Below are 61,719 nucleotides of genomic sequence, written 5' to 3' on the forward strand. Positions count from 1 at the left end.
TGCTGTGTTCTCAATAGAGAGCAAATAGTAGTTTAACTGAACTTTCAAACTTCCTTTTTTTAGAAATAGAAAAAAAAATGTTTGAAGGAAGACAATTGCTTAGTTATTTGTGAGGGTTTTTTAAACAAATATCTGCACTCATTTCACCTCTGGATACTGCTACATAGCATTAACACTATGTTTCTGTCCCTATTTGTAATACTGTATGCCAGACTTAGACTCATTTTGAGGGAATCACAGGTCATACAGCACTGTCGCTCAGAAATGCTACTTCTAAGAAATACAGTTTAAAAATAATTAAAGAGAGAAAACTAACTAATCCAAGGTTAAAAATGTCAACCAAATGGGAAAGAAGGTAAAGGAAGAAACAGCTTAGATGATTATTTAAAAATTAAAAGTTGAGTGTCCCCAGAGATGGTGACAGTAGAAAAGAGAGCATCATTTCATTTCCTCTGTACATTTTAAAATAAAACATCATCATGTAGGCATATTTTGAGAACACTCCAACACTTCATTGGCTAATAAAGCTACTGGGCTGCTAATGGGTAAGATGCTTAGGAAGTCTAAAACAGTTCTGAAAATGGTCACAGGCAGAGCTTAAGTCACTTGGACATTTTTTATATGCTTTAGCCAACACTAAACTTAATTTTCTCCAAACCTGTAAGATGACTAGCAGGGGAAGGTTGAGGCTTGTATATTAACCACCTAAATAGTTTTGTTATTTCAGGATTAACTCATTGTTCCTCAGCCAGTTGGCTGATTTTGACTTTTTTTAAATAAGGCCTCAGCATTAAAACAAATACATTAAAAGCAGTAGAGAAAGAGAGAAAATTCTTCTCAAACTATTCAGGTCATGGTCCTTTTATGAAGCTTTCTGATTATGTAACTCCATATTTTTTGGTATTCTAGAACAACAGTGATTCAAAGTCCACTGAAACCAATGACAGTCTTCCTAAAGCTGTAACATTTGTCCTGTTCTTCAGCTACTCATCCAATATAAAGAAATAGAAGAACGAAAGACAAATTTGCAACCTTTACTTAGGAAGATGCTGCCTGTACACTTATGCTACTTTCAAGCCACCTACCACCATGTTCACCATTTAATTTGAAGGATCATATATATAGCTGATTCTTTCAGTTTTGAGCAAGCTGACTGTTCCGAAAAGTCTTGCAGAGGTGCGTGGAGACTGACAACTCTTCAGACAGCACTGAGACAAGATTAAACTTTGACATTTCAAATACAATTGTTAAAGATGCATACTAAATTCAGTGACCAATTGGACTACATGTTTACTGACTACATTTAAACTACAATCCTGACTATGCAGTTACCCTAGATATCAAAAGGTTACCTAATGTAAATCCACCAACTACAGCGCTCCTGTTATCCTAATAATATGGTTAGTGGTCTCTGCACAGCACTTAGTAATAAAGAACTTTCTCTTATGGAAAACAGATGCTGAACAATGACATCTGCTGATACTGCAGTCTGTTATACATCTTATTAGAAACGCCCTATTCTCTCCCACATTCATATCCCCATAGTATCCTGCAGAGTAACTTCAGTGCATCTAAGAAAGGGTAAAAGCTTTGGGTTAATAATTCATTCTGAATAGTCTACGTTTTCATGCAGTGTGTATCCAGGTGATACTATGCTTAATATAAATTCAAAACGTCAGCTTTTTTTTTTTTTAAAAAAAAAGGAAGCATTTCCTCCTTTGTTTTAAGTATGAACCACGGAATAATTTATTCATAGTACCACAATAAACTGGCAGGTATCTTGACAACTAAAATGAAGTGTACCGCACTCCTTGGATATTCCGAGAAATATTTTTTTGTGTTACAAAAGAATAGAGAGAAAAGACAATACATTGAAATCCACAGCCAGACTTCATATGCACAGAAACTTCATTCAGATGCCACGGCATTAGGATCTGTAGAGCCCTTAAGTCATAACAACCTATCAGAAAAAATCACCTGAAGTGATCTCAGCATATCTAAAAATGTTCAACTGTCCTTTTGAAGCAGTAATTCAAGTACTTAAACGCAGAAAAAAATCTTGACGGAAAATACAAGGAAAAAAGCATGTTAGTGGAAGAGAAACTGCCTTAATTGGATAGTTAAGAGCATTTGATAGAATTATAAAAAGGCAAAACTGTCAGAATGCAATTCTTCTCCTGGCCGCTGGCCAAAGCAGTGCAGATTTTAGAGGAGAGAAGAAAGGACCACAGTTAGTACAGTGTCTCCCACACAAGATAATTTCAAAACAGTTCTCAGCATTTCACTTTTATTTGCATGAGAGGTAATTTTCACTGATTTCGTAGTTTCCCACTGAATTTCTTCATCATTTAACTCTTTGCCTATAAAAGGGAATATGTCTCAATGAAAAGCTACTGATAGTCAGCAGCACCAACACATGTATCTAGTGTGGACAAGCAAATATTCTAATTGCACCAGAAAAATTTATTCTTGTTTGAATCATTTCGCTCATGCAAATATCTGTACCTGAAGCTGGTAGTTTAGGTACACCAATGACTCAGATGCAGTTGGAGCAAATGTCCACCACAGAAAAGCTTTGGAATGATTAGAGGTACAGGTCAGCAGCAGCTCCCTGCTGTGAGACTTTTATTCATCTTCAGCTACCAAAGTGCTTCTCTTCTCCACATGAGCCATAACTTTCTTTTTCCCCAAACTTTAACCAGTGATTTTTAAAGGCTAACCATTCTTCTGACCTAAAAAATCCTGCTGTAAGTAAGGAGAAACTCACCAGGAAGGGAAGATAGAATGAAGATCCCAATACCTGTTCAGTACTGCTGAGACCAGTTTTCTTTTCAAAAAGAAAAAAACTTGAATTACTTGATAGAAACCCTGTAAAGCTGTCAGAATTACTATTCACTCAGTAGAAAGAGGACATTTCCACTTAGCAAAATGAAGAATCTCATTAAATACGTTCATGTCTGCTGCCTCTGACAAGTAAGTAAGCTTCCCCTTCCCCTGCCCCCGGTAAGTAGCAAACATCTATAAGCATTCTGTGATTACAACTTCTACATCAAAAGGGCACAAAGGAATACATGAGAAAAATTAAGTTGTATATTCACATTTCACTTGACCTTAGCCTTTAAATGGCTATCGACAGTTTATTAATTTGTTGGTTTATATTTATATGTTTAAATTTTATTTATATTATGTATGTATGTATTGTACATATAGATGTCTTATCCACGGTAGACATCACGTCATGCAGACAGTTTGCTCACTGTTCTCTCAACTTTTTTCATTCGATTGAAGAAAAAAATATTTGAATTAAGAGGCTTCAAGAGTCATGTTTTTGATAATATCTGCCATTTGTTACAACCCAACGCATTCTGAGAAAGGATATGAGGGATGAAAGTCCAGGAAACCAGCAACGCACACGTAGGACTAACATCTTCAGATCAGTATTCTCTTTCCATTCTCTTCCCTCCTACTACCAATATGACTTTCTCAACCAACATGGGAAAGATACATTGACAGCAAAAGAAGCAGCAACTATTTTAACGGCATTTCTGTTCAGTCCACAAGGACAACTTCTTACAAGCAGATGAAATACATGGCATTCTCTTATTTCTCTTGATCCTTGTAGTCAAGGCAGGACTTCTTTAGTAGAAGGAGGCATCCAAGACAGACATTTCAGAAGAAATATTATCTGTCTTGTGAAGAGTCTCAGGATTTTGTCCTAGATTATTTTATCATAATTGCACATTAAATATTAATACATGCAATTACGCCTCTTGACTTATCCTGAGGATGGTTGCAAAGTAGGAACCATGGCATTTTGCAGTATATACCTCTCATCTCTACCACTTCCAGTGGTAGACTAATGCTTTCAAGCAACCTGGAGCATCCATGCATTTTCTGTTCCTTGTTGGACATTTTCAATTTCTGGGTCGGGATTTCCAAACACAACAGTTCTGATAACATCAGACACCCAGAATTCTCAGGAAAACAGCTGCTGCACAAAACCAGATCATCTCCTTCTTGTATGCTCATGAGTCAAATACACATGCTCTTGGCATGCAGAAACGTTTTCCTCTTTTCAAATTTCAAGTATTCATAGGTATTCTAACAAATGATCAATATGCAAAGTAACAGCTTATTATCATTAGCTGAAGAATTTTCCTTTGGTTCAAATGGAGGTTACCATACTTTGACGTTCCAACACTGTAAGGAAGTTTACCATTCTTAGGATTTATTATCTATTAGAAATATTTAATTTGATATGGCATAGTACAGTATGAATAATAGCTTAGTACAAAACATTTTCTTCGTTCACTAACAACCAGCACACTCTTTATTTTTCACACAGTTCTTCTGCTCTCAAAAACAGCAGCCCAGCCCATTAAAAAACAAATTAATCTTTTTTAATGTCACATGTGTGACATTTAAAAAAAAAAAAAAAGGGTACAGTACTTCCTTTCTTCTTTCCTTTTTCCATAGGTATCACCAGAATCATTTCATCGTTAAACGCTCACATTTGAGCACATTCTACTCAACATAGCTGTAGTGTATGAAACTAGCATAAATAATGGTATCTTCAATTCTTACTATTACATCTTCATTATCCAAAATAATTCAAACTTAAGGGAAATTACAAAGCATATCTATGCAGCAAAGGTTGCATAGGAAGATTTTCAAAATTAACCTTCTAAGATGGTAAGGAAGCTAATTACTCTGACAATCCATCATTGTCTATTGTGTTTCATGAGAGACAGCTGGTACTGTTGGACTCATAATATTCTACCCATCTCTTGCCTGTAACTGGCCAGCAAGGGCTAAGCTAATCCACTAACTGCTTTTTTTGTTGTGAGCAAGCTCAGCCAAAAGACAGTTTCTAGTAAATGAACTAGTGAAGATTCAAATACTAGCACAACTTGCAGACACAGGTAGCCTTTTTAGTTGTTAAACAAATACCCTAAAATTAGGAGCAGGACTGAAACTACCATTAGGAAACCCTTAGTTTGACGAAGACCAAATGTAGTGATCATGGGTAGTCCTGCCATGCAAATTATGTAATTACACATATATTTTCTATATAAGCTTTCATGTGAAGGCTCTATAAATGGTATGAGTTCCTACAGCTGTGTGATTTAATTCTTTTTTCTTCCCAAAACATTAAATCCAGGCTGAAAAATGTATTTTAGAATCTTACCAAACATCAGTACTCTTCCAAAATAGCATTACGTAATTTTTATTTCTATTCAAGATTTTCTGCCTTTTAACTTCCACATACCTCATAAATCATAGAATCATAGAATGGCTTGGGTTGGAAAGGATGACCTAGTTCCAACCCCCCTGCCATGGGCAGGGACACCCTCCACTACACCAGGTTGCTCAAAGCCTCATCTAACCTGGCGTTGAACACTTCCAGGGATGAGGCATCCACAACTTCTCTGGGCAACCTGTTCTTCCTTATATCTAATCTAAATCTCCCCTCTTTCAGTTTAAAGCCATTGCCCCTTGTCTTATCACTATATACCCTTGTAAAAAGTCCCTCTCCAGCTTTCTTGACAAGTATTTTTATGTGATTATTGCTATGATAAACAGGTCCCAGTATCAAAATATAATAAGGCCTGAAATGGGGGAAAGAGATTCAGTGTTCTGGTCTTACTGAGGGTCAGAAGCCTGAATCGTTCTACATAAACAATTCTACTCTGAAAACAAAATGTACTTTATGAAATCAGCATATACCTCACAGCCCACACCCAGCCAAACATATTTGATGAATCAGCACTTCCTCATCGTGGAGAAAAATAATAAGTACTCATAATGTACACAATTACAAAGTGTACTCTTTTTCTTGCTTTAAGAGCATAGAAAATTATAAACTTGCTATAAATTCATCAATTACAAACCAAAAAGCAACATAAACATTTAATGCAAATTAAAAACCAGTGTTTTAAAATAAAAAAGGTAAAATTGTTCAACCTACAATTAAAAAATAATTGAGTTTTATAAATAACAGATAGGTATATATTATAAGTGAATGGCAATGGCTACAAAAACAATTTATTTACACGCTGCTAGTTGTTTAACCATCTTTAAATTGTCTTTTAAAATTTAATTTTAAAATGCTTTCCTGATCAGTTACTTAGCAAGCAAATATTACGAATACTAATATCTTGCTTGCTTTGTTTCCACATTTCATAAAGTTTCTATGCATTTAGTTATTCCAGGATTTACATTTACTGGTTGAAACCTACATGAAGGATCATTCTATGAATTACAAAAATTTACTAACATAGCAAACAAATAAAAAATGTTTGTACTGTTTAAAAGACATAATCAGAGGATAAAGAACTGAGCTCAGACAATAAGTAAATTAGATTTACGTTTTGCATGTAAAGATCACTGATATCAAGTGCTCACTTGTGTCAATTTATCTTCAGCAGAAGCAAGGGTAATGGCACTTATAAAAGAGTCTAGAAATGATAAATTACATCTTATTGTATGAAGTCAAAGGTTAAACTTATTATTGCTCACCATAGGCCAACCTTAACCCCAGGATTAATGCCATAAACAAAACAGAAAATTCAGCTGGCACACATAATGCACTGGGATAATGTCTCTGAAGAATTACAAAAGCGAAATGATGCCCCCTACTGCTTCCAGAGAACGTTTCTGGATAAACAGGGTCTTTCGGTTCAAAGGGAAATTATCATGTAAAACCAATGAACATGTATTTTCAAACTAAGCCGTGCTCATTAGCATGACATGTGTCAAGGACAATTTGTTTCTTCTCTGGCTTTTAATTAAAATATATGAAGGGCCTTGCCTTGTAGAGGAAACTCTCAGGAACATAAACATCGAGAGTGAATACATAATCTAAGTTTTTCAGAAGTTATGTATTTGGGTAGAGAAAGTATGAAGATTTATTTCAATTTTTCTTTTGATGTATTTATGAATATATCAAATTTCAAATAATAACTTTTATATAGGAATGATATTTTTCAAGTAATAGAGTTGAAAGGATTGATTTTGCGGTCAGCCAGCAAGTTGACACAATTCATTAACAGCTAACGGAGATCATATGGTGCCTTTGAGTTGTGGAAGACCACAGTTCAATTCCCAACTCAGTTGTTTAGTTCTGGTATCACAGCTACTGTTGTAACGAATTTCTTGATGGGCAGCTAAAGCAACAAGGTTATTGTTCGAAATACTTTTCAGGGAAAGGGAGAGCTCAAATACTGAAGTGCCATTACCAAAGTCTCTTTTATTTGTTCTGGTTCTAAGCTACGCTAGACCAAACGATATCAATGCTATTAACTCCTCATTTCTACCAGTGTAAGTGAAAAATAATCTCCAAACTCTTGCAGGCATTTGGACAGATTGAGCTTTTCTACTTCAAAGTAAACTAGTCACACAAATATATGTTGGGTACATTATTGCCTTTGATGATCTGATTTTCAGCACCCTTGAGACAATTGTTAAAAATATCAAATCTTAACAATGCTGTCACCTATCTTTGTTCAAGGCTTGCAGAGTGAACCAGATACAGTTCACAAGTGTTTATGGAAAAAACCAACAACAAACAAACAAACAAAAAACATCAGAATTAAATCAGCGAGTAGAACTAATGAGCTGACATGAGTAGGCATACTTTTTTATTATAAAGTCCTATTTTATCACAAATTCTACCATGTGTTCTGATGTTACTTAGACAATACTACTATGACCTTACAATGGTCATTTTCAACTCAAAGCACAATAAAATGCTGATACAAGAGGACCAGATTTCATCTGGTTCTTACACAGACTCTCCTGCAGTAGAATGCGAGAAACCAAAACACTTTCCCCTTCACTGTCAGAGCACAGGAAGTTGAAATTGCAGCACCTGCATTTTGGAAAAGATTTGGACAGAATAATTTCTGCTCATTTATGAGAACTTTACAACCCATCAGCAAGAGGAAAAAAAACCTTTGTGATAGTTTACTCTTTAAACATTAACCAGATTGAAGGCTGGCTCAGTGATGAGGTTTAGTAGAATACAAATTCTATTCAAACTGGAAAGATTGTATGTCATAAACATACATATCATGTTTCTTCAAGAGCATACTTTCTAAATAAGCTCAGAAATCAGATTTTGTCCCAGCTTAATTTTTTCTTTTTCTGCTGACAGTTTCTAGCCAAAAGTTTGGACCCCACTGTGCTAACTGAGTAACACCAGTTACAGAGATTGCAGTGTAATGATCCACTTCCAATCCTTGCCCAATACAAATCGCTATGGGTTAACTTGACTTAGAAGTACGTACAGATTTAAATAAATATACAACATTTTAAGTCATAGGACATTATTTCAAACCACTCAAGAACAGACATTGACCAGGCAGGGAATTCTAATGATTATATTTTATTCCCAAGGCAAAATTGCTTTCAACTGTGCTCAAATAAAGCTGAAATGCAATTGAAGATAGCCCTGACTTACACGTTTTTCTAAATGTATGACAAAAGTGTGTTGGTTTAGGATTTAATAGTCTGGAGATGACACTGACAGGACATCAGTATGAAAAAGTAGATATCGTGACTGACATAAGTTTCAAAAATTTCATCTGTCATATAAAGCAAATTACCTCTAAGTTATTTTTCACAGATTTTGATGTAGGAGTCTTCTATCATAAAAAAAAAAAATCTTAGAGTTGATTTTTATTACTTCTAGTGGAATAGGTTGAAATGGGATGGTATCTTCCTGAAAATGTTTTAGTATTTTTCTACCACTGTGAAAGCAAGCACATAAAAGGAGACATCTCATTTCTCTAAATATGCTTTCTAAATGTTAAAGGGTTAAAGCAATTTCCAGAGGTCTCTGTCTAGAAAAAGCCCTTCACTGATATTTAATTGAACTCCCTGTGCTCTGAGGCACGCAGTAAAATACACTGGAATTAAACGTAAATGCATCATCGTCCTTTATGTAAAAAAAGTCAGCTTAATTTGCTTTTTTAACCACTACTGCAAAAGTCTAGGATGCCTAGTTGGTGTAAGTAAAATTTAATCGAAATTGATGGAAATTCTGATTCACAACAGCTGATGATTAATCCCACTGATTTTAGTATGATTGTATTAAACCCTATTCTCACAGAAAGTCTGTGAGCCTGATTTTTGACTGCAGTTTTTTCATATAGATCTCTCAAGGGAGGATTAGTTACAATTTAAATATATCAAAAACATTTGCACACACTTCAACCAAGTAGTAGTCATTGTATGGAGTGAAATACACTGAAAGTCTCTGGCCCAGTCTACTGTCCACACAGAAAAGTTTAAAAAATGTGGTATATTCAGAGGGAAAAAATACTCTTCTCTAACTGAAGAAAAAAATACTGTTCTGTACAAGAAAATGTAAGCCAAACATTACCATTCTGTTTTAGACATTAAAATAAAATTGAAATTTAGGGCCAGATTCAGGAAAACCTTACTAAAGTAAACCAGCATCCATACACAAGTCCATCAGGAATAACTATATTCATTTCAAGACTATATTGCATATCCAGGCAGGTATTTCTTTTTTCACCTGTACTGTCAACTTACGACCAAATAGTCTTCAACGATAATTCATTCAATTAATTTTCCTCTCTTGCTCGTTGTTACTACTTGGCTTTTGGTATTCAGTTTAACCTGGTCTATTACAATTTTATCTGTCCCTGTACATCTGATTGTCCATATTGATTACAAATGTCCCCAAAATATTATCTCATTTCACTGCTCTTCACTCATTCAGGTGAAAAACATTTAATCAGTTCAGCAGTCTCATTGAAGTTAATGGGACCATACATAAAATGAATAATATTCATTTCTATTGGTCTTAACCTTGTAATAGATTTTGTATAAGCTATCTGCAAACTGATATCATTTAGACATGGAAGTTTTTACACCTAGTCTCATCCTGCTTTGCACAAATATAAATAGCAAAACAAGAAGCAAATTGCCTACAGTAACATTTACGACATGCTGCATCTTTTAAAAGCATTAAAAAGCCATTGTAAGCACATCTTTCAAGCTTATTGCACCCCTTGTACCTTTCAACTATTGGTGCCATTTTCCACCAACTCTTTTATACTGTACTAAACCTCCCAGAAAAAAACAGAATTCAGATGTAAGTTCCTACCCTGTCAGCAGTCAGCTACCAAACAGGTACAGTGCATAGAAGAACATTGCTCTGTAACTATAGCTAGTGCTTTACAAAAAAGATTTAAATTCCTGTAGTGAGACTAGAAGCAAAATGTTTGTTTACAAAAATTAAAAAACAACAAACAAACAAAAAACCACTCAAACCACTCTTGGCTGCAAAAGTCATAAAACCTTAATGGTGCTCAAGAGTTTAAGTCTACCTTTTGATAAACTATAAAAAAACTTACTCAGAGAGCTCTATAAAATCCCTAGTTACAAGATTAGCAAGATTACTGCTTTAATTTTTTCAGTTGCAGAAATTTCAATAAAGTACACCAATTTTAAACTAATTTACACAGTGGCAATTGAGCATGGCACACTTTTTGCAGTATTTCAGCTGAAGCTGTGCTATATATCCTTCAGCGAAAGCTGCATGATGGTGACACCCCTTCAAACACCACTTGTCATTTCTGCAAGTAATTCAGGAGTGCTCAGTCCCCTCTCATAATAAAGATTATACTCTTACGCTATAATATCTTTTGTCAGTCATTCAAGTGAAGTTACAATGTTTAAATACACAGCAGGCACACAATGTGGAATCTTTAAAGTGACTGGTAATAACGCAGCTAAATATTTACATTTAAAAAAAACCCACAAAACTGTCTTCTGGAACATTTCCCAGGCTAAATAACAGTCTTTGCCAATACACCTGCAGCTTTCTGTAACTAATCAAGAAACTTGAGCAAACACACTCAAAAAGCATCAAGAAACAAATGCAGATTCCATTACACAAATAGAAAAATATTACCCATTCTCAACAACTGATGCATGTATAATTGCAATGCTTTTGTCTTTTATTCCTTTTATGAAGGTTCAATTATTTACAACAGATTCTTTTGAAAGTAGCTTGACATAAAGAAAAGTAATTAATGCTGAAATTAAGGGACAGAATAGGTTTCATCGGTAGAAACTACTAATTATAGACTCCATGCCTGGGATTATTTTCAAAAAGTTTGCCTCTTGATACTAAAGAAATAAGACCAAAGCTTTGATCTGTAAGTTCATTAAGATGTCAGTCTTGCAATAAGGTCACCAAAAGGGAAACTTTCTTAATCACAAGTGTCACCAGGGCTTCAAGCAAATATCAATGTCTGTCACTGCATAACTGGAGACTTGAATAAGATCTAGAAGTTTGTCCTTATAAGGCACTGCAAAGTCATTTTATTTCAAACCAATTTTGGCTTTTTGCATCATAGTTTTGTAAGAAAAAAAAAAAAAAACATATAGAAAATCTCCTAATGAGAGATTGATACAATCAGAGGCAGTCTTAAGTTTTAGGATTATATTACACATAAAGATTCGAGAGCTCTAGCCAAGGCTCCTTTTCCTTTCTGAAATATATAGAATTTACCTGAGGTATCACTTTTAGAAAAAATATGCTACTATCTGTGTTATTGTTATGACTACAAAAGTTTCTGCTATTCAAATTCATGCAGGATACTTGCTATACCCTAGTATTTTAGGCTCCCATCCTGCAAACAATCAAACATATATTTAAATTTATGCATGCAAAGAGAATAATAATAATAATAATAATAATAATAATAATAATAATAATAATAATAATAATAATAATAATAATAATGAGGATCAGAGCACTCTCTGTAACGTGCATCATCATGGACTGCATAGCTAGTTTAACCAACATGGCTCTGAAAGACAATTTTAAGATTTGATTTCCATGTTGTTTCAACTAGCACAGCTCCTATTTTAAGTATGAAACTCAAGCCCAAGTATTTCAGGAAGGCCCAGTTTCATAAAATCGTTTACACAACCAATTTTCAATTGTGGAAATTTTACTAAAAAGCAAGAAGTTGCACAAGGCAGCTGAAGCAAGCTAGTTTAAGACATGAAAGAAAAAAACTATTTACACATTACAGTATTTCTCCAGCAGTAATACAAATAATGAACTTGGCAACAATTCACTTACATTCAGGACAATCTGCGAAATATCTACTTGGAATTGATGTTCCAAGTAGAAATGCAAGAGCAGGCATCAAGTGCAACCAATTTCTTTGACTCCTACCAGCTAAAAACTGCACTTTCTCTTCCGTAGAATAAGCTTACAAGATGCAACCAAGGATTCAGAAAAGGGAAATTTCCCCTCCAACTAAACAGGGCCTATCATTTTGGATATTTTACTGTGAAAAGCCTGTAAGCTGAAAAAGTCTTTCTTCCTTGATAAATCCTCTTTGTAAGAGCCTATTATAAAAAGTAAGAGAATTTCTAGTGTTCTCAACCTAGTTCATATTTGGTTTTCATACACCTGCATATGTGCTTGTGACAAGGGGCTTGCAATTTCTCCCAAGTACAGGGAATATTAAGTTTGGGCAGCAGTTTCAAATGGCCACCAAAAAAAAAAAAAACAAAACCCACTACAATCTAAATATTTTTTCCAGGCAGAGTCACAAAACATGGAGAAAGTTCCAACTTGTTTTAATAATTGACCCATGTTTGTAAACACAAGTAAACTTTTTCAATAGCATTTGTCTTTTCCACTTCAAAAGGGCTTTAGTTTGTCTTGAATGTTCCAATGTCATGTACTACCTAACCTTAGCAGACTGGGTGGGTCACAGTCTTACACAACCATTCACACTCACAGTGACCTTCTTGAGAGCAGTTTCAGACCATCATAATGCTGTAAATGATCTGTGAATACAGATTTTTAGAGAATAGATATTGAATTATACAGATTAAAATAAACTTAGGACTGAGACCAAGTTTTGTAACATACAGTATGGCAAAACAGACCACAAGGAAATATACACAACACCAAGCATTATCCACTTTATTTAGAAACCAGTAAACTTTCAGTAATCCTGAGACATTCCAAAAGGCTGTGTTGACATGGCAGACAGAAATGAAAGCATTTACTTTTAGCTTTTTAATGATACTGTGTATCTCAAAATGCTGGTAATTTAATTTTTATTATAAAGTTCCTTGATTACAATTTAATTTGTAATTAATAATGACTACAATGCAACAGTGGCTGCAGTGACTACATTTTAACAGCTGATGGCAACAATCACCTCAAGAAATTGCTTAGCTAAATGTCAGGTTACATTCTTACACGTGAATGTTGTAGAATAATTTTACAGGAAAGCAAGATGCAAATGTCTAAACAACAAAAAAAAAAAAAAGAAAAATTTTATCTTCAGGAAAGTACAGTATCTTTCTCGAATATGACACTCATCAAAACCCTATCCGGTTTAGATACCCGTACATGTGTGTAAATGTACACAGATATAAGTTTTTCCATTTTACCATGCCACAGGCAAAAATTATGTTGGACTCCAAGATACAACACTTCAAATTCAGATAGGAAAATGTAGATAGCTATACCTGGACGTAAGCATTTAGCGTGGTTTTCTGATCTGCTAAGAACTGCAAACTGTTATTTGGTTAAAAAGTTTCTAAACAGTAATACAAGTGCCTTTTAAAAAAAAAAAATCTGTTTTATATTTTTATATTAATCCTTTCCTGGTGTAACATACAAGCAGCCTACAACAAAGTATGTATGTTTAGATACGCAAACATAAAATATTCATCCTCCCTTAGGATATATTTAATGAAAAGCTACTAAAAATTAACTTCACAGCGATGCTAAAGAGATGGACAAAACCAGTGGGAATCAAATAGTCTAGAGGGAACTTGGAAGATATTTAGCCGGGACTAGGATGGGAAGAGATGAAAGAAACTGATATTTACTCCTTTGTACCACAGCTGGTCAGTATCGCCAGCTCCAGGCATTCAGAAACCTAGTGAAGTCCCAAAGCTGCTTTTTAAGAACTAATCTTATCCTTTAAGATAGCTTTAAGAGTTTTTTTGGGGGTTTTTTGTTTGGGTTTGTTGTTTTGGGTTTTGTTTTGGTTTTTTTTTTTTTTCAGTAAAAATGCGTCCTCTTTGTTTTCCTAGCTCTCTGAGCTAAGGATTTGGGGACGGGGGCTACACTTCTGTCCCCTGCGACCACGAGGGATAAAACTTACATTTCTTTTTACACGAAATCCGCGACGATGGTGCCCGCACACGGCTGCGCCAACAGCATTTCAAACCACACTCCCGCGCTGTGGAAAAGGACGGGTTCTCTCCCTGGCGGGAGCGCGTCCCCCGCCCGTGAGGCGGGCACCGACCGCCGCGTGAGGATTTCGCCGCGCGCTAACAGTTGGCTCGCGCAGGGCGCCGCGAGCAGCAGCCAGCCGCTCCCAGCGCGCCGGGGGCACGGCCGCGGGCACCCGCCCGTCCGCAGCGGGAGGCGGGAGCCGCGAGCCACAGGAACAGTAGGATGCGGCCAGCCCGGCCTCTCGCACCGCGCCGGGCTCCGCCACAACCTCCCTGTCCCGCGGAAAGGTGGGACAAAGCCCGGCTGAGGGGGCAGCGCTGCCGCCGCCCTTACTAAACATGGCGCCGCGGCTGCGGAGGGGCGCCCCGCCTCCTGGCGCGGGACGGTGGTGCCGTCGCGGTATGATGACGTCGCGGGCCGTGCCCAGGGAGCCCGGGGATTCCCCGTGTTGTTGTCCTGGGGCCCGGCGGGATGGGAGGCTGGAGTGCGGGGCGGCGCGGCCGGCGCTGATGGCGGCTCGTTGGGCAGCCCGCGGCTCGCAGCCGGGGGTGGACGAGTTTACCGTCCCGGCGGAGAAGAGCCGCCTGCTGGAGGGGAGCCGAGGCCGTATCGAGAGCCTGTTCGAGGTGCGGCTGGCCGTGCTGGGGGCGCAGGGGGACTGGCGGCCCGCCATCCCGCCGCCGGGCCCGTCCCCCGCCGCCGCCAGGATCTGGGTGCAGCTGGCGGGCGATGGGAAGGCCCTGCGCAGCGCCAAGGTACGGGGGGCCGGCGGCAGGGCGGGGAGCGGCGCTCGGCCGTGTCGGTGGGGCCTCGGTCACCCGAGCGGGGACGGGGCCGTGTTTGTGAGCCGAAAAAGGCCTCTCTTGCCCGGGGAACGGCTCGGGGCCGCTACGTGCGAGTAGGAGGAAGAAAGGGTGGGGGCAAAGGCAGTGCTTCATGAGGAAACAGAAACGGTCCTGCCTTGGCAAACAGGTGTGTTCCAGGTGCCAGGCTGTCTCCGGTGGTGTTGACATAAGCGTGAAGAACGAAGAGAAACAATTCAGCTGAGAAGTGTGAAGTTCATCGGTGTCGCAGAGCACGTCACGGTCACCGCGTTGTGAAATATTGCTGCCGTCTGCCTGTAGTTGTGTGAGGGGTTTTAACACCTGTAAGAATAGGCCAGGTCTTGCTTTCAGTCACAATTAAAATATATCGCTCTCCTTTTTCTTCCCGAAGTCAAGAAATTCCTCGGAGTTGGTTGGATATTGCCATGTTTCACAGTTGCTTTTCAGACTTAACTTATCCTATGGCGTTTAGCAGCTTATTAGCAAAGCTCTCACTAACAACTTAACAGAGCTACTATTTCCTTAGTGTAAAAGTTGGCAGATCCAGACTGCTTCACCAGTCTGTTTGCTGGAGTAGGCAGCTTTCTTTTTAACTGAACACTAAACACCTCGAAGGAGAGAGCCGTGTAGGCCGTTTTGTCTCTGACTGTGTGACTAGTTACCGTGAAGTGTCTTCACGGAAATATTTTGTTAAATCTCTTGTACAGCTAACCTTCGGAGGGGCTCAGCAGTCGTGATGAAATTAATATTACTCATAGCAGACCTGGCAACTGTAGCTGTTTGAATCATGTGATGAGAATGGTGGTGTGAGCACGAGCTAGGCTGAAGGTAGCTTTCAAAACCAAATTCTCCATAAGTGGGTGTTGGTGTGTGTGTGTTTGTCCAAATACACATATGTATTAGCGGAGATCCTTAGCAGGTATTTTGTGACTTAATTCACAGACTTGGCAGCCCACTTTCAAAAACTTGATTCCTTAACTGTGTAATACATAAGACTTATAAGGAAAATGCTGTGAATGTTGAGGGGTTTTGAATTATTTGACTCTGAAATTGACTCTAAACCAATTTGCTCGTAAGTTTGGGCTCAGAGACTCCAGAAACTGTTACAGGTAGCATAAACAGCTACTCTTCTTCTCCGGGCAGCAGCAGTACAGCTTTCTTTTTTTCCAGAAAATTAAAGCCTGAAACACACAGTACAAGATTACGATTTTGTAATTACTGCTTTTCCTAATGACTTACAAAATATTTCCTACTCCAAATACTTTGAAGGATATGGGAGATTTGACTTCCCTTACATGTAGAGTAGTTTTCAGACCCTATCTGGAGGGATTATTGACTAGAAAGTAGGAACAATTGCACACCTTTATTGTATCCCTTTAAAAGGTTTGGCGATAGCAATTTGTGTTTTAATTGATCAGTCACGTGCAATGTATTCATTCTTCAGTGCTGCTTAGTTAATGTAAAAAAAAAAGTTTCTAGATTTTGAATATCCTTTTTTCTGATCATGTTATTGTCCTGTTGCTCTGGAAAAGCATTCATAAGATGACTAAGGCATGAAAAGTAATCCTGTGGATTTTGTTGCAGAAGCTGTTTGTGCTAATATGGTCTTGAAGCAGCCTGCCTTGATACCTGTGGTGATGTAACTCCAGAGATGACAGGAAGTGGTGTTAGGTTATTCAGTACCTTATATTGGTTTTCAGTTCCATTTAAAAGAGAAGTTTAACTTCCAAGAGTAAAGATAGAAAGTAAAATTTGGTATACTTGGGAGTCTGCAAATACAATGACTGCAGCTTAGAAACTGGTTTCAATACATTGTGGAATTTTAAGCACAGAAAGAGACATAATGCTACCTGAAAGAAGAAATAGTATACTCTGGTGGCGGAGTCCTGAACTCTGACGCATTTAAAACAAGGTAGTATAGTGAATTTACCTGTAGTAACTTCTAGGTGGCAGAAATAGCAATGGGATTTTTTTTTTTTTATCTACTAAAACCCCAAACTTCTGGAACACAGAACTGTCTGGAGCCTGGAGTTTTCTCTGTCATCTGTCAGTATCATCTGCTTTTTCAAAATACTGAGCCTCATGTGGAAAGCTGGCTTGCTGTTGACCTTTGCAGGTGGGGTTTTCCTGGGTGTTATATACCCATTGTAAACTCATACACCCATGGTACAATGGGTACACCCATTGTAGCTGCTCTGGCAGTTGTATTTTTAAAATGAAAATGCTTTATTTGATTAATGAGGGAATCTATCAGAGTCCACATAGTGGTTTTGTCATTTGTTTATTTTTAGCTTTTTTTTTTTTCTATAGGATATCTTTTAATGGATACTGCTGTGGCTACTACTTACATTGTGCCATGCCACAGGATCAATGTCCTTGGTTTGCGAGTAGTTAAGTATAGATTAAGTAATGCATCGTAACAACTTAAAAATGTAGGATAGCTACGGCTGTGATGAGCCTTTGGAAATTTTCTTTAGAAACTGGTTTTAGAAGTTCAGTTTTATGGACTAGGTAGACTTCTGTAGTGCAAGGCATTTGTTCATGAAGCATATGTTCTTTTTGATCAAAGGATGGGGATGGCAAAATGAATCTCTTTTGACTTGTTTTTTAAACTGTTTGAGCTACAATTTAAATACTCTTTACTATCAGTTTCAAGTAAATTATTTAAACAATAGGATATAAAAGAAAGTTAGCCTTCTGTGAAATCTATTTAAAAATAATTTCTGATATCTGTATCTCTATTATCCACTTTACTGGAAATATTTACTTTCTCACGTTTCTTATGCTGAGTTGACTTTCTTTTCTAATATACTTATCCATTACTGACCTAACCAAAACTAACTCTATGTATTAGTTTTTCACCAATATTCACTGCACTGTCTTTTTCTCCTTCTAGGAGTATATTAAGGGACTCTGTGAACCTGAGCTAGAAGAAAAGGAGTACTACCCAAAGGACATGCACTGCATCTTTGTTGGTGCACAGAGCCTGTTTCTCAACAGTCTTATTCAGGATACCTGTGCGGATATAACAGTGCTGGAAATAGGGTTGCTCATTATTAAGGGCTGTGCAGAAGCTGTTGTTATGGCTCAAAGTCATGTTCAGCAGTTTGTGAAGCTTTTTGAGAACAATGAAAGCTTATTAAGTGACAATGAATCAGAGATTAAAAAGCAATTCAGACAATTTGTGGAAGCACATGCAGACAAATATACAATGGATTTACTGATTTTGCCTAGCTCACTAAAAAGAGAACTCCTAGCTCTCACACAAACAGAATGTTTTGAAGTCCAGAGCGATATCATAGATCTTACAGGTTCTGAAAGCCTGACAGAGCTTTTAGAGAACAAAGCCTCCAAAGTAATTGCTACAAACAGAGATGGAAGAGCGAGTGGTGAGGAAGCAAGAAACAATGCTGGGACACCTGTAACTGAGCTTACAAAGCAAATGGACACTGTATTTTCTGATGCTCCTGAAACAAGTTTTGTTCCCATAAACATTGTGCCTCCATCAGAGGCAGTGGTGCCTAAAGAAAGGCACTCATGTAAAAGAAGATCTTCTGATGATGAGGAAAGGCTCCCTAAAAAGCAATTCTCTTTGGAAAATGATCAGGAAGTGCAATCTGCTTCACACAGTAATCCTTCAGACAGCAACACAGTTATTGATTTGCTTTCGGATAGCTGCAGTGAATCAGATGATGCCAGTTATTGCCTTAGAGAAGGTGATGACATCAGTGAGGAAATGGAATATAAGATTCTTGTGAACTTTTTCAGAACAATGGGATATTCCCAAAATATCGTAGAAAAAGTTATTGGAATCCTGGGACAATCTGTGGAACCATTAACATTGCTGGAAGAAATTGAAAAGGAAAATTTAAAATTTCAGAAAGAACAAGAGCAGTCATCTCAAAAGTCTAGAACTATCAATCCTCCTTTAGGAAGTAATGCAAAGAATTCACAAAAGCTCGAAGACAAAGGCATTTCTGGCAATAAAAGTCCACTTAAATCCCGTCATACTTCAAAGGAGACAGAAAATGAATATCAGAAAATAAGAGATTCTGCAAGCATGCAAGTTGATGCAGATGATAAAATGCATATGTTGGTATGCAAACCTCCTTCTCCTTCCAATAAAAATTCAGCTATAAGCTGTAAACAAAGAGACATGTATTGTCTTGGAAAGAATCACAGTTCAAGGTCAAGTGATATAGAAACTGATGGTGCTGTAACTTTCAGCACTACACAAGCTGGAGCTGTAAAAGATGTTGATTTTGTAGCCAGAGGGAGCTCAGATGTGCAGCGTATCTCACCTAAGACTAAAACTGCAGTTCAGCAAAAATCTACAGGGCCCTCAACTGTGCAGAACAGTCATCCTGGTTTTGAGGACCAATTAGGACACTGCAGCTCTTCTCAAGTGAGACCTCTCAACCAACGCCTTTCCCAAACCTCAAATTCTGAAAATCCTAACCCAGACCAGGTGTCGTCTTCACAAATACATCCTTCAAATCCTGATAGAGAGATGGTGGGACCACACAGACATCATCCTGATCCTTCAGTTACTGGAGTTCAAAGATTTTTGGACTCTCTGAAAAAACCATACAGACTGGAGTTGAAAAATGAGCCTGGGAAACCAAATTTAAAACACATCGTTATTGATGGAAGCAATGTTGCAATTTCGTAAGTATTGTTCTTGTCAGCTCTCTCTTTATTAAAAAGTTCAATGAACTTTCAAATTAAATAGGGGCTAAAAGATTGCTATGGCATGTGTAAAGTTTTTGCTAGCTACCTTTTTGGTGACCAGCAATCCATGTACATAGCAAGGTTTTCCAGCTACTTGTAGCGACTGCATTGGTTAGTTATAGTAAGGCTTGATAATGAAAAATTGCATGAGATTGGCTGTAGCCATTTTAGTTTGCAATGCATGGCAATTTTCATGGCAGTTTTTGTTCTCTGTTTAGTGACAGCATTTATTTTTGACTGACTTGTTTGAATTGAGACACTGTACATAGAAGGAAATTCAGAAATTTTTAGCAGGTGCACTACTTGACACTTACTTCAGTACACAAATCCAGGTAGAACGGTGTGGTTGCAGGATACTAATCATGAAACAATTCTTGTAGAATTTACTTTTGGTTTAAAAAAAATTACATAGTCTGAAGTTGGACAAATGCAATAACTGCTTAAAATAGAGTAAGGAAAATCCATGATTTTGTCCTAAAAATTGGTAATTGCAATACTCTGGAAAATATTTTCTGTAAAACCTTTTAAGACTTACCTTTCCTGCTCTAGTAGAGATTTGCGAATTCGTAAAAATGGGTAGCTCAGATTTATGCAGCCCAAATACTAAAATAATCTGAAAAAAAACTTCAACAGATTAGGCACTGAAAACTAAAACTAGATATGCATTAGAGGTACATGAGATCCTTTTTGATAACAAGATGTTTCAAAATGAAAAGTGAATTGAATCTACAGCATTTCTTACTAGGCAGTGATCAAATTTGAAGCCTGATGTGTACCATTTCAGAGCAACCTACTTTGAATTATCAGTGCTCCAGCTTGATGTAACGCTTCAGTCAGAAGTTGATTTCAGTGAGCTCTGCTCTGTTGCGAGAGATTTTATGCCTGAAACTTCATTTGCTTTGCACACACCTAACAAAGAAGTTGAGTTACCATAAACTTAAAACATTGAAGTGTTTTGGTTTTTTACTCTTGCTCTTAGCATTTTGTAATTTTAAAGTGGAGGGGTTACATGGTAATAACGTGTTTGTCCTTCAACAACATCACATATTGGTGCTTGAGTCCTGTTATTTTTTGCGAATGTAGACATGCAACAAAAATATTCCATCCCCCTCCATAAAAGTTGTAGACTGGGGAACTGTGTTTATGTGTGCACACACCTCATCTCCTCTTCCTCCTGGTACCTGAAACAATGTGTGCAAACAATAGTAGACAATTAAAGGAGTGTTGGATAATTTTAATAGATTGGCGGACAAGGCACCATGCAAGCAAACCCTGTGAAATTTGTGCAGTTAATAGTGGAGATCAAGAAATCCCTTTCATTGACCATGATGCAGGGATTTTTTGTTATTGTAAATATCTTCTAATTACTTTTTTCCCCAATGTTTCTATAGTAGACAACTTTACAGTCACAAATTACAAATTTTTTTTTAATTTTCGTTTTTTTTTTAAAGTTTGTTGTAACTAACTGGAATAGCAAAAATCAGTTAGAACCTGTATCTTTAGAATTTTGTGCTTCACTTGGTTCATTTTAACATTTGTGTCATGAAAGCTCTCCTTGAATTGATTGCTGTTCTCTAGTCAGGAAGAGTTGGGTTTGTTGTTTTTATACTTAGTAATTTTGGCAAGCACGCATGTCAAAAAGATTTGGCAGTGTTTGCTATGGGGCTTTTTTGTAGTTTCAGAATATGAAAGTGAGCAATGACAAATGCAGTATTTCTTTGTCTTAATGAGGAAGTGGTAGTTTTTAAGAACAAACTGGCTGACACTTCTCCTACTCCACTCATCAATGTAACAATAAGTAAGAGTAAACTTACTATGAGAAACTTGCTATTTAAGATTTTTTTGTCCATTCAGAGTTCCTCTGCTGAGCATGCACAAACCCTTCCAAGTACAGAAATTAATTTTCATTCTGAAACCATGCTGCCAGAACCAAAGTGGAGTACTTTAAGCAAAACAATAATAATTCTGAGAGACATCATCTGTATTGGGAAAGATTATGCTATTCATAGATTCATAGATTCATAGATTTCTAGGTTGGAAAAGACCTTAGAGATCATCGAGTCCAACCATCCCTAATCCCCATTAAACCATATCCTCAGGTAGATCATCCACCCTATTCTTAAACACATCCAGGGATGGGGACTCAACCACCTCCCTGGGCAGCCTATTCCAGTGGCTGACAACCCTTTCAGAGAAGAAATACTTCTTCTCTGAAATATTACAAGTGTTACTTAAACTATTTTAAAATAGGAATTTGAATCTTGGAGATTGGAAATCCTGAAGAGGCTCGTATCAGCTATATTATCTTGTATTTAGTTGTAATTAATTCTTGAATAGGATATTTTCTAAAAATAGGCCAGAGTACTACCAGTGATCCCATGAATTCTGTAGGATGCTCTTAGGCTGCGAAAAACACACCTGACTGGTTAAGAGATGTGTATCATATATCATCTTCTTCCAGCTATTAGGTGAAAGAGATTTCCCAAAATAATGGCCTTAAATGCTGTTTAGGGGAAGAAAATAAACTTTTCCAGGAAACAAACAAACAAACAAACAAAAAAACCACCCAGTAGTGTTATGTACCATAAGAAAATAATGTCAAAGTCTGTCCTAAAATAAATTCAATGTTTCGGACAGTTGGCGACTGGTACAGTTTCCCAGAAGTAACTATGTAAACACAGATCTGCATGTGTTAATGGGGGATGTGGGAAATGGATGTATGCTTCCAGTTTCACAGAGATAGATAAAGATGTCCTTAGATACTGTCCTTTTATGATTATGAAAGTTCTACTTTAGCTTCTAAACATTTCACTAAAATTAATGAAATAGCAAAACTTCCTCAATTGTTAGGGATAATAAATACTGCTAACTTCTTTTTCTCTGTAATATATGTGAATTTTGCTTGAGAATGGAAATAATATATTCTGTTGTTATTTTTGTGAAGTGCTAGTAGAACTGTTAATATTGTGTTAGCAAACTGGGGAAACAATCTTAACTTCTTCCTTTTATATACAGTCCTAGCCTAATGATTGCTGTTTTCATACCTTGGTATTTGCTGATAACTTCCATAAACTGCCAGATGATACCTTGAAATTCCTAGATGTATAGTTCATTCAGAAATAATTCTGCTGATGTTTTAAGCTTAATTCATATGAAAATGTCTCATTTTGCCTGCTTCTTTGACAGAACTCTTGTGTATTTACACATGTTCCTGCTAGATCACTGGTTTTCCCCCATTCAGAACAAAACATACATTTTTAAAGATGGTTGGCTTCAAATGCAGTTTAAGGACCAAGGGCCTAGTAATATAGAAATGTTTGCAGTTAGTCCAGAAAGTCTCTATAGCACAGACAAGATGTCAAAAGTAAATCTAAGTAACTTCTTCTGTTTATGAGAAGGAGTGTCGGGAGATTTCTTGATGTGTAACCTTTCCTACCAAGTGATCATTAATTGAAGGTGATGATTATCCTAATATATTGATTTCCCCATATTAAAGAGCCCAGAGCTAGTCCCTTATGACTGGCAAAAGTAAAACTTTTTCAGGTCAATCAGTGGAGAATTAATCAAATTAATAGATTAAGGTTTTCTATCATTTTATAGTCTTGCTAACTGTAAAGCGGAAGCCTGACATAATCCATAACTCTGGATGCTGCTTTAATTCAGGTACAGTGTTCTGTTACAGTAAATAGTTTTTAAAGCAAACTTATTTCATTATCGTTCAGAGTCTGTTATTTAGAAAATAGTAATGTAACAGTGCGAGTCACAGCTGAGTCATAAGCTACCTTGAACTTCTTAATTTTTTTTTCCCAAATGTCTTTTAGTGGAAGAGAAAAGCAAATTGTTGGGGTCATATAGAAAATAACAAATGCACCACATCCTCTTTGTCTTTTTTTTTAGTATAGAGATATTTTTTTTCATCTATGGGGTTTTGCGTCTTTGGGTGTTTTTTAAGAACAACCAAATACATCTTAAACCAGTGAATTAGAAGATGGTGAACAAACATCTGCTTATCTCTCTGACTGTGAGACTACTGTAGGCAGCAGTCTTATCACTGCTTTTTCTTTGAGCACTCCTTTCAGTAAAAAAACAAATCTTTAAGCATGCACCCATATCTATGTAGTTGATAAATGTGTGCTTGTCAACTGTCTAGATGCATTACTGAAGTTCTGATACTTCGTTCGTGCACCCCAATGGGTTGTCTTGCACACCAGCTGGAGTGCACACACCCCACACTGGAGTACGGCATAGTAGCTGGGTACCATTGACATACAGTCCCCGAATATGGTTATACAATATCTGCTGCTCAACCAAATGAAAGCAAAGGACAGAGAACTGCCTCAAAATGGCAGAACCATCAAGATATTTTAATGTCCTACTAAATAATCAATGCATGGAGGCCTGGTTGTTTGTTTTTTTTTTAACATAGGTATTCTACAGCTTCCTTCTGGCTAAATAAAGCCTCATTATTTTCTTACATAGTGAAGAATTGTTTTCAATTTTGTTTTGAAATGTTTTCAATTTTACTTCTCAGTACCTTGAGGTTATGGACATCTGTTTCCATGCCTATGTTGTTTGGGTTGGTTTTTTTTCACCACTGAGTCATGTGTGTTTTGGGACAGGTATTAATGCATTGCCTACATGCTTGGACTAAGGCTGGATGTCCTCTTGACACGTGCAGCCTAGTAAAAACAGCACATTGATATACTATTGTTAGCTGTATTTTCAGTGCGCTTGTTGAACGGGAGAAGGCCCAGAGTTTATTCTAGATGCTAAGAAGTATTTCTTAAAATCATGTTTTTTTGTGTGCGCTAAAAAACGGCTTTCAGGGCAGACTGAAATATCCAGATAGTTGTTGGGTAATTTTAAGTTAAACTTTATTAAAATGTGGAAGAAACTCAGAATGAAAGAATAATTGGATGGAATTGTATCGTGCTAGAATTCTTTGTAAATAATGGTATATACTTTCCTTAATTTAGGTACAAAACGAAAGGGAAAATGTTCCATGTCTCAGAAAGCAACCTGCTGTTTACAGCTTAGTGCTGCTTATAATCATCTCTTGTTTCACTTAAGAAGTACTTTTGTAGGGTCTTCACAGTTTTCTATAGAACTGGGACAGCCAAAACCAGTATTTACAATGGCAGTTGGAGATCAGATGCAGTCTTTGAGATAGATGTCTTGAAAAGACCACCTAGCTATGGTAATTTGCTGTCCTTCAGATGTTTACCTAGCTCAGATAAAGCATTTCATTTTTCTATTTATTCATATTATACCTCACCTTAGCTCTACATGTTAATTGATAAATATATTGCTTCTATTTGCATGCTTTTTTTTAAGTTGCTACGGCGCAAGAGTTTGTGATCATACTGGACAAAAGAAGAGCTGTTCTAGGCTTCAAAACATTTAAAAACAGAGTACTCTGTAGATCAGCAGGTTTAAGCTCTACAACAGGATAAAAAGTAGAGAAAGTATAATTTTCAACATGAACATTGAGACCTCTGCATCTCTTGAATCCAGTTGAGAGCCATTAATACAGTCAACGTATTTAGCATTTCCAGCTTATTGAATAGTATACGTCGCTTAAAGTGGGGAGATGATGGCTGCATTTTAAGTTTGGGGGAGATGATGGCTGCATTTTAAGTTTGACTAGAAGGTTTATGAGGAGCCACTCTTCTGTGACAATTGCGTTCCTTTATTTGACTGCTCTTGACATCAAGAACGCTTAATTTTATAAGGCAAGTGTGGCATAGGATTTTTTTTTGCTCCAGAAACTCTGTTAGTAAGTCAGATTTTTTTGCCTTTTATAGTTCAGATATATCTTACTCATTTTTCTGCTCTTTTACGTAAACCGTTTTTCTCCAAATTCAGAGAACCTTAATAGTTTTATATTTTGATACATTTATTTTAAAATGAGTTTATGAAATTGGAAGAGGATACATGATTGCTACTAAAGGCTGAAATATTTTCACTGTAAAATATTTCCATAGAGATGTTTTAAAGAATTCTCTGTTCAGAAGATTTCCGGGTAGGTTAAACTAGGGGTTTAAAGATAAGATTCTATTCAAAACTAATAAGGCTTACTGTTAGGCTTATAATATACCATTGCACATTAACTAGGAGACCTGTTTAAAACTCAAATACCATTTGGTCACTTATTGTTATGAGAAGCACTTTGTGGTGACTTAACATCTAACACAAAACATAGAATATGTGCTACTTTGTAAGAAATCCTTTGCCTGTTCATGTCATCAGTTCTGAATCGGTGTGTCTTTTCTAACCAAGTATATCTTTGTTTTGTCTAAGGGTAGTCTCTAATCTATGAAAATGTGAAGGGAGTAGTTTCTGAATGAAAGCTGGATTTATCCTTATGTAAGGTGCTAATAGGTGTTTTGTAGGAATTCATTCTAGAAATATTTTTGATTCTATCTTCTGTGCTTTAAGATACTTCTTCCGTTATTCTCCTGAAGCTCAGTTCTCTGAATACGGTTAGACAGTTAATTGCTAAAGGAGGACTTCCTGCCATGTGTTAAATAGACATATAGGATCAGTAGGAGAATTCAGATTGGGAGGGACCTCGCAAGGTCATCAACACCAATCTCTGTATCACCCATACTAGGCAATTGCTGATTTTTCTGGAAAGTCACTTAACTGAGTTGCAAAAACAGGTAATGAACATCTTATATTTTTAAATGGGAGGAAAAAAACACAAACAAAACAGATTACCACTAAAACACAGTGTTTTGAAAAACTTTTTTCAAAGAAATTTAATTATTTTGCTTGAAAACGGTAGCTCAGATTGTTGAAATGGAGAGGAGGCCCTAACATCATTATCAGAGAATTTCTCAGTTGTAATCCTTGGGAACCAGTTGAACCAAAGGTGTTCTGTTTTGTGGTGGGGGTGTATTTGGAACTACTACAATATTGGATTATGATCGTTTTAATCTATAAACAATAGATTTCAGAAGCCATCGCTATTGCCTTCTTTTTAAAGCTAAACCTACTTCTGAATACTCAAATATCATTGTGTCCATGGAACTGAAAGGAGGCTGAATGATGAAGTTGCAGAAAGATGTTTCTATTCTGTATTGCGTTTGTGTGGCAAGGTTTTGGTAGCAAGAGGGGCTACAGGGGTGGCTTCTATGAGAAGCTGCTAGAAGCTTCCCCTGTGTCCAATAGAGCCAATGCCAGCTGGCTCCGAGACGGACCCACCACTGGCCAAGGTCAAGTCAGTCAGTGCCGGTCGTAGTGCCTCTGTGATAACATGTTTAAGAAGGGGAGGGGAAAAAACTGCACAGGAGAATACTGCAGCCAAACTGAGGAGTGAGAATATGTGAGAGAAACAACTCTGCGGACACCAAGGTCAGCGAAGCAGGAGGGGGAGGAGGTGCTCCAGGCACTGGAGAAGATTCCCTTGCAGCCTGTGGTGAAACCCATGCTGAGGCAGGCTGACTCCTGCACCCCGTGGAGGTCCATGGCGGAGCAAATATCCACCTGCAGCTCATGAAAGACCCCACGCCGGAGCAGGTGGATGCCCAAAGGAGACTGTGAGCCCATGGAAGGCCTGTGCTGGAGCACAATCCTGGCAGGAGCTGCAGACCTGTAGAGAGAGGAGCCCACACCGGAGCAGGTTTGCTGGCAGGACTTGTGACCTCATGGGGGACCCACGCTGGAGCAGTCTGTTCCTGAAGGACTGGACCAGTGCTGGACCAGTTTGTGAAGAACTGCAGCCCATGGGAAGGACTCACATTGGAAGAGGTTGTGGAGGGCTCTCTCCCATGGGAGGGACCCCACACTGGAGATGGGGAAGAGTGTGGAGTCCTCCCTCTGAGGAGGCAGGAGCAGCTGAGGCAATGTGTGGTGAACTGACCACAGCCCCCATTCCTGTCCCCCTGCACCACTGGCAGGGAGGAGGTGCAGAATTGGGGAGTGAAGTTGAGCCTGGGAAAGAGGGAGGAGTGGGGGAAACATGTTTTAAGATTTAATTTTATTTCTCATTATCCTACTCTGATTTGATTGGTAATAAATTAACTTAATTTCCCCCAGTCAAATCTGTTTTGCCAGTGACAGAAATGGGTGAGTGATTTCTCACTGTCCTTACCTCAACTCATGAGCCTGTCGTTATATTTTCTCTCCCCTGTCCAGCTGAGGAGGGGAGTGAGAGCAGCAGCTCGGTCGGTACCTGGCATCCAGCGAGGTTCAATCTGCTACATACTCTCTTCTTTTGCTGAAAATCTCTTTCCATTTATGAGATTCCTCAACTATAGCATCCACCTGCCTTTTATTTGGATCAGACTGTATGTGTAACTTCCAGCTTCACTTTGCAAGGCTTTATTCTCTTTTCCTTGTGCTCATAGTAGTAAAACTAGTGAATTTAATCTCCCTTCTCTTTCTTTCACCCCTAGTCATGGTCTAAGGAAATTCTTCTCCTGTCGAGGAATTGCAATAGCTGTTGACTACTTTTGGAAACGTGGCCACAGAAATATTACTGTGTTCGTTCCACAGTGGAGAACAAGACGTGATCCTTACATTACAGGTGAGGGAAATAGTTTTCTAATGTTTTCTTTATTAAACTACATTGTAGCTATTTCTTTGGATGCTTCTGTGAAGAATGAAAGGAGAAGGAATATGTCATAAAGCATTAAGCACTAGCAGTCTGGCTGCTCTGCATGAGGAGTTGGGTTTCCATATACAGTGAAAGACACTCTGAAATGCTGTTTAGGCTGATGTACCATAAGTGAGGGCTTTGTGTTTGGTTTGGCTTTTGTTTGCTTTTAAATTTATAGTTTCAACCTCTTCCTCCCCTTTTTTGTAATATTAGCAGTTCTTCAGCTATCAGTAAATCAGTACTCTCTGTAGATTAATAGGTACAAAAATAGCCCATCTCCTCTGCTAATTATATCTCAGACTAATTGTCAAAATCTATAAATAGCCTAGAAGAAAGCTTTTGGTTTTAAGAACAGTTGTTTCATGTTTTAACAGAGCAGGATTTCTTAACGCAGCTCCAGGATGTTGGAATATTGTCTTTAACCCCTGCAAGGATGGTTTTAGGAGCAAGAATTGCTGCTCATGACGACAGGTACGGAATATACATGGTTTTAAAAAGTCTTTTAAATCTGATTAATGGTTGTAAAAGTTTAATCCTTCATGAGCGGTTGTGTTAGCTAGTTCTTCAGCCTGCCTAGACAGTGTTATGCGTCCAACTTAAGGCTGCGCCCTACATCTGTTATGTTGTCTTACTGTCCTAAGAAACATTTTCATATGTAATTCTCTAATAATACTGTACATACTTTTCAGAAATTCTGAATTTTCAGAAATTCATGGAAAATGGCAAATTTTCATGGCAATTTTAACAACAAAAAAAAAGTTAATCCATTTAAAATGTCATTACTTGCATTGAGTTAGTCTTCTAATAATGCTTTTATGCTTTCCTGATCACCAGCCTATCCCTGAATTGTCTTTTATGTTTGGGGAGCACTAGTATAAATCAGGTACGGATCAGGTGCTATTTTGTTCTGTGTTTTTTTTTTTTTTCCTTGATGCCATTGTGGCCTACAGCCGTAGATGTGTATTTGGAGCAGTATATTTGTAATAATGTATAGGCTAGCAAATTTCCAAGTTAATTTGTGCCCCAAAGTTCAAGTTCAAAATGTGAGGATCGTCTTTCAGTGAACAAGACAACAGTAAGCTTTAGGATTTTTGTGTTGGATGCTGTGGGGATTTCCTAGTGCTTACATTGCTTTTGCTAGATTTTCTCAAACTTGAGACGCAGTTAAAAGTGCCTGCTGCTTAAGTTTTTTTCCACAACCAGCTTTCCTAAGTCTGCACGAATGAGCAGTTTGCAGCTTTGAAATTGTGTTTTGCAGCTAGCTATAGTTCACTGGATTTCGGTTTCTTCCTTCCTACTAATAATCATTCATACTTTATTTTTCTGACTACAAAATAGACATGCCCATGATGCAAAAACTTGACTATTTTGTTAGATTGCGCAGTCATGTACCTGATTTCAAACTTGATATGCGAAAGATATGTAGAGTGCACTGAACTTATCTTTCTTCTTAAAATATAGCAACTCTGATCTCTTAAATAATAATGGTGTAGCAAGAAAAATGTACAAGGCAGCCAAGTTGGAGTTGCTTACACACTAATGTGTTATATACACCCAGCATTTCATATAAAATGCAATGTAGGTGCAGTGTTTACAGTTGAGAGATCACTGTGGACATGAGTGCTGTGCTAACATATTTGCATTTCTCTCAAGAGTATACACTTTCCTTTAAAAGGACACCATCCTTATCTCTGCTTAAATAGTTTCAAATGACAAAAAGCTTGTTTTCAGATAGGTTAAGCAACCAAAAAAGACATTTTCTTAATAAATCAGTAGTTACTTTTTGTCATAACTGATTTGACAACAAAATGGTAGCAGCACTCATCATTAACACATGTTGACAGAGCAGACAACTAAAATGCATAACACTATGGAACATTAATGCTAAGCAAAAACGTGTATGGAAATAAGTTTGTTGGAAAGTGTAATAAATATCATGCTCTTTTGTGAAGAAGAACAATTAACCTGTACAAATACTTAAAATCTGATAATCCCATGGCTTTTGGGAGATTTTGCTTGTGGGTTGTTTTAGGGGGAAAAAAGCCTCCTGTGAAGACTATGCTGCATTAAATAAATGCATGCTACCTAAAATGTTGTTTAAAGCTGTATGGTAGGTCAAAACAGAGTAATTTCCTGGTAATCAAAGTGCTTGTTTTCATGCAAATAGATTACTGTTGGATGGTGAAATGTTTGGTTTTCTAGATCTTTGGAGAATTTTCAGCAAAGCAGACTCTTAATGGTCTTTGAAATTAATTTTACAGGTTTTTATTACACCTTGCTGATAAAACTGGAGGTGTTATTGTGACTAATGATAACTTTAGAGAATTTGTGACAGAATCACTTGCCTGGAGAGAAATTATTCAAAAAAGGTAATTATTCAATTTCTATGAAAGCTTAAAAGAATAACTGTCCTTACAGTTGTAGGCACTCTACTTTCATGTGGGATTTTTTATTTTTAATTAATCTGTCTTGCAATTCTGGTAGACCCCAACAAAGTACTGTGTGTTTCACTGCTTTGATTCATGGCCTTATAATCACGTGTTGAGTAGTCTAACATCCCTATTGTTCATTGTATTCAATATTCATATTCTTCAATGTACATCTGTTGATTGCTCACATAAGTAGGAGCTTGGTGTAACAGCCTAGCTATGTTACTTCTGAAGCTTGGTGTTAGGTCCTGTCAGAGTATATGCTTTGTGGTCCATTCTCACAGGCTTTCTTGTTTTGCTTTTCATTTCTTCAGGAAGACATGATAGCTGATGCAGGCACACAGTGTCACTTTTAAGGTTTCAGAATCAATTGCTCTCTACTGTAGTGCAACAAATGGGCATAGCTAAACAAAACAATGAACACTTGCAACATAACTCTGTAGCCATTGCTCTGCAATTGTTGAGTGTCTTTTGGATTTAGATGAGTTCACTTAGCTATCAAATGTCCCTGCCTCAGCTTGTGGGCTCGCTGTGAATTATTTCTCCTGTGAAACTAGTTTGGGTTTTTTTTGTTATTGTTGTTCATTTGGGTTTTTGTTTTGGTTTTTCCCACTCCAGTTAAATCAGATCATTTTACTCTTAAGGTATGATCTTCTGTTGCCCAAATTTCCCACTAATCCCTAAGAGTCTCTCTGACATCTTCTGAGGATACACCTACCGCAGTGGCTAGGGTCAATATAAGTCTAATGAAATAAGTAATTGAAAACTGTCCTAGGTTCTCACAATATAGCTAGGAGAATGTGGAATTGATGTTAGCTAATCGTGTAGGCATTTGCACTGTTTCTTGAGTGAACTCTATGCAAGTCAGATTCTGTTCTCCTACAGACCTTTAGCAAGAACACTTAACACGTCATTCTGTCTGTGGTTTTTTTAAGAGCTCGTGTTAACATCTGCTATTAGTTTTACTTCTGGGGAAATTCCACTGTACTAAATTCTCTCCTCACAGACAAATTTTAGTTGAACTGATTTCCTTCAATGCAGATTTCCTCTGTTCCAAAATGATTCCAGAAAAAAGCTTCTTTATGTCTTAACTGTAAACAGCTAGTGCTATATTTGCTAGTTGTGGCTTTCTGATAACGTAGGCATTTTAGCTACATGGTTGAAGATCCTTACAAGGAAGGGGAGTTTGAACAACCAGAAAATCTTCTCTAGTCACCTAGAAAATTCCACTCTGGTCTCTCCGCAAAAATTTGCAGTCATCCAACACTGGCTATCAAAAAACCCAAACAAACCCCACCAAACTCCCCCCATAGTGTTCTGCAGTGTAATGGGAACGGTTCACATAAGCTCCCATTAAATTATTTTGACAGTGAATGCTGATTGTATCCAAAATGGGTTACTAGTTAAGCTTCAGTGACTCCTGATGTAGTGTGAAGTGTCTGCTCTGAGGCAATTTGTCCTGTGCTACAGAGGTGAAGGGCAGCGAGGGTGTAATACGTTGTTAGTAAATAATATTGAAAGAACTCTCTTGCAGGTTGCTCCAGTACACTTTTGCTGGTGACATATTTATGGTTCCTGATGATCCTTTGGGAAGAAACGGACCTAGATTAGATGACTTCCTTCGAATTGAAGGCCGTTCTAGGTATAACCACTGTTTTCTCTTTTGTTTGAAACGGTTACAATTTCACATTTGAAATAAACTGTTTTCCTGGTTCATTTGAACACTTCTTTAGATCTATGTAGTAAAGGTACAGTAAAACTAAGCAAGAACACTGTAGGATGTAGTAGCTTAACAAAAACATGTTTCTCCTGTTACTTCTGTCTGTTCAGAAACTGCTGGTGACATTTGCATCTAGTCAAGATCTCTCTCAGAACTAAGATAAGTAAGACAATAACTTCCTCTGAGATTTCGTTTTGGTGGCTTTCACACAAAAGTGGTCCAAACTGTGCTAACATCACACAAAGCTGCTGGTGGTTTGGGTATGTGGTAGCCTGATATCCTGTTAATTACAGTGATGTTACTTAAAACACCTTGGTTGATTACTTACTTATTCATAGTGGGACAATGGGTGCTACAAAAGAAACACTCCACACGTATTCTTTGTCATGGGAGAGGCATTTCATTTCACACTCGAGGGTACTGGTACTGTTAATAATTAGAGGCAGTGTTATTAAATGCAGTTGTATTCTATTCATAATTTTAAATATTAATAAACATATATTGCTCCTTTAAGATCATTGTGCTTTGTTTTGCAAAGATCATGAGTTTGTTTTGCATTGACTGCCAAGACTTGAGAACGAGCTTGTCCTTTTGCACAAGATAAGCTACTCCTTGCTCTTCTTTCACCAGCTTAGGAATTACAAATGCTGATGATAGTGAGGAGCATTGAGAGGGCTTTTAGAAACAAGTGAGGTGTTTAAATATCAGCAATACTAAAGGCAAACTATACTTCAGGATTCATACCAAGAATAAGCAGGAATCTCAGCTATTGGAAACAATTGAGGAAAGTGAGACATGTATATACTAGTAGGTCACAGGTTGATTTGAAAATAAGCATGTAATGTTGATGTGAAAAAGGCAAGTGCAGTTCCAGAACTCCAGTAGGAAATACTAAGAAAGTATCCAAGTTCTAATATAAAACCCGTATGAGATGTCATTTGGAACAGTGTCTTAGCTGCCTGTGTCTGAGAAAAATAAAGTGAAAACAATGTGTGTTGAGAGGTGAGTGTGATGATTGTAGAAATAGAAGAGCTTGGTTTCCTGTCTGTAAACTTGGAACTGGAACTAGGCTTCATTTTTTTGGGTGGCGTGATGGGGTGTTATAAGACAGAGAAAAGGTGCCAGTGTGAAGAGTTAATTTTACTCCTTCCCTGAGTCTTTTCTACTTGAGTTAAATGATGCAGAAAGCATAAATGGCACCAGGAATAAGATAGCAAGTAGAAGGATCTCAAGCAATTAGTGAGCCTTTCCATGTTGAGTAATGGGAGATGTTGTAACCTAAATGCTTTAAAATAGAGCTCTGTAATTTAGATACTGTGTCCCTTGCTGGTAGGGAACTAGACTGTAGCATGAGTTCCAGTTCACATTTCTGTGTTACCTGGTGGCATCTGAAGTAGGCTTGGTCCTAAATTTTGCAGTGCTAGCAGTTTAGAGTAGCAACAGCTTTTCAAAGTATGAAATGAAATCTCATTAATTAAGGAAGAATATTCACATCCTGAAATTGCTGAAAAACTTCATTGCCCCATTAAGGATATCATATGAGGGAAGCAAGGCCCACAGTCATGAGCAAAAGTGGATGCATGACCTGGTTTTGTCTGAGATATAGTTAGTTTTCTTCCTAGTAACTGGTATAGTGCTGCAGTTTGGAGTTAGTACGATAATAATGTTGATAAGACACTGATGTTTCAGTTGTTGCTAAGTAGTGCTTATACCAAGTCAAGGACTTTTCAGCTTTCTGTGCTCTGCCTCCAAGGAGGTACACAAGAAGCTGGGAGGGAGTATAGCCAGGACAGCTGACCCAGACTGGCCAAAGGGATGTTTCATACCATACGACGTCATGCTTAGTAAATAAACTGGGGGACTTGGCCAGGGGAACAGTGAGTGCTGCTCAGGGACTAGCTGGGCATCAGTCAGCGGATGGTGAGCAGTTGCATTGTGCATCACTTGGTTCGTATATCTGTTGTCATTACTATTATCTCCCTCTCTTTTTCTGTCTTAACTGTCTTGTCTCAACCCACAAGTTCTCTCTTTTTTACACTTGTGATTCTCTCCCCCATCCCACTAGGGGGAGTGAACGAGCAGTTGTGTGGTGCTGAGTTGCTGGGAGGGGTTAAACTACCGCACTGAGGAATAGTCTTGTGGAGCATCTGGAAGCCCCTTTAGTCTGTCAGTATTTTCACATGTTCTGAGTCAGTGCAGATGTGTTCATTGTATCTTTTGATCCATTTAGCTCAATAATACTGATGTTGATACTTCCATAAAATAAGCTTTGACTGTTGCCGTATTCTGTCAAGTAAAGTACTCTCAGCATATTGGAACTAGTTAGTTAATTAGTTGACCATATTCAAACTGAAAACTGTTACACCTACTGTTTTGTTTCACTTTGGAAAAATGCTTATTACCTGATTCCAATCAGTCACCAGCTGAGCAGCAGTGAAGTATACACGTTTTTCTTTTCTGTGTTTATATAGAGACAGCTAGCATCTCCTTTACCTTAATTTAATAAAAATTTTTATTTTATTTCATAGAGATTTTCGACCAGCACAAAAAGCTTTACAGAGCAGTGGACGATATTCTCCTGAGATGCCTTTCTTCATATCAGTTCCCAAAGCAACCAGTAGCAGTCGACAGCCTAAAAACAGAGTACATGGTGATCGTTCATCAACATGGCTTCCGCTGGATACAGACATACAGGCTTGTGTAGCAATTCCACCACAGAGATCTGCCTCAGAAACAGTACAGCTAAGAGAAGCCCTGATAAAAATTTTTCCTGATTATGAGCAAAGACAGAAGATTGATCAAATACTATCTGATCATCCATTCATGAGAGATCTTAATGCACTGTCTGCCATGGTGCTTGACTGAATATTATACAGGGGATTTGTATCACAACTGATCTGACTAACTTTGAATATCAATGTGAAGAAAAATGTTGCTCTCTTATGTTACTTTGTGAATATTCAGAGCTTAATTTTATTTGTATAAACAAAGATATTTTTTGTGTATGTTCTTTGCTAATAGATGCCAGTTTTTGGTAAATTAAAAACTGCTGCTGCTACAGATCTGTAGTAATATTTTCTATGAAAAAAACCAAATACTTTGCTTCACTTGAATTGCTTATTAAAGCAGTAGCAGTTCTAAAGAACTGTTATCACTTCAAATAGTGTGTTAGCACTTTTTAAAAACCCCTTTCCTCAAAAGGGAAGAATCATGTCAGAGGCTTAAAAGTGACTCTCACAGCTTCAGATATATTTTCCAGATGCATGCATAACACACTGTAACATAAGCCATGCACCTGTCAGATACCATTGTTGGTGTTTGTATCTAGAGTACATGTACTCTTAGAAAATCTGTGCTCTGCTAGTACCTCCTTCACTTATGAACTTTGAAATATTTCTCTATGAAAATAGACAGACCCTTTTAATATCAGACACGAAGACTTCTACGTAGTGTATATGTGAACCTGCTTTCCTTAAGCCTGGATTGTGGATTTTGGAAATAGGCTGTGCCCCTAGGGGTCTTATGGACAGCAGTTTGAAGATTACTGTGGCAGCAGTGGATGTTCGGTGTACTGCTGAAGTTCTGTCACAAGGTGGCGATCTGCATCTGTTGGTTTGTAATCATCAACAGGAGGGCTTCTGACGTGTGCTCATTCCGCAGTGAATTCTTACATAAAGATTAAATGCAAGACAGGTAATAGTAACTGCGAGAGTGTTATGGATAAAATTTTATATTATATGGATAACTTATGGATATTAAACAGCCTTCTGATATTACAGGCAGCTAAGAAGCTTTGTATATTGTGGGTAAAATCTTAGTGCCCATAGAATGAAAACCTAGAAAATCCATTTGCCTGTTCATCTAGGAGAACAGGGATTAGGAGAGGGAAGGTTTCAATTAGAATGTGTAAATTCACAGTTCTTCTCAACAGAAGATATTTTTAATGCTTTAAAAGATCTGTGATACCTACATTTGTTTTAAGTTGGAAGTTATTTTGACCATCGCTACTCTTTCAGAATAATTTTAATATCTTTAACAATCTGCACCGTTCCCTGTTTGTCTTTGCCCTGCCTGTTCTAAATCTGAATGCCGTGATAAGCTATTAACCGAATGTGATACTGTTTATATAGAAATGGCATGCCGTCTTGTGCAGAGCTAATACGCTGCAGTTAAGTCAGCTCCATCCCTTTAAATCTGTTCTGGGATCTATCCCAAAAGTAAGGTGGAAAAAAAAGGAATGTAATTTATTAAAGCTGACCAGTGGGACCATTTCAAGCGCAGGAGCAGAGTGAAGATTACTGTGTGTCCGTGTCACTGTACACACTTAAGTCTGTTATACCATTCTTTTAACCAGTTTCTGGTGCTAAGTGTTCACATCAGCAAAATCGAATTAGACTGTAAAGAAAACGTGGGCCACAAAGCCCATGTTAAACTTCTGATGTACTGAGCCTTACCCTAAAGTGTAAGTGTATAGTGGCTTTCTCTCCAGTTCCCTGGGTTCTGAAATCACTCTTTGCTTAAATGCAAAAGAGCTGAAGTATACTGAGGAAATGAGGGTGTTGAAAGTCTGTCTTCTTGCATGGCCCTTTCACGTATATTATGAAGTCAGAGCAAGACTTTGCCTTGTTTCTTCCTTCAACAGGAGCAAACTGAAACATGATTGCAGCAAGAGCAAAAGAAATATATTAGGAATAGTTATTACAGCATCTCAAAAATACAAGTGAGGATGAAGAAAGTTTTGTATATGTTTCTGCATCCAAATAGATAAATATTAATGGTCTTTTTCTGTGTAAATGAGTGGGCGATTCATTAGTCAGATGGTCAGAGTCATTCTGACCAGCACATTTTCAAAGAAGCAGCACTTACCTCCTAAGTGCTATGTGATCACCAAGTTGTGTCCCCTTAAAAACTTAGGCAGGTTTCTAAAGCCTTTTGTCACTGATTGGAGTTTATACAATTTTAATAAGTAGTAAGGGAATAAATTATGGCCAGCAAAGGGCTTTTCCTTAACAGGGATAGGATCCCAAGGAGGACAGTGGTGGTTAATTGGGTAATTCTGTGTATTTCTACATTGGAATGAGACACAGGATCTTACTATCTAGTGTGGGAAGACATGGTGAAGTATGTAAACTCTTCACTAGGTAGCAGCAGATCAGGGAACTATATTAATGCTAGTAAATACTGATGTGCTCTTCAATTCTATACTAAATGTCCAGTTTGAAAGGAATTAAAGAATGCAGCATCAATTAAAGGACTCAGCAGAGTCCTATCTGATTACTTTCGCATGACACAAGACTAGCTGGGAGTAGTAGCTATCTAAAACCTGTAATCTTATCACTTCTTCCCAGATAGAGGACAGACTTGACAAAGTAGTTGATTTTGATGGCAGAAGCTTGTTGCTGAATGTTAAAGCAAGCTGTCACAGCTGAAGTTCATGTAAAATGACACCAAGTGAGGCCAAAGGTTCTTTCTGTTGTCCCTTCAGTTTTGAGATTTAAACATCTCTGTTGAGAGTGAAGATGACAAACACAACCAGTATAGTCTGAATTTTCCTTGAGGGAAGTGAGTGGAGCTGTTGCAATACTATGCCATATGGTGGAGGAGCACCTAGGATGGCATTTCAACTGCACTTAAAACAAAACCATCAGTGCCTTTCAGTTTTGTTTTCACTTGTTCTTAGTTCCCTATTAGCCTACTTATTGCAAGTATGGCTGTTTAAAATCCATAAACAGCCGTTTTCAGTGCACAACAGAACTTGCACTGTGAAATAAGCAACTGAGAAAGCTTTCTTGCACCCAACAGAAAAAAATTTTTGTTTGGATTTTTTTTTTTTTATCAGCAATTTTGGGGTTTTATGCAAGGAAGTTGATCTGTGATTCTCCCTTATCAACAACACAAAGTGCTCAGAGTGGAATGAGCAGAGGAAAAGGTCAAGTCTAAGTCTGAACAGAACCAGAATGTTCCTGATCCCTAGAATAAACTAATTTTCAGTGAATGGTATGTATCGCTAATACAGCTTTCACTGAAATGGGAAGATAAGGGAATATTTCTTCAATCTTACTCAGCGCTTCCTTGTTGTCTAGGCTAAGATATTCACAATTCCAGGTAGATATAACTACTTTTACTTGAACAGAACAGCTCTGAGTTTACCTGTGATAGTAAAAAACTGCCAAGACCCAGCAATAAGCAACAACAACAACAGAAAAATAACCCGCAAAATCCTGTTTATACGTATAATCTGTGTCACTGTGGTTCAGTTTTTGCTGTGATCCTTATGTAGCAAACAGTCCAGATATCAAAGGTGCTCTGGATTTGTCTGTTTGGGACCAGCAGAATCCAGCTCTAAGCAATGATCTTGGAGATCTCTGCTCTGCTTCCTGCATTGCTCCTGATCCCAGACAGCTCGTACTTCAGATACGTTGCTGGGTTCTGTGCTGACAAAAGAAGGGTACAGTGGGTGACATGGTTTTGCAAGCAAGTCCTGCACTGATGGTGAGCCTGAACCTGTCATTCCTGTTGGAGCTGAGCTAATGCCGTGAAGTTTCTTCATACCATGTTTCCCAGCGTGTCCCATAATGTGGTATTTGGGGTTGCTTTTCCTACCAGTGTTAATGCATTGTGTGTTCCAGGCACCTTTCCCATCATCTTGGAAGACAGAGTTGACTGAACTTAAGAGAAAAAGCACGTTAGTTTAAAAATGTGAAGTATACTGTTGTATTTATTGCAAAATACTATTTCTTAATGCTAATTTGTATGAAGAAAGAAAAAATATGAAAAATTGTCAAAATACTGTGATACGTGGGAAAGCTGTTCTTCACTGAAAAAAATTAAGATTAAAACCTTAATATGAGTAGATAAAAATCTCTGGGAAGATACTGTTGCAGAACTGACCAAGTCTTTTCCACACAGTCACACGGGAGCATTACACAGGTCCATTCACAAGTTTGCTAAGGAGAAGGGAGTGCCCATTGGCAGCAGGTAACTCACGGACTATACGGCAAGTACCCGCATGTGCTTTTTGCCTATGAAAAATACTGATTGATTAATAAGCTAGCAACTTAATTGTAAATCACCTTTTGTTTAACACACAGAATGCAAAGGGTCAATTTGTAGCACAAACATTGCTACATAATTCCCGTTCTTTTTATAGATAGGTCTGAGACAATGCTTAGATTTTGATGGGTGGAAAACATGGAACGAAAGGGCTTTGACATGAGGAACTACAGAACTGCCAAGGAGCATATTTGAGGAGGGTTTTTTTCTTATACACCAAAATGTTCCACATAGACGGCCAGTATAATCATTCCCAATTTTCAAACAGAGACACTGAGGCATGAGAAGGAACCAACTTGCCTAAAACTGCTCAGTATGGTGGATGGAAGTGGTGTCCAACCTCCTCAGCCTCACCGCAGCAACAAGCTCCTTGGTAAATCCCTCCTCATGGCACCACGAGCTCTGTCCTGCTGAGGCAGATGTCCAGGGCTGATGTGAAGATTTTTCTCAGCTGGCTCCAGCACCATCTGCCCCACAGCCAGCACCACAGCAGCCCTGCTGCTGTGGAAAATGCGGCCTCTGAGGGCGTCCATCTTGTTTCACCTCAGGTGAGCTGCGGCGGGCAGGGAGGGAGGGAAAGGGGCTGTGAGGAAGCAGGAAGGCTGAGAAGGTGGCTGGTGACTGACAGCGCGTAAGGGAAGGTTTGGTAACGTGGTATGGCAGCCTGGGCAGCAGCTGTGCTGGATTTCTGTGCCTTGGCCTCGTTTTGCAGCTGAAGCAGGTAGGATGAGAGTGAAGGAATGTGCGGTGCTGAGGGGGGAGAGGCTGGTGGGAAAGCGGTGGGATGGGGGAGCGCCAGCTACACCCTGCTCAGGGCGGGCTGTGTGGTGACAGCAGAGCCCTCACGGCGTACCGGGCAGCTCCGTAGTGGGTATGTGTTTTAGGTGAGCTCAAATCTCACCGCTCCACCTGCACTGCTGGGCTTGATGGGATGCAGTAATGTCAGTATTAAACTGGGATGGCAAACTGCAGGCAGCCCGCTGTGCCGAGCAGCCTGCGTACAGTGTCAAGGGTGTCGGAGAGCTCAAGGCTGTACTTGTGTTTTTAAATGATTGCTAAAAGACGCAATCAAATTGTTTCCTGTTTGGGCTATGATTTAATGGTGCAAATGTTGTGTAAATGCTGTAGCTATCTGTAATGAAGGAGATGGGATTTAGTCTTTTTACCTCAGTATGTAACAAGGCTTCTGTTCGTACGAATTGGTTTGCCACAACTGATGGCAGAGATTTTTAGGGTTTGGTTTTCTTGTCCTGAATGATTGAGCTACTCCTGAAAAATGTTAAATATCGTGTTCTTATGCCAAAATAAATATTCATACTTGGACTTAATCAGAAATAGATGAATCACTTCAAAGTCACACAATTACTTAATCAAATGAAGACAGAACCCCAGTGTGATTTTTGAGCTTTGTTTGTTTGTTCTCGGTTTTAAAGTGAAATGGCCTTTTCTCTTTACACTAGGTCTGATAGTAGCAACAGGCTCTCTTAAACTGCCTGGAGCCTGCGTGCCTGTGTGAACATGCTTCTTGAAGAACTTGTCTTCTTTCACTCGTGTATCCTGATTGCATAAACGTTCATTTTTTAGGTGCTGGTGTGAGAATATACATACGTTGTAATCTTTATATTTTTCTCTAACATCTGTTCCTGCAGTATGTTTCATGCTATTCAACCTTTGGTTGCTGAAAAAACACAAGTAGAAGCAGTGTTTTGAGTGGAAAGTAACAGGGACCATCCGTTATGAGTGAGCAACGCGGCATTCCCTTTTCCCTCCCTTTAATGTTTTATAGAGCATCTGTTTCCAGGCTAAAGCCCTGAGACTTTGACTTTCATTCCTGGTGTAAGGATGAGTACAAGATTTTTGTGATAAATTCAACAGCTTACTGTTGAAAGTTTTTTTCTCTGAGTTTTAAGATAGGCAGTATGTAATGTAAATAATTTTATTCCGGTTGTAAAGAAGCAAAACTGCAAATTAGTCCTAGTATTGAGTGCTAGTGCTGTTGTTTTTCCTTTCTCTTTCAGTGCTAAATTAGGGTAGTTTGTGTTTTGGAAGAACATTTCTGAACTGTTTTTTGCAACAGCAGAGAAAGTACCTGAGAAAGTTCCATGAAAAACAGTGTATCAGTGTCTTTCTAATAGTGAGTGTTGCCTTCTGTTTTGCAAGTTTGCAGGCAGTGCTTGATATGAGTGCCTTTCTTGCTGGAATTTTTTGTAGCTGCATCCAATGCTATTTTTAGATCTGGGCCTGATTTATGTTCTGGATGGCTCTGTTTTATTGGGAAGCTTGTAGCTCTGTTATAATTCATGTATAGGACCTGTTATTTTCATAAACACAGTTTAAAATAATAATTACTTTGCAGATTCAGAGACTACCTAATCTGTGTGAAGCGATATAAACTATGGTAGGGTGTTCTGGTATTTGGAGGAGTCTGGTTATAAAACTAGGTGTGTCTCTGATATGTTCATTTTTTCTCTTTTATCACGGAATGTAAACCCAAGTGCCTTACAGCAGTGCAACTAATCGTGTTAAAAGTATTTTTAGTGCCCTGACTGCTACTGCGTATGCGCATTTTTTTACATATATGTTGGTATGTAATTCTATGTATACAGTGGGAATACTGCAAGTAAATACGGCTCAAGTAAAAGGGATAGACAATTGCTGAATTAAAAAAAAAATATGGATTTTTAGATATGTACATTTTTCACTTGTGTGTGTATGCATTTATGTTTAGAATGTGGGTCCATTGTAAAGTTGAAACTCTGCAGCTGTGTATGACAAACCAAGTTTTGCTGTCTGCCTTATGGCTAGCTAAATTCTGTAAGATTGCATTATATCATTTTAAATGGCTAATTCAAAGGAAGCATTTTCTAAGAAGAACCTGGTTTTGAATACACTGATTCCTCTTTTCAGTCTCCACTTGAGTATGTTTTTAACTGGTTTAGGAATTATACTTTCAATATACATAAAAGAACTAAAATATTACATATTTTTAATTAAAAAAAAAAAAAGCTATTGTCCAAAGACATCAGAGTTCTGCTGAAATATACCAATTAAGTTTTGTTTTCTTACTATGTATCACTAAGTATAGGAATCATTGCGATTCATATCCAAAGTAATGTGTAATTTTTGTCTCTGGTGTTGAATGAGCATACAATATTCAAAGTATTGAGTATTAGTCATATTACTTTTAACAGAACATTTTGCTGATCAAAATATTATTTAGAGGCTATTAGTAAAAAAGAAAAGCAAAAAAAAAAGGTTGGCTTGCATGTATTTTGGTAACACGCATGCGCCTTATAGAAACAAATGTGAGCGTTTCAGTTCGTTACTTTTATGTAATGATCTTGACAGTCACAAAACAGTTTAAAGCGGATTCTGGAAAGGAATACAAGTACTAACATTCCTGCAACAGTAGAGGGAGCCACTTGTTAACGCTTCAGTTTAAACGTAAACAGTTGCAGCTTGGCCTCCCAAGAAAATGCAGGATGTTGTGGGATGAGGTACGAACATACTAAGTATTTGCACAGTTAAAGGTGCAGTCTTAGTGCAGAAATTCATTTGTATATCTTATGGTATCGTTTTAGACTTTTATTGGTATCCTTACTACCATGTATTAGGTTTCATTTGCTTCTTGGCTTAGGGACTGTACTTCTGTTTGCTAATACTTTAGGTTTGAAATTAAATTGGTAGTAATATATTTACCTTTGATATGAATTCTTCGAGTTCAAAATTGCCACCAGAAATCTGCTGTTTGGACAATTCTGATTGTCAAAAGTTAAGACATCTGAGCATGAGAAATTATATTTGGGGGAGGAAAAAAAAAAAAAAATCAGAGGGATTACATTTAAAACCAGATAAGATATCACAGAGACTCACATAACAAGACAAGAGCAGAGCTGGCTGCCTCGTTTTGCCAAAACCTGGTGAGCAGTAAAGTAGAATCCAAAAGCAGAGGCAAGAAGGAGGCAGTCCTTTTCCTGGGACAGTGACTTATGAGCACACAGGATTAAATGATACTGAAGCTAGTCTGAATCTGTCTCCTTTATGTGAGGAGCATTACTGCACCTTGAATCCAAACAAACCCAAGAGATTTGTCTGTTTTGCAAAGACAGAAAAGAAATTGGGAATATCTAAAAGACAGAGCATGAAGGTCTGGCAATATTTTCTGAGAGGAAGAGACACATTGTGGTTTATAAATACTTTTCTGTGGGAGATCTTTGCAGCAGAGGGCCTTGAATTAAAAAGAGCACATCGGAGTCCTTTGCCAGATCTTCTACTGGCAGAACACCAAGAATATGAATAGGGACATTCTTGACATTCTGAAGTGAAGGGGCATTAAAATAGTAATATTTGACATTTGCTGGAAACAAAATAATGTTTTCTGTTGCATTTGTAGCTACCCAAGGATTCTTTACATTAAGTAAATAGAATTTGCTATATTTTAACTTTTAACCAAATTTTTATTCTCTTGGCATGTGTGTTTGTCAGCTACTAGAACCTAATCTAAAGAGAAATTTCTAGGGCTGAATCTAACTTAGTGTGAAACATATAACATTAACGTTCAGCTTCACAATGTTCAAACTTGTTTTGCTTCCAGAGTTGAGCCAGAAACTAACTTTTGTGCAAATGAAGAAGGAGATAGCACTAAAAATTAAATGGTTTAAGACAATGCTGGTGTGATCATAAAGCTAATTTGCTGAGTCTCTACTGATTCAGTGCATGCACGCAATTATTTTTGTTTTAAAACATTTCATACATAAATAATTTTTAGTCAAAATTAATGGCTTTGAATCATAAGCAGTGTATCTTGTAGTGGCCTAAAATATTACCAGTATTATTTGCAGGTGATTCACTCTAGCTACCCTTGCTACTGCAGGACTGCTGTGTGTTGATTTCTCAGTTGTCACAGCTGGCATATTGGTTTAAACTGCTGTAGGTCATGAGTCAGAGCCCTCAGTTCTCTGCTGTCAACAAAAATGCAGAGAAGATAAAGATATAGTAGCTAGATGGTTATCCTTTGTTTTATAGCATCCATCAAAGCCCTACTTTATAAACGGAAATCAAATTAAGCTTTCCAGTATTACAGCAGCTATGAGTCTTCCAAATTATGATGGATTGAAATAATTCATGCAAAAGCCCAGGATATCTCATCTATCCCATCTGGTGGGTTTAGTCTTAGGACCTTTCAGGGACATTATTCAAATGTTTCTGGTAGGAGGTGGATGTAATCACTGCTTGAGAACTATTTGGAAGTGGAGGTTATGATTTCCTTTAACATGATATTTAATTATATACAAATAATAAAGCAGCCTGAATGAGTTTGTAATGTTCCTGTAAAAATATTACGGTCTTTTATTTCTTTCCTCACTGATAGGTTCTCGCTTGTCTTTTGTTTCTATCATACTGCACTAATAGTGAGTGATACATCGTAAGAAGGATGTAATGGGAGTCTGCCTTAAATTGTGTGTATCTCTTCATAAGCCCTTAGGTGGAGTACAAGTGGAGAGTTAGAGTTGCCGATGGTTAGTCAGTGCTGGAGTGGCAGAGACAGAAATAGAATCTAGTTCTTTTTTCCCCAACTAAGATGTATGTGACACCTTCTCATTACTAGGACGGCTATTTAGTTGTGGTGGTTACGGATTAAACACTAGTGTTGTGTGCACATATTCTCTCCCTCTTATAAAATAAAAGGTAGGAGTACTTTGAAAAAGTTTTGTGAAGATATTATCCCCTAAAGCTGTAAACATACAGAAACACTCATACGCAAGATAAATTCAGCTAAATCAAAGGCGGCAAGCTGTTGAGGAAGGAGATTACTGTTTGTTTTGATATCAAACAGGGTGAGGTTGTGTGCTGTTCTGCCTAGAAAGGTCTTTCCAGTCCAAAGGATGACAACCTTACACAATAAAGTGAATAGTTCTATACTCTGCTATAAAACTAATTTTTTTAAAAAGTATGAATATTTGAAGTTATGAAGATTTCTTTCCAGTTTCTTGCTGGGTGAAACAAGCACAAAGTCTGTCTGTTAGAATCTTGTTTAAGACTGTCTTGTGGTTAGTGAATGCAGACATGAAGCAGAACGTCTGATCAGGTATCAGAGTGTAGAATGGTGGGAAATATGATCAGCAGTGTTCAGCAGAAGTCTCTGAAACACCCTGAGTGGGTATACGGAGCAAGTTCTATTCCACAAGTGAAAATATGACAGTATTTTGAAAACTGTGTTCATATTTCAAAACAGATTGTGTTTGTAAGTTGTAACAACTTACCAAACTGCCCTAGACAATGCTATTGTCTCACTCTGTGTCTGTACAGGCTGTAATTGTGGAAGGAGCTGGGTATTAAATCATATCCTACTGTACAATAAAGTTTAACAGGCTTAATATTTTACGCTTTCTAACATTTGATCTGAGTTAACTGCCTTTCTGAGAATTGTCTGTTCTAGTGATTGATTTGACACTCTATGCCACTGAACAAAGTTGGAAATAAGTGCACATTTTCTGTTGTGCATATTTCAGAAGAAAAAGAAATGGCATATATACTGTGTCATTCTTATGCATCTATTGGCTTTAGAGTGTGTGAAGGTCTCTATCAGGACCTATTATTATGCAGCTCATCGGGGCAATACTTACAATCCTTGCACCTGCAAAAAGGCAAAGCTGCTTCCAAAACTTTCCTGCTAAGACAGAAAAAAGAGCAGGAAGGATTTCATCAACTCTTAACAGAGTTGAGGGGGAGAAAAAGAAGGTGCATACTGTAATAAGCTGCAACCTTATCTGTGTTCCCCCTTCAACCAGGTTGTTCTCCAAAGCTTTCTGCGAGTGTTATATTGAAGACATGTGTGATACCCTACTGCCCCGTGACTCCCAAAGCAAGGCTGTGCACTGACAAGGTAATTGAGCTCACAGGTGAACAGAATATATACTGGAATGATGGGTAACTGGTGTTATGGAAATACTGACAGACTCAGCTGAATTAAGGTTCTGCTATGCCATGTGACCTGCAAATTCAGGGTAAAAGAAGCTGTGTAATGGAGGCTCTGCATTCTGAATTGAAAACGTAAAGAACTGGGAGGGTGATACAGGCGTATGAAGAGTTTGATGGCGTTTTTTTCATGTAAGGTTTGGGGTTTTTAATCTGATTTTCTACCTTGTAGTTTTGATTGTAGGTTTTTATCAGTTTCTTCTTGCTTTAGCTATGTACTCGAGTTACTGCTTTGCTGTAAGCCTACAATGTTTTTGTATTTGATTCTAATGCATTGATGAGTGATTTGGGGGGAAGAAACTGAACCAGTAATGAAAAGCCAGAATTTTGAGCTTGAAAAACATATGACCAAATCTTAATTTATAAGGACAATTTCTCATGTGACATTTTTGTATGTCTATGCATTCTATGCATCTTAAATAGTGAGGAATATAATAATATTTTAGTTTAAAAAAATTAAGTAGATATTTATGGCTTATTTATAAATAAGATAGCAAGTAGTTGAACAGACCGATTTTTCCATTGTATTGGTTTGATTCCTCATGAGAACTCTGTTTCAGAGTTGAATTAATTTAAAAGTAAATACCACTACTGAAAATCTTGCTATGGTTCTCATTGATATGATTCTTAGGTGCCTAAATACCATTTAAGCTAGTTAGATGTAATATTTCTCTCCAGTTAGATGTAATATTTATATCAGCCCTGATATAAATTACTGTTCTTACTTGAATGAACTTTTGCCTCTGTATGTTTTTTCCTAAAAACTTAAGGAGCCATCAAGGAGCCCTAAAACTGCTCCAGTATCAAAATGTGGTGCCATGAACTGCAATGATGAGTTACTGTTAAACTGTTTACAAAAGCTCTTTGTAAGCTGAAATCCATTTATAGGTGCTGCAGAACAAAATATTTAGAGACTAATGATAATTCTTGGGATGTACAGAGGATTCTTCACCTGTAATCTCTAGAGAATTACCACTAAGGAGTAAATATTGTTACTTCCATTGATGGATAGAGAAATTGAAGTGCAAAAAAGTTAAGTGTTTTGCAGAAAGAGGTCTGCTTAGGCAATTTGGAAAACCTGTAGTTTGAATTAGTAATATAGAAAATAATAGGAAAAATCTTATAGAGTTTATACAGTTTGTATTAACTGTTGGGGCTGTTATCATTGCACTATTTCCAAAATTTTGAAAAAAAAAAAAAAAAGTCAGTGTAATATTTGCATCACTATATATCACATACATAGAAATATATGTAGTTGTTGCATGTTCATATACAGTTCTGAAGTGTTAGTAATACACTGTACGTTTTCTTTCCCTGTTATGATTTGGTGTTTTAAAATCATTAAACAGGTTTATTATATCAGAAGGAATATTATGTGCGTTTGAGGAAATCAAACCAGCTGAGCTCAGTTTTCTTATCCTCTTTTCTACTTTTCAGTAGGGATGATAGTTATCTAGCTATCACTTAGGTTTTTGGGTTTTCCCAGTTTGTTTTTTCAAATCTAAAATAACTTCGTGGGCAACGTGAAATACAAACAAATATTTCCTTACCTCCAGCTTATCCAATTGTAATGGATAGTGCTTCAGGAGTTTTGGCTTCTCTCTCTTTTTTTTTTTTTTAAACAAGGCACTTTGGTTCTGGAAGGTACTCAGTAGCTTTTCAGGGCACTTAGGGGTCTAAAGATACAGATAGGAGCCCTATAGAACTTCAGAAGTGTATAGGTACATAAATACCTCTGAAAAAACACAGTGCTTCAGGTACTTTAGAAAGTGTGGCTTTAGCACTTAAGCACTTGCATTTTTTTAAAAGCTCATCTTTTGCATTCATATAGTATCACCAAAGCGTGACTACCTCAAGAAAGGAAGATCAGATGTGGATTTACAGTGGGAGGTAAACGTGCTTTAGTCCCACACCATTAGCACCATCTGGAGCAATATGTCATGTGCTATAGGAAAGCACAACTGCAGCCACATGGCTGTGCATCATTTCCATTTAAACTGACCCAAATGCAGCTACAGGTTGTTGCAAGAGCCACTGTACTCTTGAAAGAGGTAAAATAGGACTGGTTTCACAGTAATGAAAGCATGGACTTACTGCATTTATTGGATGTAGTTCCAATTCTGATCGTTATTAAACTTGCTGTCATGAAGATGGAAGAGATCTGAGAGAGACTCAAAGCTGGAGGCATAAACGTGAAGCAGGCTGTAGTATAGCGGCTGCACAGAAACAAGCAGGCTGAACTTTGAAGTATGAGGGGAATGCTGTGCTGGTTCCATTGCAACTGTTGGTGTAGGCCAAGAGTGTTTTTAGAGGGTTCATCACATTGTGATAAATGAGTGAGTCCCAAACAGAACTCCAATTAAAGTTTACAATTTATTAGGCGAATAAAAGCAAGCAAACAGCACTTGGTGCGCCGGGAGTCTCCGCTCCACCAAGACGCACACCCGCCGTGGCAGTTTTTCTTGTATTTATACAGACACACTCATAGCCCCCCCAAAAAAGGTCAGTCTCTCCCAGGAGATCACTTCCATAGTCCCCGCCTCAGGCTCCTCCTTGACACGCCTCCTGGTGGTCGTGGGCATGGGTCTTCAGGATGAAGGCCGGAGGTCTTCCTCACGTGGGCAGGGGTCTTCAGGATGAAGGCCGTAGGTCTTCCTCACTGTGCACTTTTCACCCCTTCCCTAAAATTCCTGATTTGGCTGCGTTTGCAGAGCCAAACTGGTTGCAGCCTGGCCCGTCCTTGAGTGGACATCTGGTTGTCTCCTACCTATCACTGTCTGAAGACAAATGTTAGTTCTTGTTAGTCCTTATCTTGCCCACATGGGCTAGTTTTTGTCTCCCTTCCTCCCTACAGATGTGTGGGTCATGAGTTACAACTTTGCTGGCATTTGTCTTATCTCTCTCACCAGCCTCCTCCCTGGGCAGCCAGCAGGGACTGAGACTTCACAACTTAATCAAGGCAAGCAATAATTCATACAGCAGTTAATGTAGCAGTTAGTATTGAATATTTAAACAATAACTTGTTAGTATTTAATATTTAAACAATAACTAATATATACCCTCTTATGTGATTTTGTCTATTCCTATATTCCCTCTGTCAGCCCCCCCTTTTTATTAAATCAAGTAAATTCTTTTACTTGCATAAGTTTCCTGATTGATATAACACTTTGTGCACTCAAGGTACACACGCCAAACCCATATGTACAGCAGTGTCAGTAACAATATTAAAGCAGCTGTAGCTATTAACAGTATTATCACAGGATATTTTAAATGGCTGAAAAATCCTGAAGCTGACCATCTGAAGCGTGCTTCCCAGCGTCTATGCTCTCCATCCTTTTCTACTTTTCACCATTTCCTTTTATCTCGTTTCGCATCACGATGAACTGTCACCAGAGCTCTCTGATCTGCAGTGACAGAGCATCCTGTGTATCACTCTGGTGGTCGGCAGCATCATGAGGTATTTCACAGGTTTATGTTTTTGTATTTCACAGAGATCTTAAACTAAGATAATCACTTATCTTGAATAGGCACACCCCGCTCCTTACCACCATATTGACACGAATCAAATGAACATATTTCACAACATGTTTGATGCCTAATTAAATGAACCCATAAGAAAGTTATGAGTCCTAAGATACTGAGCATCAAACTCAGTTGTTGCTTGCTGGCATTACTGGTAGCGAGTTCAATATCTTGTTGCAGAGACCAACACTGAAATGCTTTTATAGAAGCTTCAGTGTACTTCAGAGTGTCTGTTTTTGTCTAAATCTGGCACAGAATGATACTTTTCCAGAGCAGAAAGAGCATTTCCAGTGTCATAGAGCCATTCTGAGTGTCTTTGGCACATTAAATGTACTGATGCTTTGGTCTTAGGTTAGTAAGAAATCAGAGCCTCCTTGGCCTGAAAAAGCTTCTTGACAAACTCCCTGTTTCCCTCATGAGCTTTTGTTTTGCTGGTGGTTTCCAGGCCCTTGGTTTATCCTCTACTGTAATTCCTTTTGTGACTGCTGTTCAATACAAAAGTAAGCATAAATGTTTACTTGAAACTTTGAGGCACAAGTGATTTTTTTTTTTTTTTTTTTAAATAAGCTGTTGTGGATTTAAAATACAAAACTAGCAGGCAACAGAATGCTTGCATAAAAGCGAAGTAACAATCATGGTGATTTGGTGTGACCGACAATGCTGTTAATCTGCCTAGCCTGGCAGTTGGGAGGTAAGCTTCTTACAAGTGTTTGTCTCCTTAGGAATTCCCCTCTGCTTAACCAGTGATAAAGAGATGATGGTCCGTTTAACCATAAAGGCTTCTCTACTAGCTGCTTCTGTGTTTATTAGCACAGTTTCTATTACACAAAAATGATTTATAAGACAATGGGATATCTGATTGCAGAAATGTTTTGTGATGTTTTCTGTTTCTTGTGAATTGTTTAATATGAAGCAACCATGCAGAAATGCTGGGATGTGTGAAGTTAGTGAGGCGTTTAATTAAGTTGCAAGAGCCAATACACTTGCAAATGGATTCTTGAATGTACCACTTATTTCATTCATGAAACAAAATGGGTTGTGGATTTAAAGAAGAAAAGACTTGCAGACAAGCATGTTCCTCTAAATTCTAGAGAAGTCATAACTTGTCTACATTTTGAGTTTAATTCGAAAGTGCCCTGATTTGGGTTTTTATGTTTTAACTAGTTTACTAAAGCAAATCCTTTCGGTATTTCCACCCTTGATTCTGCTTCACCTGGACAAAATGGAAAAAAAAAAAAAAAACAAACCCACAACTATTCTTTTCTCTGCATAATGAAAGTCCGTAATACTTCAGAAAAAAGAAAACAGAATGTTGTGTGGTATGTTTGTTGGTTTTTTTTTTTTTTTTAGGGAGGGTGTCTTGGTTTTTGGTGGGGGGGTGCATTTGAGGGGAGTGGGTTTGAGGTTTTTTTGGTATGGGTTTTTTTTGAGAGATAAGGGGACTCTGAGTTATTCCTATGGCCTATAAAGGTGCCATGTGTGGCGTTTGAGTTCACATAAACTGGGTTAATCTGGGACTGCCACAAAGGACATATGGTCTTGGAAGGAGCATATGGTCCGGAAGAGGGCATTCATTGTAGTGCTTCAGAACCTTCCTAGCTGGTTTATCTATGGAGTGAACTTAAGAGTTCACTGGGAAGACTGTATGTATACGTCAGGAGTCAGTATAAGGTTTCATTATTTGAGCCAGGATGTTCAGCTTCCACTGTAATCTATTTACTGGAACTGTTTTCTCTCAAAAAAAAATAGGTCAGAAATTAAACAAAAACCTTGCCCACAAAGGCAATGTTTGGAAATAAGCCACATGACAGTGAAATTGCTGTTTGGGAAGCTTATATTTTGTGAGGTTAATTAACAATGTCTATTAAATACTTTAAAATGTGACTTTAATGTCATGGATCAGCTGCCCAATCCTCCAGCTTCTATTCAGCTGACCTTAGTAGAACTACATGTTTGTTTGGGTTTAAGTTTGGAAAAAAATTGTCCCAATGACTGAACTTTTTCAAGTAAATGTATTATTGGAGAGGCTGATGATGTATGTGATGATTCTGTACATTAGTTCTATTTGGCCCACTCTTTGGCTTCTCAATGGCAAACATATGGCCTTGAATTAGAAAATAAAAAGGAATAGAATTTCTTTTAAAGAATCAAAGCATCCATCTATAGATCCATGATTGTTCACTGCTTATATGTTTCTAAGCATTAAAAAAAAAATTACTCTTAGATAATTTTTTTCAACCTGTAGTAACTTACTTCTGCTTAACTTTAAATACCTTATGTGGAGTCCTTGAATACTCATGTATATAAGTAAAATAAAACAGTGTAGCTTTATGGATCCTTCTGTATTGGTAGATTTTATAGCTGTTTATATGCAAATTAGGATTCAAAATTCCCCATAAACACAGTAATTGCAAAATCTTACTCTTACTGAAGCAAAAATAACTCTCCAAGCTTTTGTCTCATATCCCAAGATGATTTTCCAGAACCTCTCTTCGAGGAGTGGAATAGGAGAAAGAGAATTCCTTATGTATAAATACAAGAATTTTAACATGGAAATTCTTGTTTCCATGAATATCACAATATCACATCTATATAGCTCCTCTTTTCAGAGAAGCAAAGTCAGCATCTAGTATACTTATTCCCCCTTTATTTTTTAAAGAAAGATTAATGCCTTTTTTCTTTTAATTTGACTTTATTAGTACTCGTTTTCCTTATGTTCTCTGTAATGAATACTTTTGTGAAGTCTAAGCATGTTTGGTGAAAGATCTTAACTATCTTTTGTTTTCCCTGCTGTTGAGTTTGTTTAACAGTTAGTGCAATATAGGGCCCAATTTTACTAAGTCAATATAATCATAGATAAATTCAGGTTGGAAAGGACCTCAGGACATCACCTAGTCTAGCCTCTTACTGAAAGCAGGGTCAGCTAGCAGATCAGGCTGCTCAGGGCTTATCCTTTTGGGTCTTGAAAACCTCCATGGACTGAGACTAGGCAACTTGTTCCACTGCTTGGCTGTCCTCATGCTCAAAAGGGTTTTTTTTCCCTTGTGTCCTTCTGACTGTCTCTTGATTTAATTTGCCTTTGATCTTTTATCCTTCCACCATACATTACTGTGAGGAGTCTGCTTCCGTCTCCTTGATAATCTCCCTGTAGGTACTGGGGGACTGCTATCAGGTCCCCCAAAGCCTTCCCTTCTCTAGGCTGTATCAGCACCCTTTCCTCTGCATCTTCTCACAGGATGAGTGCTCCAGGCCCTGGCTGTCTTGGTGGTCTTCCGTTGAACTCTGTCTCTCCAGCTTATAAATGTCTTGCTTGATTGGAGAACCCAAAGTTTTTCGATCACATTATTTTGGATGCAGCTTAATGAGTGCCAAGTACAGGGGGACAATTGCTTCCTTCAATCTATGGGCCCACTCCTGTTTAATCCAGCTCAGAATGCCTTTGTCTATCTTGGCTGCTGGAGCACACTGTGGGCTTATGTTCAGCTTGCTGTTAGCCAGGATCCCCAGCTCCTTTTCAGCACAGCTGCTCACAGCCAGACACTCCTCAGCTTGTGTTCTTGCACAGAGTTGTTCTATCCCAAATGTAGGACCCTGCATTCGTCCTTGTTGAATTTCATACGGTTCCTGCTGACCCAAGCCTCCAGCCTGTCTAAGTCCCTCTGGATAGGAGTCTTGCCCTCAAGCCTCTTGACTGGTTTCCCCCAATTTAGAGACACCAACTAAAACGCACATTTGGTGGGGGTTCAAGTTGAAATTTTTTAAGCTAAGCTTACAATAAAGTTGAAAATATTGAAGAGCATTCTCATTATTATTTTTGTCTATGGAACTGCATGTTTGGATGTGATTGTGGAAATCTTTTCTGAAACTTTTCAAGGAAGTTTCTTGTGGAGCAAAACTTAAGACGAGAAGCAGGACATGTCTGTTCAGAATCAATTAAAAGACAGCCTTTTTTATTGACAGGATCATCTTTGCCTGTTGTTTTTATGTATGTATGTTAGTCAGTAGACACAGTTGCAGACACAATGAATCTATCTTATATTTTATGGAAAGGAAATTATCTTCAATTGCAGCATTTCAATTTAATTTGCCATTTTCAGAATGGCCAGGACATGTAAACAGGGAGATCATAGACACAGAAAACCTGCATGTCAATGTAAAAGCCTTAGCATTCCAGTCCTTTGGTAACAGAAAATTCTGCCAACAAAAACTAGCTAGATACCCAAGCAAAACAAATCAACAGGAAATAGCCCATGAAACAGTTTCCAGCAGTAAGCGTTGGGGTATTTTAGCACAGTGAGTATAAATTTCACAGATTATATGCTGCTTTAGTCATCAAGGTAAATCTAGGGAAAGCAAGATCTGCTTAAAGGTAACGCAATTAGCAAATGGTATGGAATTGATCAATGTTCCATGTATTACCATTTTGCTTTTAACTCTGACTTTGAGATGTTCTTTGCCTGCCTGGTGTGCTACATTTGTTAATTAACTCCATCTGCTGAAAGTCTGGTCTGGCAGTTTAATAATATAATGAGTTGCTTTATTAAAAAATTGTGCCTGAAAGTGCTACTGTTAGTCATAACAAAGAGAATTTAAGGCAAATATTATCTTGGAAATATCCTTATTGTGCTGGTGATGTCATTAAATCTTAACCTATTATAGATATAGCTCTCCACATTTGACATTTATAGGAAATGGTATGCTATATGTTTCACTATGCAAAATACTATATTTAACAGAATAATCTTAATCTCACTAGCCTTGTTCCATAGACCATATTAGAAAATGTAAAGAAATCCACTGAAAGCATGAAAGCAGTTGAATTTTGCCGCTTTGAAACTGCAGGCGAAAGAGAAAACTGCTAATAACTAACTTCACAACTTCTTGGTGAATTCTGTTTGAACATGATAGTAGAGATGTGTTCTATTTATTAGACCTTATTCAATATGCATGTTATTTACTGCTAAATGCAGATTTACCTGGCCATGTTGTGGGCATACTGTTACATTCTTAACAAATATGGTGAGGAAAAGCATGTAATTAAAATCATGTTCATTGGATCCTTATGTTGTAGGTTGGTTTAGGGTATATATTACTACTGTATGTAGCAGTTGACGTATATCCTGAGGCAAAATGGTACCTTGATATCAACTTAATTATTCTTATCAAATACCAAGCAAATTTATGGCTTACTTTTTAATACTGGCTTCTTCATTATGTGTAGTTAATGGCAATTAAGTAATATCTTTTTAAATACTTAATGTTTGGTATTCAAGGAATCATTATGTCTGATTCTCTAGAAGCCACTAGTGTTCTGCTGTGTTCATAATTAGTCTTATGCTGTTATGCACTTGGTAAAGATACTTTTATTTTACTTCCGTAGAGTCTGTAGCCAAACAGCCAGTAGATTATATAGCCTAACATCTAGATGGCATGGTCCAGATATTTGCATTCTGGGAGATTAAATGTTGCAAGCAGAGAACTAGGAGAGAGCATACTGTTCAGACCCATCTATTGATAAGGAAATGACTATTTACCCTGATAAAAATGTTTACCGAAAATAATGAAACCTCACTGGTAGGAAATATTAATGTTGACTCTGCCTTGCATCAATTTCTGTTTATCAGAAAAACTGAAAAGCTTTTTTTAATGTGTAAATACCTACACTTAGTGACTGTCACCTATGAAAATTTTCCTTGACAAAGTTGAGCTTAGTTAACCTCCTGTCCCCTGTGTCACTGCTAGGGCCTTTGTGCTTAAAGCTTTCCAAAATATTTTCATTCTTGAACTATGGATATCAGAATTGAAGAGAAGCTGTCTTTCCAAAGATGTGCACAGATGTGAAGTATTACATTTACATTTGACATTCTTGTTTACAAATACGCAAAAATCCCTTATGAAGAACTACTGGAGTAATAAAATTATTAATGTAGATATTGCTGATCCTTTTTCTTACAAGGCTGCACAAAGAGCCGAATCGTGTTAGTCACAATGATTCTCAGGTCTTCCTGTGAATTGCTGCCTTTCAGGATGGCTTCCATCTCAAACATACGTTTGTGTATCCTTTCTTCTTCCTTCCTAGATATATTGTAATACACTCAGTTATATTAATGTTCAATAGGACCATCAAATCATGTGTTTATCATCAGTAATGTAACTTGCCATCCTATAAAGATTTTGTCAGTAAAGTTTTGCACAACTGTCTGTATTGCCTATACAAATATAAATGGCACGATCCAGGAATGGATCATCTGGTAACCTGCAAATGTTGATAGTTATGTTTAAAGATCTATTTTCAGCCTGCTTTTAGTCCTTTTAGTATTGTCCTTGTTCCAAATAGAATATTATAACATATGTACATGAGGTACGTTTATAAATATGTATATATTTGTATATGATAATAAATGAAATGCTCTGGTACATGCAGGGTAAAACACAGTTGTCTTACCTGCTGATCTTTTCCCTCATAAATTACACAGACTTATTTTCAAGGTCTACTCTGTATGCAACTGGATGGGTAACAGGATTTTGTGAAGACTAGCAACCCTTGCAACAAAATAAGTAGTAGTTGTTGAGAAGCACACAGGATGCTCTCTCTCACAAATTCTTCCTCTTACCTACTCTTAGGTTATAGATTAATCAGTTATAAGCTCCTAATTCAAGCTGCTCCTTAATTGCTGCCAGAGAACACTTCATTACCAACATACTGAAGCTTAAAAAAAAATTATATTTGCACTCATTTAATAATATATGTTTAACAATAACGTATATTAATGTTATATTAATCTGGGGGAAGTTGATCTGGACTGTAACCATTAAGCAAATCCTGTCTGTAAGTAGATGCAGCTGTAACTTCTTTTATTTCACTGAAAGTGCCTGGATGGAAACTGAGCTCGGCCTATGTAATTGAGTTTGTGGAGAAAATTAGGTTGAGAATTATATTGCAGATTACAAGTAAGGTCCACAAGTCGCTTATTTATGACATAGCCTGGCTGTACTGTATCTCTAGGTATCTGCTCTAACGTCGTCTTGTTTTCTGGGAATATAATACTTTGTATCAAAACCACCAGTAATTTATATGTTATGGTATGATATAATCTCTATTGACTTCTCTAAAATGATACAAATGATACGTTTGGATATCCTTTGCTTCAGAAGATGCATGTCTCATAATCCATGCCATTAGCTACCACAACGGATCGTAAATAAACTTACCCAGACCGCTATAGTTCATTGAAAATTCTGGCTATAATGATATTTTTGGTAACTGAATATTTGGTTATACACCTAATGGCATTTTCAGAACTGCCTAATGACTCCTTCCCATTGATTTCAAGGGAAAATAAGTACTTTTGGAAGACCACTCTTCTGCCAATTTTTTTTTTTTTAATTGAAAACAGTTCAGGTTTGTATATTATGAACATATTCTACTCTGGCTTGACAGGGTTAAAAGGGATTGCACAACTTGACTAATTTACTGACCAAAGTTTTAACAGACACTTAGCTAAGGGTGTGTTATTTGGCGTAGATTCAAACACATAATTAGAAAACGTGAGGGCTAAGATGATGGTTGAAAAGGCCTTCGTTTGCTAAACTCTGTTCAATCAATCACGTGTTTCTTAATTTCGTCAGTATTTAAAGTGACTTTTAGGATGCTACAGGAACGTGTGTGGCTAAAATGGTCTTTCAGGGGGATTTTAACATCTCAAAGCAAGCAGTAGAATTTTTAAGCAACAGGGAAGAAATTAGAGTAAAGAAATCATCCTAATAAAGCAGCAAAGCAAAGGGAATCCTCTGCGTGCCCATGGTAAGATCATCAGGCTCTGATTAATGATTATTAATTTAATAGGAGAATTAATTGTTGAAAGGAAAAAGTTACCTACTCAGAGATAGATGGTTTGCATGTAGATGCTCAGAAATGATATTCAATAGTTCTTGTAGCTAGCTTGTGCCTTGCAGATCATGTGGAATAACGTTCCTGTTAACGTATCTCATATTTTTTGGCTTTGCATTTGGTTATCTAGTTGTTTATTATAAAGTTCACGTTCAGCTATGGTCGGGGTAGCTGAATGTACCTTAAAGGTAGCTAGGAAGGGAGAGAGGGGGATTTGTGCTAACTGTGAACATGATCAATTTTAATCTTTTATGAATCGTATCTAAGAAATCCTAGAAACTGGAAACTCAGAAGACTTTTATTTGAATGCTCCCCGTTAGTGCACAGATCTTTAATTGCTGGATTCTATATTGCAAACTGCAACATTGCTTTTCTTTTTACCATTAATTGCTTATAGAGACTTAGAAATATTGAACTAAGTTTTTAGCATGGTGGCTAACTTTTTCAAGTCAAATGCGACACATAATGCTGTAAGAATAGTGAGTAAATTTTTCTTTTGGGTGACTGTGCAGCTGCTTACTTCAGATGTGGGGGATTTTTTTCGCTATACTTCAGTCTCTGTAAACCTATGAAGGAAATGTAACTCATTTCTTTTTCAGGACACTCAGTTCTGCTGAATGCTTTGCAGGAGAATGATTGACAAAACATGTTTTATGAATAACAAGAAGTTTTTCTGAGAGATGTTGTTTGAAAGACTGCTGCTGTAGGGAAAGTGATGTAAATTTACATGCTGTTCTACAAAATTATTTACCCTAACTAGCAATGAACAAATGTAGTATTTAGGAAGAATGTAACACCAGCCATAAGAATTCTGTTTTTAAAACCAAGGGTAGAACAAAGTCACGTGCAAACCTAAATCTAAACAAACTTTACCTATCTGTTCCAACATTTGCCAATCTCAGTTCCAGCCTGGTGTCTGAGTGAAACCTCTAGTCATCCTTTCCAAGCTGAATGAGATTGAAAGGACAAGGGAAGAAGAAATAAGGAGAGGGAGGAAGTGCTTAATAAACTGCAAAATTCATACAAGTCCCTCATGTGGTTTTGACTGTGGAAAATGTCATCCATTGACCAGGCTTGCCTAATGAACTAACAAGACTCAGATAGACTTTGTATCTTTCTTTTCTCCTCTTGCTCTATGGAAAAGCAACAGTGCAGCATCCTGCATGTTAAAGAAATTCATAGACAGTAAAGATGAGAACAATATGCATGCAGAAGGCTTTAGTAATGCAGTACTAACGATAGAGGAAAAATAATATTAATACTGATCAAGATTCAGTGCAGATGTACATGGGAAAGTTGTGCTGTTATTTTCAGCTGTATTTCTCTGTAATAGTTTTACCTGTACAAACCTGCAAAACAGTTTGGCATGCCCTGTAACAGGACTGAGAGCTACAGTCTAGAAAGAATAGAACAGCAAAAACTTGGTAACTGAATGGTTAAGGTGTTTCTTGATCTGTAGTGAAGCATGATGTTTTTTTTAATGTCTGTATAAATCAGCTCTGTTTTTTGTAGTGTTCTCAGTTGTTAAGGATGAGACCAGCAGGTCTTGTCCCACACTTGAGAAATTTAAATATTGGTTGAAATATTTGTTTTTCTTCAGTACATTCCATTGCACAGCATCTTGTTTTGCTTTTGCCTCTCCCACTTCCTTTCAGAATTGTACCAGCAGCCTACAGGCTTGTTCAGCATTTCAAAGGGGCAATATGATTCCCAGATCAGAATGGTGTCAACAGGAGACAGTCTGCCTAGTGTCATTTTTTTGTAAGTTGTTTCTTTGTTTACCCTGTGAAATGAGAAGGGGGGGAAAAAAATCAAGTTGTGCACAATTGGCTCCAGTAAATGCCAAGTGACAGTAAATGCCTTGTTTATTGCCTGGGGAAGGCTGGTAACTTGCTGAATTTCCATCGAGGCTCCTTCATAAAGGAGCAGGGCTTAGATCTCTCTTGGAGCTGGTTATGCAATGGCAGGGCAGGGTTTTGGCTTCTGGAGCAGCAGGCTTGCATAACATAGTTTGTAACCCAGCACTCCCTTCCCAGCCTGAAAGGACTTTTTTCATAAGACGTTTTCTATGACAAAAACTGTTTCCAGATTTCTACACAATTACTGAAATAATGGTACTATGTTAAAAAAAAATATATATATCTTATAAAAGAGATTCTTGACCTGATCTTTCTGTATATGGAGCATATCTTTTTTCAAATAATGAATCATTGATAAGATTATTTTTTTAATACCATGAAGGCAACTTTGTCTTTTATTAGGAGAATTCGTGTTGACAAAACACTGAAGAAATTGAAATACGCCAACTGAGCATTCTTTGGAGGTGTTAACACAAAGAAGCTGGTTTCTGAGAGTTTCATTTTTCTTATACAACCTATATACGAAAACATAGATGACCAAACCTGCAACTAGAAGGTTTAGTCTGTGTACTTGGGAGAGGAAGGCCTGAATAATAGGATGATATTAATGCCACAAAGATGTTGTCTGTGGAGATGGCTGTAGTGGTTACTTAAGGACAATGGGAATTGGGTTGTCTTGTTCTTTATTGCAGCCTAGGGGCATGCATTCTTCTTGCTTTAACAAGAAACTTCCATCTATTATTCTTCAACTCTCTTCATAACCTACGCTACCCATCTCCAGATGTTTGATTACTCTTCAGAATGTTTCTGTCCTCACAGAAATGAATGTGTCTCCCTGTTCGCTTGGTTGAAAATTCTAGAGCAGCCAATGGGTGGTATTTGTGTGCTGCAGTCCAGGTGCTACATTGCTTTGTGGCCTGTCTGTGCAAATTTATATTTAGGGTCCTTAGGGTCAACATGAGGACTCATGCAGCGTAATGTGGCATAAATGTTTATATTACTATTTTATCTTCCAGTCGATAGAACTGTAGGAAAAATGTGTAGATGAATTCTCCTTGGGAGTTGGAAGCAGGCCATCTAATATTCTTTCCCCTCACATCCCTGAACTGCCCCACTGAATCTTTGCACTCAGGAAGAAAAATTCCTAGCTTGTTACAAATTTGGGGTTTCTCTGGGTACTCATCAGTTAGGAGCTGGTGACTTGGAAAGAGCTGACGTTACATATGCATCTCCTATCATTGTCAGTTGTAATTGCACGTGATTGGTCTTTCTGAAAATAACTTTGGTGGTGAAGAGGTGACACTACTATTTCAGAAGGCAGCAATCAGAATGACTTACGTGAGATCACATGAAATCTGCTATTATGATGTCTGTAGCAGTCATTACTTGCTTTCCTTTCAGGAAAGCAGATATGAAAGGTGAAACAAAGAAATGCATTTATTTAAATACTACTGCTTTAAATTGTTGGAGAAAACTACTAAGATTTCTAAATGTGATTGCCAAAGCAGCAATATGGACAGCAGTAGTGAAAGCTTCAGAACTTGCACAAATATGAATTGTCATGTATTTATGCATTGTTAATCCACTGTCTTCAGGAATTGGACTCCATGCCAGTAATATTAACAAGGAAAGGTTTCTACTGGAAAGCACACACTATAGGAAAATTCCTTCTCAATCTTACTCTCTCTGTTGTTTCTCTGCTGCCACTACCATTGTCACCATCATCTCTGCTGTTTCATTACACAAACTATGAATCACTTTTTGACTTGTTTCCTGATACCTGGATTGTGACCAAATCTTGAGTGGATTCTCTGACACTCAGAGACAACTATTGGATTAAACACAGTATCATA

At 37.7% G+C, this 61,719-nt stretch overlaps 1 protein-coding gene across 1 annotated transcript; it reads left to right on the plus strand.

Moving 5' to 3' along the window:
* The first annotated feature begins 14,766 nt into the window (after nt 1-14,766).
* Nucleotides 14,767-35,994, plus strand: N4BP1 (NEDD4 binding protein 1). Its single transcript, XM_086621174.1, has 7 exons — nt 14,767-15,012; nt 17,978-19,749; nt 28,212-28,342; nt 28,789-28,885; nt 30,676-30,783; nt 32,378-32,485; nt 35,092-35,994. Exons 1-7 carry the CDS (start codon nt 14,767-14,769, stop codon nt 35,426-35,428), a joined length of 2,799 nt encoding a protein of 932 aa, XP_086477300.1. The 3' UTR covers nt 35,429-35,994.
* The last annotated feature ends 25,725 nt before the right edge of the window (nt 35,995-61,719 follow it).

Source organism: Tauraco erythrolophus, chromosome 15, assembly GCF_009769465.1.
Source record: "Tauraco erythrolophus isolate bTauEry1 chromosome 15, bTauEry1.pri, whole genome shotgun sequence".
Taxonomy (NCBI): domain Eukaryota; kingdom Metazoa; phylum Chordata; class Aves; order Musophagiformes; family Musophagidae; genus Tauraco; species Tauraco erythrolophus.

Excerpts from the sequence above, each read along its gene's own strand:
- N4BP1 (XM_086621174.1), top strand. The coding sequence starts at position 14,767 with ATGGCGGCTCGTTGGGCAGCCCGCGGCTCGCAGCCGGGGGTGGACGAG. Across the intron at positions 30,784-32,377 it reads AGAGAAATTATTCAAAAAAG|GTTGCTCCAGTACACTTTTG; the intron begins GTAATTATTCAA and ends ACTCTCTTGCAG. Across the intron at positions 32,486-35,091 it reads CGAATTGAAGGCCGTTCTAG|AGATTTTCGACCAGCACAAA; the intron begins GTATAACCACTG and ends TTTATTTCATAG.